This window comes from Ranitomeya imitator, chromosome 5 (assembly GCF_032444005.1).
Source record: "Ranitomeya imitator isolate aRanImi1 chromosome 5, aRanImi1.pri, whole genome shotgun sequence".
Classification (NCBI taxonomy): domain Eukaryota; kingdom Metazoa; phylum Chordata; class Amphibia; order Anura; family Dendrobatidae; genus Ranitomeya; species Ranitomeya imitator.
Genome location: NC_091286.1, coordinates 315,694,110 through 315,766,198, shown reverse-complemented (window position 1 = coordinate 315,766,198; position 72,089 = coordinate 315,694,110). Strand labels below are relative to the sequence as shown.

The window sequence follows — 72,089 nt, the reverse complement described above, 5'->3', positions numbered from 1 at the left end:
AGACCAAAAGCCGGCAGGCCTTTGGTTTCACAAGCTATGTTCTAGCTTCCCAACCTTTACATGGAAGATGTTCCACAAACATCTGTATCCAAGGTCCATAATGGTACAGGCTTGAATTGAGCTGTTCAGTGAGCAATGCCTGTGTGAGGAACTAAATAAGGACTAATATCATGATACAGGGGCATATTGGCAACTGCACAGAGAACACAAGAAAACAGAAAAATTGAGAGTCCTCAGATGATCCCTTTTAATAGCAAACTGAGAATATCATGACAATTAGCTGGAATTATACAAAACCCAAGTATTGTGATACGATTAAGGCTATATGGCAACTCTCACTGACAACCATAGCACGGCTGAAGTTTGTACGCTGCCACTTCTACCTGCAGCGCTATAGAAGCGAATGGGGTTCCATTATTGCAGATAAGGCTATTTTTAACTTAAATAAATGTACAGAGTATGCTATACTTGATGCGTTTCTGCTCAAATAATGGGCTCATCAGCAGTACATACTATGCAAGTTCATCAAGAATTATCCACTTTGCATAATAAATATACAGTTGTGCTCAAAAGTTTACATACCCTGGCAGAATATTTGCTTTCTTGGCCTTTTTTTCAGAGAATATGAATGATAACACAAACTTTTTCTCCACTCATGGTTACTGGTTTGATGAAGCCATTTATTGTCAGACTACTGTGTTTTCTCTTTTTAAATCATAATGACAACCCAAAACATCCGAATGACCCTGATCAAAAGTTCACATACCTTGGTGATTTTGACCTTATAACATGCACCGAAGTTGACACAAATGGGTTTGAGTGGCTACTAAAGGTAACATCCTAACCTGTGACCTGTTTACTAGTACCGTATATACTCGAGTATAAGCCGAGATTTTCAGCCTAAATTTTTGGGCTGAAAGTGCCCCTCTCGGCTTATACTCAAGTCACGGTAGCGGTGGGGTCGGCAGGTGAGGGCGCTGAGGTATACTTACCTAGTCCCAGCGATCCTGGCGCTCCCCCTGCCCGTCCCACGGTCTTCGGTGCTGCAGCTTCTTCCCCTCTTCAGCGGTCACGTGGGACCGCTCATTAGAGAAATGAATAAGCGGCTCCACCTCCCATAGGGGTGGAGCCGCCTATTCATTTCTCTAATCAGCGGTGCCGGTGACCGCTGATAGAGGAAGAGGCTGCGGCACAGAAGACCGTGGGACGGCAGGGGGAGCCGGACGTCGGGACCAGGTAAGTATCGCATATTCACCTGTCCGCGTTCCAGCCGCCGCTCCATCTTCCCGGCGTCTATCTGCGCTCTGACTGTTCAGGTCAGAGGGCGCGATGACGCATATAGTGTGCGCGGCGCCCTCTGCCTGATCAGTCAGAGCGGGGAGACGCCAGGACCGGACGCCGGGAGCTGCAAGCAAGAAAGGTGAGTATGGCTTTTTTTTTTTATTGCAGCAGCAGCGGCGGCACAGATTTATACCGAGCATCTATGGGGCAGTATGAACGGCGCAGAGCACTATATGGGGCAGATATGGAGCAATATGAACGGTGCAGAGCACTATATGGGGCAGATATGGGGCAATATGAACGGTGCAGAGCACTATATGGGGCAGATATGGGGCAATATGAACGGTGCAGAGCACTATATGGGGCAGATATGGGGCAATATGACTGCAGAGCACTATATGGGGCAGATATGGGGCAATATGAACGGTGCAGAGCACTATATGGGGCAGATATGGGGCAATATGAACGGTGCAGAGCACTATATGGGGCAGATATGGGGCAATATGAACAGTGCAGAGCACGATATGGGGCAATATGAACAGTGCAGAGCACTATATGGGGCAGATATGGGACAATATGAACGGTGCAGAGCACTATATGGGGCAGATATGGGGCAATATGAACAGTGCAGAGCACTATATGGGGCAGATATGGGGCAATATGAACGGTGCAGAGCACTATATGGCAGAGCTATGGGGAAATATGAACGGTGCAGAGCACTATATGGCGGAGCTATGGGGAAATATGAACGGTGCAGAGCACTATATGGCAGAGCTATGGGGAAATATGAACGGTGCAGAGCACTATATGGCACAGCTATGGGGCAATAATGATCTATTTTTATTTTTGAAATTCACTGGTAAATGCTGCATTTCCACCCTAGGCTTATACTTGAGTCAATAAGTTTTCCCAGTTTTTTGTGGCAAAATTAGGGGGGTCGGCTTATACTCGGGTCGGCTTATACTCAAGTATATACGGTAATTAGTGTGTGTGCATAAAAGCTCAGTGAGTTTCTGGGATCCAGACAGACTCTTGCATCTTTAACCCCTTTCTGACATCAGACGTACTATCCCGTCGAGGTGGGGTGGGCCCCTATGACCACCGACGGGATAGTACGTCATATGCGATCGGCAGCGCTCACGGGGGGAGCGCCGCCGATCGCGGCCGGGTGTCAGCTGCTTATCGCAGCTGACATCCGGCACTATGTGCCAGGAGCGGTCACGGACCGCCCCCGGCACATTGCGATCAAAGATGATCGCAATGTGCCGGCGGTACAGGGAAGCTTCCCGCAGGGAGGGGGCTCCCTGCGGGCTTCCCTGAGCCCCCCGCAGCAACGCGATGTGATCGCGTTGCTGCGAGGGTCTTACCTCCCTCCCTGCCTGCTCCAGCCCCGGATCCAAGATGGCTGCGGATCCGGGTTCTGCAGGGAGGGAGGTGGCTTCACAGAGCCTGCTCAGAGCAGGCACTGTGAAGCCTGCAGCGCTGCAAGTCAGATCAGTGATCTGACAGAGTGCTGTGCAAACTGTCAGATCATTGATCTGTGAGGTCCCCCCCCCCCCCGGGACAAAATAAAAAAGTAAAAAAAAAAATTTCCAAATGTGTAAAAAAAAAAATTAAAAAAAAAATTCCTAAATGAAAAAAATATATATATATATTATTCCCATAAATACATTTCTTCATCTAAATAAAAAAAACAAAACAATAAAAGTACATATATTTAGTATCGCCGCGTCCGTAACGACCTGACCTATAAAACTGGCCCACTAGTTAACCCCTTCAGTAAACACCGTAAGAAAAAAAAACAAAAACGAGGCAAAAAACAACGCTTTATTATCATACCGCCGAACTAAAAGTGGAATAACACGCGATCAAAAAGGACAGATATAAATAACCATGGTACCGCTGAAAGCGTCATCTTGTCCCGCAAAAAACGAGCCGCCATACAGCATCATCAGCAAAAAAATAAAAAAGTTATAGTCCTCAGAATAAAGCGATACAAAAATAATTATTTTTTCTGTAAAATAGTTTTTATCGTATAAAAGCGCCAAAACATAAAAAAATTATATAAATGAGGTGTCGCTGTAATCGTACTGACCCGAAGAATAAAACGGCTTTATCAATTTTACCAAACGCGGAACGGTATAAACGCCTCCTCCAAAAGAAATTCATGAATAGCTGGTTTTTGGTCATTCTTGCTCACAAAAATCGGAATAAAAAGCGATCAAAAAATGTCACGTGCCCGAAAATGTTACCAGTAAAAACGTCAACTCGTCCCGCAAAAATCAAGACCTAACATGACTCTGTGGACCAAAATATGGAAAAATTATAGCTCTCAAAATGTGGTAACGCAAAAAATATTTTTTGCAATAAAAAGAGTCTTTCAGTGTGTGACGGCTGCCAATCATAAAAATCCGCTAAAAAACTCGCTATAAAAGTAAATCAAACCCCCCTTCATCACCCCCTTAGTTAGGGAAAAATTAAAAAAATGTATTTATTTTCATTTTCCCATTAGGGCTAGGGTTAGGGTAAGGGCTAGGGTAAGGGCTAGGGTTAAGGTTAGGGTTGGGGCTACAGTTAGGGTTGGGGCTAAAGTTAGGGTTTAGATTACATTTACAGTTGGGAATAGGGATGGGATTAGGGTTAGGGGTACCATTGGAATTAGGGTTAGGGGTGTGTTTGGATTAGGGTTTCAGTTATAATTGGGGGTTTCCACTGTTTAGGCACATCAGGGGCTCTCCAAACACGACATGGCGTCCGATCTCAATTCCAGCCAATTCTGCGTTGAAAAAGTAAAACAGTGCTCCTTCCCTTCCGAGCTCTCCCGTGTGCCCAAACAGGGGTTTACCCCAACATATGGGGTATCAGCGTACTCAGGACAAATAGCACAACAACTTTTGGGGTCCAATTTTTCCTGTTACCCTTGGGAAAATACAAAACTAGGGGCTAAAAAATAATTTTTGTGGGAAAAAATTTTTGTTTTATTTTCATGGCTCTGCATTATAAACTTATGTGAAGCCCTTGGTGGGACAAAGCGCTCACCACACATCTAGATAAGTTCCTTAGGGGGTCTACTTTCCAAAATGGTGTCACTTGTGGGGGGTTTCTACTGTTTAGGTACATTAGGGGCTCTGCAAACGCAATGTGACACCTGCAGACCATTCCATCTAAGTCTGCATTCCAAATGGCGCTCCTTCCCTTCCGAGCCCTCTCATGCGCCCAAACAGTGGTTCCCCCCCACTTATGGGGTATCAGCGCACTCAGGACAAATTGGGCAACAAATTTTGGGGTCCAATTTCTCCTGTTACCCTTGGGAAAATACAAAACTGGGGGCTAAAAAAATAATTTTTGTGGGAAAAAATTTTTGTTTTATTTTTACGGCTCTGCATTATAAATTTCTGTGAAGCCCTTGGTGGGTCAAAGCGCTCAAAACACATCTAGATAAGTTCCTTAGGGGGTCTACTTTCCAAAATGGTGTCACTTGTGGGGGGTTTCAATGTTTAGGCACATCAGTGGCTCTCTAAACGCAACATGGCGTCCCATCTCAATTCCTGTCAATTTTGCATTAAAAAGTCAAACGGCGCTCCTTCCCTTCCAAGCTCTCCCATGCGCCCAAACAGTGGTTTACCCCCACATATGGGGTATCAGCGTACTTAGGACAAATTGTACAACAACTTTTGGGGTCCAATTTCTTCTCTTACCCTTGGGAAAATAAAACATTGGGGGCAAAAAGATAATTTTTGTGAAAAAATATGATTTTTTATTTTTATGGTTCTACATTATAAACTTCTGTGAAGCACTTGGTGGGTCAAAGTGCTCACCACACCTCTAGATAAGTTCCTTAGGGGGTCTACTTTCCAAAATGGTGTCACTTGTGGGGGGTTTCAATGTTTAGGCACATCAGTGGCTTTCCAAACGCAACATGGCGTCCCATCTCAATTCCTGTCAATTTTGCATTGAAAAGTCAAACGGCGCTCCTTCCCTTCCGAGCTCTCCCATGCGCCCAAACAGTGGTTTACCCCCACATATGGGGTATCGGTGTACTCAGAACAAATTGTACAACAACTTTTGGGGTCCATTTTCTCCTGTTACCCTTGGTAAAATAAAACAAATTGGAGCTGAACTAAATTTTTTGTGAAAAAAAGTTAAATGTTCATTTTTATTTAAACATTCCAAAAATTCCTGTGAAGCACCAGAAGGGTTAATAAACTTCTTGAATATGGTTTTGAGCACCATGAGGGGTGCAGTTTTTAGAATGGTGTCACACTTGGGTATTTTCTATCATATAGACCCCTCAAAATGACTTCAAGTGAGATGTGGTCCCTAAAAAAAAATGGTGTTGTAAAAATGAGAAATTGCTGGTCAACTTTTAACCCTTATAACTCCCTAACAAAAAAAATTTTTGGTTCCAAAATTGTGCTGATGTAAAGTAGACATGTGGGAAATGTTACTTATTAAGTATTTTGTGTGACATATCTCTGTGATTTAATTGCATAAAAATTCAAAGTTGGAAAATTGCGAAATTTTCATAATTTTCGCCAAATTTCCTTTTTTTTCACAAATAAACGCAGGTAATATCAAAGAAGTGTTACCACTGTCATGAAGTACAATATGTCACGAGAAAACAATGTCAGAATCACTGGGATCCGTTGAAGCGTTCCAGAGTTATAACCTCATAAAGGGACAGTGGTCAGAATTGTAAAAATTGGCCCGGTCATTAACGTGCAAACCACCCTTAGGGGTTAATGCAGCCACTGATGTTTCTGGACTGTGAGTCATGGGAAAAGCTAATCAAATTGTCAACGGATCTACGAGAAAAGGTAGTTGAACTGTTTAAAACAGGAAAGGGATACAAAAAGATATCCAAGGAATTGATAATGCCAGTCAGCAGCGGTCAAACCGTGATTAACAAATGGAAAATCAGGGGCTCTGTAAAAACAAAACCACGGTCAGGTAGACCAACAAAAATGTTGTCCACAATTTCCAGGAAAAGGGTTTGGGATGCAAAGGAAAACCCACAAATACCAGCGGAAATACAGGACTCTCTGAAAACTAGCGGTGTGGCTGTTTCAAGATGCACAATAAGGAGGCACTTGAAGAAAAATGGACTGCATTGTCGAGTCGCCAGAAGAAAGCCATTACTGCGCAAATGCCACAAAGTATCTCACCTACAATACGCAAAACAGCACAGAGACAAGCCTCAAAACTTCTGGAACAAGGTAATTGGAGTGATAAGACCAAAATTGAGCTTTTTGGCCGCAACCATAAACGTTACACATTTGGAGAGAGGTCAACAAGGCCTATGATGAAAGGAACACCATTACTACTGTAAAGCACGGAGGTGGATCACTAATGATTTGGGGATGTGTGAGCTACAAAGGCACAGGAAACTTGGTCAAAGTTGAAGGAAAGATGAAAGCAGCACGTTATCAGCAAATACTGGAGGCAGATTTGCACCGATCAGCCTGGAAGCTTCGTATGGGACGTACTGGGACGTTCCAACATGACAACGATCCAAAACACAAGGCCAAGTTGACCTGCCATTGGCTACAGCAGAACAAATTGAAGGTTCTGGAGTTGCCAATCTCAGTCTCCTGACCTCAGTATCATTGAGCCACTCTGGGGAGATCTCAAGCATGCAGTTCATGCTAGACAGCCCTGGAATTTACAGGAACTAGAGGCTTTTTGCCAAGAAGAGTGGGCAGCGTTACCTTCTGAGAAAATAAAGAACCTCATCCACAACTACCACAAAAGACTTCAAGCTATGATACGATACACTTTATTGATCCCGAGGGAAGTTATGGTATTACAGCAGCGTTCCAAAAAGCATTTCAAGCATTACATTACAAATAGCATTACAAAAAGTAATTACTAGACACAGATCTTACACATGACTAACCACATTACGTAACCAACAAATTTGGGTGCATGTAGGTACTTAAATCTCCGATCATTGCCATTAGTGCACCAGCCATAGGTCATTGTCGTCTTTCACCCTTAGGAAATTGTTTTATATCCCCATAGGAGTAGGCACAACCGATTTCCTGAATTTCTCCTTCTTGCACCCAAGTAGGATTACACAACTGCTGAATGTGCTCTTGTGCTTCAAAAACAGCTCGTATAGTGGGTGTTTATTATTGTTCATTATAGCCCTACTCTTCATTTGAATCCTATCTTCCACTACCTCCTGAAAAGAGTCAAGATGGAGGCCAACAGCCGCGCTTGCCTTCTTGATAAGTTTGTTGAGCTTATTAGCGTCAGTTACCTGCACACTACTGCCCCAGCAAATGATGGTAAAAAGATGACGCTTGCCACAATGGATTGGTAAAACATTTTGAGCATTTTACTGCACACATTGAACGACCTGAGCTTCTGTAGAAAGTACAGTCTGCTCATTCCCTTCTTGTAAACCTTCTCCGTATGATACCCCCAATCAAGTTTGCCGTTAAGGTAAACCCCCAAATATTTGTAGCTCTCAACCATCTCCACCTCCTGGCCAGCAATAGTGATCAGTAAGTAATCATCCTTTTTCCTTCTATAACTCACCAATTAATAACACAGAATTTTTGGAGGTGACAGGTCTGATTTATACTGAAGGTCAGCTGTATACAAGCTGTCATTGATGTTAAAGGTGGCAACACACGGTGTTAAGAAATGGGGTATGTGAACTTTTGATCAGGGTCATTTAGATGTTTTGGGTTGTCATTATGATTTCAAAAGAGAAAACAGTAGTTTGACAATAAATAGCTTCACCCAACCACTAACCATGAGTGGAGAAAAAGTTTTGGTGTAATCATTCATATTCTCTGAAAAAAGGCCAAGAAAGCAAAAATTCTGCTGGGGTACGTAAACTTTGAAGCACAACTGCAATATGCCGTAATACTTAGGTCATAGGTATAGTGGCCATAATGCCCTTGGTAAGGTGCCCTGTGTATAAAATGAGCAGTATGTTCACCTATCTGGTCATAATATCCAATAGCAGTTCACTGCGTGGTTCCACCATGTCGCATGTTCGAGTCTAGCATACGCTGTACATCTATTTAAGTAAAAACATCCTTATCTGCAATATACCCTGCATGTACTATTGTGTGCAGTGCTTTATATCTACTCTGGAGCCTAGCATACACTATATATTTAGGGATATATTCTCATTTGCAATATACAAGGTATATAGTGTTGAGTGCAGTGCTTTAGATCAACATTTTCTGAGGCTACTACAGTATATGTTGTGTTGATTCCATCTGATAATAGTTCTACATTAATTAGTATTGCTCTGCTTGCTGAATTGTATGGCTGGCTAACCATGTCGTAATACCGATACCTACAGTATTTAACTGGCAGACTTACCTCGTTAACCGAATAACATTCTGTATATTAATTGGTTTTCCCTGTACACCAAACTGGTATATGGACATTTAAAATTTAGCCTTCACATATGGTGCTGATGGCTACTAACCATCATAGAGCAGCTGTACTTCGTGATTAACTTTGGGCTGTGGCCTTGTCTGCAGGACATTATGACTGGGCTAATGACAAGTCTGTCTGTATCAGGATTTATCTAGCTGTTTAATCAATAGGTTATTTGAGCTGTTATCCTTATAGGGTTCAACGAGGAATACCATGGGAAGTCGATGGTGAGTGCATGCGCCATTTGCATGTTTGAAGGGTGCCAACCTCAAACTAGAATAGCAGGCAAGATAGGGTAACCTGCCTCGATTATACTTTCAAGTACTAGGTGTCTGTGTAAATATATATCTAACATATAAAGGTGTGTGTGTGTGTGTGTGTGTGTGTGTGTGTGTGTGTGTGTGTGTGTGTGTGTGTGTGTGTATGTATGTATGTCCGGGATTGGCATCTGCACCGTCGCAGCTACAGCCACAAAATTTTGCACAGTCACACGTCTGGACCCCGAGAGCGTCATAGGCTATGTTGTGAGGTGAAATTTTAACCCCGTGCTTTCCAATTCACCAAACAATTTTGCCCTTATCTACATAATGGGAAAAAATGAAAGGAAAAGTGTAGGAGGCAAATTGACAGCTGCCAGATGTGAACAAGGGGGACTTAAAGAATGAGAGCGATGGTGCCAAAGAGTATATACCGTACAGTTGCTAAGGTGGGGCCCCGACATGGGATACTCACCACACACGGGGATATGAACACACACAAAATGCGCCACACACTACCACGTGCTTGAACACATATTACCCTCAGCACACATTTCACCACAAATACACCAACCTCGCCACATAAAAGTCGAAACACAAAAGTCGCCGCTCGAAACTCGCCACGCGCAGAACTCGCCACATGCAAAAACTAGGCTCTTGCAAAACTCGCCACAAGTGCAAAACTCACCTCATGGAAAACTCGCCACACGCAAAACTTGCACACGTGGAAAAATTGCCACATGCACAAAAGTTGCAACACATGCAAAAGTTGCCTCACACAAAACTTGCACATACTCAAAAGGCACCACACAAAACTCGCCACGCGCAAAACTCGCCATGCGCAAAACTTGCTGCACACAACTTGCTACACTAACCTGTCACATGTAACTCATAACACAAAAAGTTGCTACACGCATGTTGCCACACAAAACTCATCTCACAAAAGTCGCTACATGCATGTCGCCACACGCAACTCAACACACACAACTTGACAAACGAAACTCGCCCTAAAACACACACAAGTCTGGTATTATCCTTCAAAAATAAAAATCTGATTAATAAGCAGACAAACTACAACAAATGTACCATATAGGAAATACGGCAGCTGTCAGTCACATGACCTGTCTATTATGTGTATGTGTGAGCTAATATATACTGCCAGGGGGAGGGCTTCCTGTTGGCTGGGGATTTATCAGGCTGCCAATTTAGCTTACAATTACTGGGGTAAAAATACTGAGCAAATAACGTGTGAACGAGGTCTAATACAGGAGGAGATGACACAGGTATATACTATATACAGGGGAGATGACACAGGTATATACTATATAGAGGAGGAGATGACATACAGGTATATACTATATACAGGAGCAGATGACCTACAGGTATATACTATATACAGGAGGAGATGACATACAGGTATATGCTATATATAGAAGATGACATGCAGGTATATACTATATACAGAAGGAGATGACACACAGATATATACTATATATAGAAGGAGATGACATTCAGGTATATACTATATATAGGGGAGATGACACAGCAGGTATATACTATATACAGGGGAGATGACATACAGGTATATACTATATACAGGAGATGACATACAGATGTATACTATATATAAGGGAGATGACAAACATGTATATACTGAGGTGATGAGGTGAAAATGAGAGGTGTGAGGTGAAAATGAAAAGGTGTGAGTGCAAAATGAGAGGAGTGAGGAAAAATAGTGGAGTGATCGAAAAATGACAGATGTGAGGTTGAAATGACAAGTGTTAGGGGGGAATGAGAGGAGTGAGGGAGAAAATGAGAGGTATGAGGGAGAAAATGAGAGGTATGAGGGAGAAAATGAGAGATGTGAGGGGGAAAATGAAAGATGTGATTGGGAAAATGAGAGGCGTGATGGGAAAATAAGAGAAGTGAGGTGCTATAACTAACCACAGATATTTACTATGGCCAGGCAACGCCGGGCTCTTCAGCTGATTATATTTATATATATATATATATCACTGATTGTGTGTGTTTGTTTATTTTTTTCACATTTTGTGGGTGATTTATTAGAGAATAGTTCATTATAACCAATATAAGCTATAGTAAAAATAAAGTGATGTTTTCAGAAGTATACAGTCTGTGAATGCATACCGATTACTATACGCTAAATTGAGACAGTTGTTCGGTGGTCTACCATACGATTCTGGCCATCTGAATACACATATATAAAGGATGACACTGAACGACTGCCGATCAGCTGCTTGTTTGCCGATTGGCAGTGGTTTATTAGCCTGTTTACACCAGCAGGCTGTGCTTCACATGCACACTGAATGATCAGTAATAGATGGCTCAGCGTGCATACACCGTCACTGTTCTTGGCAGCACAGCTTCTGTATACACTGGACAATGCACCACCGATAATTATGATCTTTTGTGCAAACCAAAAGATTATTTCAACCAGTGAATGAGTGTTTTGCTCATTCTTTGGGTGATCAACAAATTGTTTAATTCCACGATTATGGCACAACGAGCGTTCCCAGAAACACTCATTAAAGATAGCCGTGCCGTGTAAATGCACCTAAAAGGTATAAGCCTTCAAAATAACAGACCCTATGACACATACAAAAAAAAATGTTGAAATGTGGTTTCAGTTTGTTCAGGTGGGGAACAGAGCTGTTTTAGTCACTGCCAGATATCTGATATTTTTACTATGCAAATATGGCAATAAGACACGGATTAAAAATTTATCGCAATTCTCATCCAAAGCTGAATTCATCTCGCAGCATATAAAAAGCTGGCAGTAAAAGCCCTGTATAAGCACTCTGCTATTACGGACAGAAGTGCCGCTGTTACTGAACAGCTCTACAGTTTTTAAGCGTAATAAATAGTGATGAGCGAGTACTCGTTGCTCAGGTTTTCCGAGTGTGCTCGGGGGGGTCTCCGAGTATTTGTTAGTGCTCGGAGATTTAGTTTTTGTTGACGCAGCTCCATGATTTACGGCTGATAGACAGCTTGAATAGATGTGGGGATTCCCTAGCAACCAGGCAACCCCCACATGTACTCAGGCTGGCTAACAGCTGTAAATCATGGAGCTGCGTCAACAAAAATTAAATCTCCGAGCACTACCAAATACTCGGAGGACACCCGAGCGTGCTCGGGAAAACCTGAGCAACGAGTACACTCGCTCATCACTAGTAATAAACACTTCAAATTCTTTAGCTGTCAGCTAGAGGTAGAACTCTACAAGATATTCATATGTGTCTCACACCAAATTAAAGGGGTATTCCCACGAGCAAAAACTCATTTTAATCAACAGATCTTGGAATAATAATAATTTCCACAATTGGATGTGTATAAATAAAATGTTCCTGTGCTGAGATAATCTTATAAATGTTCCCCTGCTATGTACTGTGTAATGGCTGTGTCTGACCATACAAGGTCTGATCATACCACATCTCCAGAGTATGGGGAGAAAGTAAAATAGTTTACAGACATTACAGCAGGGGATCACAGAGGATTCTTTTTGTAAGGTAAAACATTTCCCTGCCTTTTTTTAAACAATATTTTTCTTCAAAGGATAACTTGCAATACTGTGTTGTAATGTCTGTGTTCTCTGTTCCTGCCCAGGAGCTGTGATATGTGTAGACCATGTTCCAGCACGGTCAGACACGGCCATTACACAGTACGGGCACATTTATAAGATTGTCTCAGCACAGGAACATTAAAAAAAAAGTTGTTGGAAGTTGTTATTATTGCAAGATCTGTTGATCTAAATGATCTTTTGTTTGTGGGAATATCCCTTTAAGCAAGGTCACCACATATCCAGGCTAAGAGGATAATTTTTCTCCTGGCATCAAAACAAATGTCAAAATGGCGTCAGTAGTCATCGTATTTTTTCACAACTTTCTACTGCAAAACCTATGACGCTAGAGTGACAAAAGCCACATGTAAAGTATTCTGATCCGACTCCCGGAGATCTCAACAACTGATGAGCTAGATGAATGCGAATAGCAAACTATGGAATCCTTTCTTGCTTCAGTTTATTACTTATTAAACTCCGTTATATAGCACCAATAATTCCATAGTGCTCTACAGATATCACTGGGGCTCCCTCTAATGTGGAACTGAGACATGGAAGGAGACCGCTGAATGACTCCATAGATGGGAACAAGGCTTTAATGGGGTTGGCCACTACCGAGACAACCCCTTCTCATACTCCAGTAAGATAAAAAAGCGTAGCGTTTGCACTCGCTCTCGTGCGGTTGTAGGATACGGGACTCCGGCACACAATCAGAGCTGGCATCACTGCCCGTCTCTGAAATGGAACATGAAGAGGAAGTCAGATCAGCTGCAGCCCGGACATCCTCTTCATGTTCCATTTCTCCAAAAGAGGGTGAGGAGAGGTGGAGGGGTGCCACTGAAGCCACATGTCACAACAACTGCACGGGAGCAGTGGGAACGGCGCCAGCACAGGAGGAGAGTATAGGCTTTATTATTTTATCTGGCCCAAACATTTAGATCAAGAAGTAATTCTTGCCACCTAAGTAAGGCTCTGTTCACATCTGTTTCTGGAGCTACAGATATGTTACATCAAGCACCTATCAGACATCTATGCCATACCCTTATGGATAAGCCATAAACCTTTAGAAAGTGGGAATATGCTTTATTAAAAAAGAAAAAAAGTCAGATAGTCTAGTATTGCTCTGTTATATATCTGTGTTAGTAACCTGATAAGGATTAGGCAAAAATCACATCAGACAAATAAAAGCCCATTATCTGATTATAAATTGCACATATTATATTTCATCCTTCCATCAATTAGCAGAATTACATGCTGTGCCTGCCAAGATATTCTCAAACATCCTTTCTGCCAGAATCAGGTAGCAAAAGGTTTCTGACACTTGCACATTTATTAAAAGGGAATCTGTCAGGAGGTTTTTGCTAAGTAATCTGAGAGCAGCTTGATGTATGGACTGAGAACCCGATTCCGATGATGTGTCACTTATTAGGCTCTGTACTGTTTCAAAATAATCAGTGTTTTAACAAGAAATTACCAATACAGGACAAGGTTTCTTGTTCCTCCTAGTCAACTGTTCCCACCACTGATTAGCCGTTCTCTGTCAACGTACAGTGTATACAGAACACTGCCAATCTGTTATACAGGGCTCAGCATTCTGATCACTGCTAGATCTGCAGCAGATAAAACAGTGTATCAAAATGACAACATGCAGATCAGTAAGTGACAAAACCCCTACATCATGCTGCTCTCAGATATAGCAAAATCATGGAGACAGGCTCCCTTTAACAAGAAATCAGTCAAGCATGTTTTAGCAAAAAAAAAACCATAAGGTAATATAATTAGTACTGTGTGAACATAGGTGTATCCTCACTTAATGATAAACTTGACATCAAATATTGGATTAACAGAAGTCTATGACATCTTCACATGGATGCCTCCGCTGCCTTGGGCTGGTCCTGCTCTTTTTCATATGTCACGTCTGTGGGCTGCTCTTGTGCGACCATCTTCACTGCATGAATAGCATAGTTAACGCTTGTGTCATCAAACCATCGCCAAGAACCCATCAATGGGTTGTACAGCATGCCCCTCAGCATATCCACCACAAATCCATCTGGAAAAACACACACCAATATCAGCAACATTGTTTAATTTTATAAGGCTGAAAAAAACGTTTTGCACTAAACATGCCAGTGTATCTACAGTACCTAGCTTGTCCTGCAAAAGACGCTCCAGTGTTTTTCCTGAAGCGTCTTTTTTTTCTTCTTTTTTTTAACATCTTTTTTGATTATCTTTTGCGATGGCTTGGTCACCGGCTTTTGTTTTATTACACATATTAAATTAATAGTGAGCAGCTTCCAGAATGATAGTCCCAGATAAATGGCCAGAACACTTCTTTTAACTGTTTGGCGGCTTTGGAAGCCAGACGTAGAGAAAATGTTAAAAAGACTTAGAAAGCCGTTTTTACATTACTATGCATATGTGCATTCTTAAGCTTTTTTTTTTAAAAGCACAAACACTACTAAATATGGTGGTTTAATTCATGTGATTAAGGTTACTATAAAGTATTTTCCTCGCCGCTCCAGTTACATACAGTACAGACCAAAAGTTTGGACACACCTTCTCATTTAAAGATTTTTCTGTATTTTCATGACTATGAAAATTGTACATTCACACTGAAGGCATCAAAACTATGAATTAACACATGTGAAATTTTATACTTAACAAAAAGTCTGAAACAACTGGAATTATGTTTTATATTCTAGGTTCTTCAAAGTAGCCACCTTTTGCTTTGATGACTGCTTTGCACACTCTTGGCATTCTCTTGATGTGCTTCAAGAGGTAGTCACCGGGAATGGTTTTCACTTCACAGGTGTGCCCTGTCAGGTTTAATAAGTGGGATTTCTTGCCTTATAAATGGGGTTGGGACCAACAGTTGTGTTGTGCAGAAGTCTGGTGGATACACAGCTGATAGTCCTACTGAATAGACTGTTAGAATTTGTATTATGGCAAGAAAAAAAGCAGCTAAGTAAAGAAAAACGAGTGGCCATCATTACTTTAAGAAATGAAGGTCAGTCAGTCCGAAAAATTGGGAAAACTTTGAAAGTGTCCCCAAGCGCAGTTGCAAAAACCATCAAGCGCTACAAAGAAACTGGCTCACATGAGGACTGCCTCTGGAAAGGAAGACCAAGAGTCACCTCTGCTTCTGAAGATAAGTTTATCCGAGTCATCAGCCTCAGAAATCGCAGATTAACAGCAGCTCAGATTAGAGACCAGGTCAATGCCACACAGAGTTCTAGCAGCAGACATCTCTACAACAACTGTTAAGAGGAGACTTTGTGCAGCAGGCCTTCATGGTAAAATAGCTGCTAGGAAACCACTGCTAAGGACAGGCAACAAGCAGAAGAGACTTGTTTGGGCTAAAGAACACAAGGAATGGACATTAGACCAGTGGAAATCTGTGCTTTGGTCTGACGAGTCCAAATTTGAGATCTTTGGTTCCAACCACTGTGTCTCTGTGCGACGCAGAAAAGGTGAACGGATGGACTCTACATGCCTGGTTCCCACCGTGAAGCATGGAGGAGGAGGGGTGATGGTGTGGGGGTGCTTTGCTGGTGACACTGTTGGGGATTTATTCAAAATTGAAGGCATACTGAACCAGCATGGCTGCCACAGCATCTTGCAGCGGCATGCTATTCCATCCGGTGTGCGTTTAGTTGGACCATCATTTATTTTTCAACAGGACAATGACCCCAAACACACCTCTAGGCTGTGTAAGGGCTATTTGACCAAGAAGGAGAGTGATGGGTTGCTACGCCAGATGACCTGGCCTCCACAGTCACCAGACCAGAACCCAATCGAGATGGTTTGGGGTGAGCTGGACCGCAGAGTGAAGGCAAAAGGGCCAACAAGTGCTAAGCATCTCTGGGAACTCCATCAAGATTGTTGGAAGGAGCTACCTCTTGAAGCTCATCAAGAGAATGTCAAGAGTGTGCAAAGCAGTCATCAAAGCAAAAGGTGGCTACTTTGAAGAACCTAGAATACAAGACATAATTTCCGTTGTTTCACACTTTTTTGTTAAGTATATAATTCCACATGTGTTAATTCATAGTTTTGATGCCTTCAGTGTGAATGTACAATTTTCATAGTCATGAAAATACAGAAAAATCTTTAAATGAGAAGGTGTGTCCAAACTTTTGGTTTGTACTGTAGGTTGAAAAAAAGACCAAGTTCAACCTTTCTCCACCAATTGTACATTTTGTCACTAAAATATCTATAACCCACAATATTATTTGTACTGAGAAAATCGTCCAACCCTTCTTTAAAAGCAGTTATAGTGCCTGCCATTACTACCACTTGTGGTCGGCATTCCACAGTCTGACTGCTCTAACTGTAAAGAACCCTTTCCTATATAGATGCCGGAATCGCCTTCCTTCCACCCATAAGGAGTGTCCCCAATCCTTTACACATGTAGTATCTCCTCTGAGACTTCTTTTTTCTTTCTCATTCATTTTAAAACAATTACTTACTGGATTCAAGGAGTCTCTCCAACTCTACAGGTGAGATGAACTTGTCCCAGTCGTGAGTACCTTCTGGTACAAGGGTCATCACCTTCTCAGCCAGCAATATTCCAAGAAGGTAGGAAAGCTTGGTTTTATTGATTGTGGTAATAAAAAGGGAACCACCTGGCTTCCAAGAAAGAGAAAAGAGACTTGTCTGCATCAAATATTTACTCAGTCTGTACAGGGAATATTTTTGATGTTCTTCAATGACAAGTTAAATTTACGTTGAAGTGTAACTAAACTTTGTTACAAATTTTTCTACACATATATTGTACTCATAAAAATTCCCTGCAGATAATTGGAGGTCTGGGTCCTAAGACTACCGATCAGTGAAGACAATAGCTCAGGTGGCATAAGTTCACAAAGTGGAGTACAGACTTCTGGGTTTCAATATATTTAGGTATTTCCGTCATATATCTCTCTTAAAACACCTTAAAAAGTTGCAAAGTGTTGGTGCAACATAGGATTGTGCAAAAATGTTGTGACTTGATGTTTTTACCAGCTCCACCAAAGTGAATGGAGCTAGCGTGGGACAGGGGCATGGCAATGTCCACCCCTCTAATTCTTGATCAGTTCTGGCTTACCTTACACCGGAAATCTTGCTCCAGTGACTAACTGAAGTAAGATTTATGGCAAGGCCCGCATAATTGTTAAAGGTGCACCTGATTCATTAATTAACGTGCACCTCTTACTCCGGTAAGCCCTTTCATTGAGACTGGATTGTACAATGCCATTCTTAGTAAAATCAGGGCCAGACTATTGGATCCTCACTACGTCTGCTCGTGCGCACAGCCTTGGGACACATCATGCCACTGATCTGCAGTGCATTTAAGGGTCTACAAGATACAGAAAAAATTATACCAAAGTTACAAACCATGGTAAAAAGAAGCCAATCCTTATACCTTCAAAACTTGAAAGCAGCTTTGGATAAAAGACTCCACGTCGTTCACATGTTCTACAACTTCTGATGCCACAACTGCATCAAAGCTTTCCATGTCATTCTCTAGAAGATCTTCTAGGGAGCAATGTCTGTACTGGACACGTTGGTCTAGGTCTGGGTCGAATGATTTGTGCAGATCTCCAGTGCGAATGTTATCTTCTACAGGATCTATTCCCATGACAGAAGCACCAAGTCTGCCCAGTGGCTGCAACAGAAAAACATAACATGGTCTAAAATGGAGTTTGTCATTGATTATTATTGGCTTATTTTAGTAGATTCCACCATTCTCCACAAATTCTACAGCATCTTTTCTTAGAAATCATTCTTTTGAAGTTCCCAAGATAATGCTCTTGATTATGTATAAAACAAATTGACCACTAGAAGTTACAGTTCTTTCTTGCCCCTACAAAACTCTAAGTGTTCAATAAGTGCTGAAGGTGTAGGGTCACATCCCATTAATGGGGTGAATTATAATTACTGTACTCATTCGTTTACAGGAGAAATAACGGAGGAATGCCACAATGGTCTAAGAGAAAGGGTCTACAGAAATTTTTTTTGAGGAGTACATGCATATACTACAATGGGGGCGGGCTAAAATGAATAGAGAGTTACCATTACAAGGCAGAATTGTGAACGGCGATATTAAAGGTGGGTGCATGCCATCACTGATGGAATATTACAGTCTGCAATTGCTCCCTTTTTAGGTTTTGTACTTAAATTAATTCTAAATTGTTGCTGACAATATTAGTTTTCGGTTACCTCAGACAATAGTCCGCCACCGCAGCCAACATCAAGTAGCTTGATGCCCATCAGAGGGCTCCCAACATCGTGGTTATGGTTTTTGCGCATTAGAATGTCTCTGGGGGTAAAATAGATGATTACAAAATTAATTTTTATGTTCCTATCAGTGCTTTAAATATGGATAACTGTCCTATTAACTATAACAGGAGGACCTGCTTATTAAAGGGGTTTTCTATGCTTACAATACTGAAGACCACAGGATAGGTCATCAATATCAGATCAGTGGGGGTCTGACTGCCTGGCTGTTATCAACTCCAGCCGGATGTAAACATGGAACAGAGTTCAACTGTACAGATCCATTAAATGTCCAGTGGCCGCTGTCATATATGATTAGGAGCTGATCTGCAGTGGCTGCTACACACTGAACAGAGCTGTATTGTACAATTCCTCAGGGCTGATGACAGCTGATCAGTGGGGGTGCTGGGAGTTGGACCGCCGACATATATTGAGGACCTATCCTGAGGTCATCAATATTATATCATTGGACCATCCACATGAATACAGTTTATACGTCACTGACAGGTGTCTCAGCAACATGTTTCCCTTTTGAAATTACGGTAACAATCCAAACAGGATAATGGGGAGGTCATGGCAGGAGAAGAAACTAAATGCTTTTCAGGATTTTTTTTTTTGTGAAAAGCAAAACTAAAGTACAGTAAAATTGTCATACCTTTTACTATAAAAGCTTCCTACTTTTATATGAAGCATACCTTATAAATGGCACTCGTATATCGTTCATTGCATGGAGCGCACAATATACACCTTCTTCATCCCACCATTTCGCTGACCATGCCTGGAATTTCTTAACCTCCATGGGATCCACACTAGGTGCGGTGCTATATGGCCGACTTAAACAGCAACTGTACAAATATCACAACTTACAATTAATGAAAAATCCAAAAGTGTAGTTAGACCAGTGATTAAAATGCTATAAAATAAACATGTAATGGCAGTTAGTGTAAAACAAGCAGCTGTGCTGCTACTAAAATGTGCAATAACCATGTACACAAGGACTGGTGTTAATAAACAGACGCTGTATCAGTTTCATTTTTTCCATATGCAAATATTGATGCATGTAAATACACATAGGAATGTATCTTGCATGTAGTCCTTTTCCTCTCTGCATGCGCTCTGTAAACATTCAGAAACCTCCTCTGATCCCCAAAACATCAAAAAATAACTAGGTCAATGGAGAGGAGGGGGATGAAACTGCAGGTCTCGCCCCTTTCATGTTCAGGGACATTATATGATTTGATAGGGGAAATGAAAGTGGGAAACATCTGATTGCCTAAAAACGATAACATCTCCTTTAAAACCACAAGTGTAGAGAGAAAATATATAGTATAAAAAAAAACAAAAAGGCGTACAAATATAATCTCCTTGCTGCAATGCATTTCATGTACATCTTAGTATTTTAGTGAAGGAAACAGAAAATATGAGGGGAACTATTTAGTGAAATCGGTACAGGTTACACTGAGTATTTATATGGAACCCCTAGTGTACAGTATTTCATGTATTTCATATGGAAGTATGGAGAGTTTCTTTTTTCTCATTCATGCAGATGCCAAGAAACAAAAATGCATGCTATATTAGGCCTCACTCACACGTCCATGGTTATAGTGGGTTATCCAGGACTATATCATTTTTTTACTACAGTCCTAAGAACTAACAGGCAGGTAGCTGCTAACTATCTGCCTACTGTGCCAAGCTCCGACGTCTGCCAGCACTGAGCAGTTACAGACTGCTCCTGGAGGCGATTCACTGACGTCATGACGACAGAGCAGCAGCTTCTCACCCGCTCCGCAATGTTCATGTGTCTGCCGACTGCTAGCTCCTCCGCTGCAGACAAGAAGCCGGCTGTCAATCAGCATGAGGTCAACAGCAATGACCAGTCAACAGAGCAGCCCGGAAGAGGAAAAGCAGCTCTGCTGACACGGAGCAGATGAGTCATCGGCAGGAGCGGTTGGTGACTGCTTTGAGCAGGGCTGTGGAGTCGGTAAGCCAAACTTCCGACTCCTCAATTTCCCTGACTCCGACTCCACAGCCCGGCCTCACTACTGAGCATGTACATAAAGTGCAGCACAGATTCATCTCCACAGCACTGGTCACTACTGAGCATGGACATAAAGTGCAGCACAGATTCATCTCCACAGCACTGGTCACTACTGAGCATGGACATAAAGTGCAGCACAGATTCATCTCCACTAAAAGCCCAGATCCTTACATGAGGAACAGAACAGACATTTATAGGACATTTCAGAACTTTCCTAAATTCTTATGAAAACATTTACAGCACATCCTGCACTGAACTACTGCACCCAATTATTATATATTTTAGGAGTTGAAGTCTATTCATTTCATGCCGACTCCACCAAAGTGGGCACTGACTTGGAGCCTGGCTGTAAAATAGGCAGGTAGTTGCCTTTGTTATCAACTACCAGCCTGTTGGTTTTTATAGTAAAAAAAAATCTATAGTCATGGGCGAGCCCTTCAAACACACGTTAAAAAATGGTACCGGTGTAATCCATGTTTTGGATCAGCATGTCAGTGTGTGGTCCGTTTTTACCATCAGTGTATTTCACAGATAAATTATAATTCTTCTCTTATTCTTTGCTGTTAAATAAGTACATCACGCCATCTGTGTGCTGTATGTGTTTTTCACAGACCCATAAACTTGTGTTAGCACTTTTCAAATGTGATAGAAAAAAAAAAACGAAAAAACAACATGTCTCCATAAGTTTTGGACAGACAGATTATCCATGAAAGAACAGGGACATCTCAATAGCACCCTAAATTATAACGGGTATGTGCTGTATTTGTGAAAAAAAAACAAAAAAAAAAACGGATGATACAGCATGCATCTGAATGAGGTCTTACAAATATTTTTTTCCGGTTCACGATATTTCACTATTCCTCTGCAATACAGTGTTATACTAATGCGCCATAAGGCAGCACACAGTTTACCTTCGCTACATAGCATGGAACTGGACGTCATGTGCCACTTACAGGCTCCAGATATACAACTTCAGGCAGATGTGTCATAGCATTTCTCAATAAAAAACTGCATACATGATTAAAGGGAACCTGTCACCTCCAAAATCACGGGTGAGGTAAGCCCACCGGCATCAGGGGCTTATCTACAGCATTCTGGAATGCTGTAGATAAGCCCCCGATGTATCGTAAAAGATGAGAAAAAGATGTTAGATTATACTCACCCAGGGGCGGTCCCTCTGTTGGTCCGGGTCCAGAAACTCCACCAAATTTTACTGTGGGTAGCAAGTGTTTTTCTTGGAATGCTGTGTTTTTTTGGCAGCCATGTATAACGCCTTTTTGTATGACCAAACAACTCAATCTTGGTTTCATCAGTCCACAGGGCCTTCTTCCAAAAAAAATTGGCTTCTCCAAATGTGCTTTTGCATACCTCAGCCGACTGTTTGTGGCGTGCTTGCAGAAACGGCTTCTTTCGCATCACTCTCCCATGCAGCTTCTCCTTGTGCAAAGTGCGTTGTATAGTTGACCGATGCACAGTGACACCATCTGCAGCAAGTTGATGCTGCAGCTCTCTGGAGGTGGTCTGAGGATTGTCCTTGACTGATCTCACCATTCTTCTCTGCCTTTCTGATGGTTTTCTTGGCCTGCCACTTCCGGCCTTAACAAGAACTGTACCTGTGTTCTTCCATTTCCTTACTATGTTCCTCACAGTGGAAATTGACAGGTTAAATCTCTGAGACTGCTTTTTGTATCCTTCCCCTGAACAACTATGTTGAATAATCTTAGTTTTCAGATCATTAGACAGTTGTTTTGAGGAGCCCATGATGCCACTCTTCAGAGGAGATTCAAACAGGAGAACAACTTGCAAGTGGCCACATTAAGTAGCTTTTCTCATGATTGCATACACCTGGCTATGAAGTTCAAAGCTCAATGAGGTTAGAAAACCAAAAAAAGTGCTTTAGTAAGTCAGTAAAAAGTAGGTAGGAGTATCTAAAACAAGAAAATGATAAGGGTGCCCATACTTATGCACCTGTCAAATTTTGTTTCAATGCAGATTACACATTTTCTGTAAGTACAATAAACCTCATTTCAAGGCAGAAACATTACTGTGTCCAACAGTTATTAGATATATGAAACTGGAATAGCTGTTGCAAAAAAACAATTTTTATAAAGCATTAAGCTTAAGATTAATAGGGGAGCCCAAACTTTTTCATACAACTGTATCAGGAAGTCGTCTAAGTAGGGTATTATCAGAGTGTCTTTTTCTCTGAGATGTGCTGTGACCACTGCAATTAATTTTTTGTAAATACCCGTGGGGCTGTTGCTATCCCAAAGGGCAGAGCCCTGTACTGAAAGTGACGCAACTGGGACCCCATCTGAACTGCCACTCTGAGAAACTGACGATCTTGTTGTCTGATTGGGACGTGGTAATAAGCATCCTTTAGGTCTAGGACTGCCATGTAACACTGAGGATATAGGAGCTTCACTGCGGATTTTATTGTTCCCATTTTGAAAGATGGAATCATCAGGTATTTGTTGAGGCCTTTTAAATTTATTATTGTCCTCCAAGAATTGTCTGTTTTTTTTATGAGAAAAAAGGGGGGGAATAAAATCCTTCCATCCTTTCCTCTTTTGGAACTTCTTCCAAGACGTGCTTGTCTAGGAGTGATGTTACTTCCCCTTCCAGACTGTCTTGTTTCTCTTGGGAGGACTGTACCAGGGTCTGCATGTATTTTCTTGGAGGCCAGTGGTCGAATTTTAATTTTAGGCCTGATCCTATAATCTGTCGGATCCATACGCTGGAGGAGATCCTCTCCCAGGCTAGAAGGAAGTGAGAGAGCCTCCTTCCCACCTGAGAAGGACCGTCACTGGGAGGGTTTCTTGGTGTACCTGGGGGATTTGCCAAAATAGAAACCTTTTCCTCCCCTGGATCGCTTGTCCAAGTTGCTCCTGTCTCGGTCTCTAAACTGCTGCCTTTGGAATTTTCGACCTCTCAAAGGAGCGCCGAAAGGGCTGAAATGGCTGCTTTGGAAAAATTTTCATTTTAGCACCGGCTTTTTCCAACACCTCGTCTAATGCCCGACCAAACAGGAAGTTCCCCTCACATGGCAAAGAGCAAAGTTTCATCTTTGCCTGTGTATCTCCTGGCCAGCATTTAAGCCATACCGCACGGCATCATGTGTTGGCTAAAGCTGCTGACTTTGCTGCCAGTCTAGCTGAGTCTGCTGACGCCTCAGCTAGAAATACTGCCGCTGCTCTCATGGCCGGTATTGCCTCTAGGATAGTCTCTCTGGGAACTTTTTGTTCTACCTGATCCTCCAGGTTGTCTATCCATAGTTTAAGGGATCTGGCTACACAAGTGGCCGCGATAGCTGGCCTTAGTGCCCCTGCTGAGACTTCCCATGCTGTTTTCAGGGAACCGTCCACTTTTCTATCCAGAGGTTCTTCTAGAGAACCTAAATCCTCGAATGGCAGGGAGGATTTTCTGGCAACTTTTGAAATTGCCACATCAATTTTTGGGGCTCTATCCCAAGATGAGGATGCCTCCTCTTCAAAAGCATATCTTCTCTTTAGGGAGGTGGTTATTTGGGACCTTTTTTCCGGTTTTTGCCATTCCCTTTTAATTAGTTTTTGTAGCTGTTCATTAATAGGGAATGACCTCCGTTTTTTCTTCTGTAGACCACTGAACATAAGTTCTTGGGCTGTCTTTTTTGCCTTCTCGTCTACCAGGCCCATGGTAGAGCGAACAGCTTTTATAGGCTTATCCGTAGCCTCCGCTGGAAATGCATCTTCCTCCTCTGAGCTACTATCTGAGCAGCGAGCTGTATCTGAGTTCTCCTCTGACTCCGAGGAATCCCTCTGAGATGCTACTGAGGGGCTGGATCTGTCCCTAGATCTGGCATCTGTATCGGCTGTCTGTAACACTTTTACAGACCTAGAGAACTCTGACTGGATCAGAGATCTTAGGCTCTCCGTAAAGGAGGGTGTTTCCTCTGCCACTGTCTTGTTGATACACTCCTGACACAGTCTTTTACCCCAAGATGTCTTTAAAGGCTTTTTACACAAGGGGACATTCCTTATTTTTAGCTTTTGCCTTATATAGTTTTTGGGGATCTCCATACTCCACCCCCAAAATGTATGTAAGAAAAGAGGGGAGAGATGGAGATAAGAGATAAAAGAAAAGAACAGACATTAGCCTGCTGGACTTTCTCGCAGTTCACTCACCACTCGGACGCTTTCAAAGTACGGGTACCGGATCCGGAGGTTGACTGGTTTTCTCAGTGTCTCCCAATGAGACCAGTGACCCCTCCTTGGTATGGCGATCCGTCCGTATGCTGTCCGAGCGGCTTCTGCTGCTGCCATGGCGTATCTGGCTCTTCTCACTTGAGCGAGACCGCCTCTCCTGCACCTCTTGCTGTGGCATTAAATGTTCTGGTGAAAAGCTCTCCATCTTACACACTACCACGTAACAAGAGTAGTCACCTTCAACCTGGTCTGGTTTAGTGACACAGGGCAGCACTTCTGGTTCGTTTAAATAGATTCACTTCCTTTTTTTTTTTTTTTTTTTTAATGGATCACCTGGTTGATCCTGCCATTTCTGGTCGCTTCAGTAGTCAGGTGCATGTGCGCACTTGTCATGATTGATTACCTGGCTGATCGTGCCTGCACCACTTCCGGTGTTCATAGATGCAATCAATCACCTGGTTGATCCTGCATCTGCCGGCCGCTCGCGCAACCCCATTCGCTGTATAACTATGCCAGAGCGCGCACCCGGCAACCACTTCCGGTGCGCGCTATTTGATTCACCATTCACCTGGTTGATCCGGTCTCTGCCCGAGTGCTGCCGCTGGGTCCTGCGCATGCACACGGCCATTATTTCCGGTGCACGCTCCTTTAGCGCCATGCGCGCTTTACTTCCAGGCGCGCACCCGGCCTTTACTTCCGGTGCGCGCCGAAGTTTCTGGCCCCCTTGCCCGCATCAAACGTTCCGCCGGGTATTATGCGCACGCGTGTACCTCCATTTCCGGGTACCCGGCGCCGGCTGGAGGGAGGCTTGCAGCACCGTCAGGAAGGCAGCGCAGCACTTACCCTCAGCGTCCCTCAACGCTGCCAGACACTGCTCCATACTTCTCAGGTACCGACCAGGAAGGAAGGAGGGGGAGACCTGCTCTTAATTCTCGACAGGGAGGCCCCCAACCTCCGAGGAGACTTACTCAGCCCGGGCACCAATGTGCCTTACGGTTTGCATGGCCACCTTTGGTCAACGGGGGGGCACCATGTAGTGACCCCCGAGCACGGCAGGATTTTTAATCAACAGGGGGGGGACGCCATCTGCGGCCCCCGAGGATAATCTTTACCCGGGTTGAGGCCATGCTTCGCTCAGGGGGGGCATGGAATACATGACCCCCGAGGCGACTACCGGTACCAGGTGACGGGTGCAGCAGACCAGCGCCTGCCCAAATCCACCCGACCCAGGTATCCTCTTCTGTCTTCATCAGAAGTCTTCATCTTGAGGATTCCCCGTCAGGAAACCAACTGATGTGGAGAGAGGAGCCGCCCCTTTTACCTTGAAGGTTTCCTGTCCTTGATGGGCAGATCCCCTCTCTCGTGGTGCCGTCATGTATGATGGGAAAAATTTACTTGAGCTCCAATTTGTTTTATTTTACCAAGGGTAACAGGAGAAATTGGACCACAAAAGTTGTTGTACAATTTGTTCCGAGTATGCCGATACCCCATATGTGGGGGTAAACTACTGTTTGGGCGCATGGCAGAGCTCGGAAGGGAAGGAGCACCATTTGACTTTTCAATGCAAAATTTACTGGAATTGAGATGGGACGCCATGTCGCGTTTGGAGAGCCCCTGATGTGCCTAAACATTGAAAACCCCAAGTGACACCATTTTGGAAAGTAGACCCCCTAAGGAACTTATCTAGATGTGTTGTGAGAACTTTGAACCCCCAAGTGTTTCACTACAGTTTATCATGCAGAGCCGTGAAAATAAAAACACTTTTTTTCCCACAAAAATACATTTCTAGTCCACCACCTGACAGCACCATTGGAGGACATCCTTCTTATCCTCAGTGGGACAGGAACCACAAGCAGTTAAAAGGACCCTCCCCACTCCACCCACCAGTGTTTTTCCTGTCCCACTGCGGATAGGAACGGCAAGCATGTCCTCTGACGGTGCTGTGCAGATGGTGGGGATCGGGGGGCCCAGCCTTTCCCTTCCCCGCCGCAAGATATCTGCGGCTGATACCTGCTATGGGGGGTCCCTCAGCCTCCCCAGTGTAGCGCTGCTCCTGGGGGTCGGGTCCGCTTCCTCCTTGTGGGGGCTTTCGGTCCGGGTGCCTGTCTGCCGAGGGGTGAGTGCGGCGGGCGCTTCCAGCAGCAGCCGGCTTGAGCATGCTGCCGCGTCGCTTCCGGGTCCAGCGACCGCGTCACTTCCGGTCGCGGCCAGCATGGAAGATGGCGCCGGCAGCAGCGCCGGCCTAGGTGAGAGGCACAGCGCGGTCACCGTAGCGGCGGTAAAGAGGGCAGGATCAACCAGGTAAAACCTATATAATCTCACCAGGGGGGTCTGTATGCCGCCGGCCATCCTGACAAAGGAGCACTCAGCTATACGTTCATATTGTTATCGGCACTATGGAGGAATCTGCCAGACCTGAGGGGACTGACCAGCTTCAGGGGCACGTGAGTGGGCTATGTTAGAGCCGTACCACAAAGCTCACCCCTCCCCCTGCTTCCCTACTTACGTACCCCACACATATCTCTATTTATCCTAGGCTGACCCTCCCATCCCTACAGCCGAAAGGAAAAAAAATCGGGGAAAAATAAATGCCCGATATGTGCCACTAAGTTTCCGGAAAATTGGCGGAAACCATTATGCAAATCGTGCACATCCAAGATCGTGAGTGATGAGCAGACGACGCTACTATCCAGTATGAGGACCATGATTCGACAGGAGGTTCAGGCTTCTATCTCAAGCCTGAATCTTTCCCAGGCAACTCAGTCAGTACCGCAGACTTCACGGAAGAGGCCAAGGGAGTCCAGCCCCTCTTCCGAGGGTGAGATTTCGGAGGATTCTGACCAGGAAGAAAAAGACGGATCTCTAGGCAGAGGGAAGAGATATCTCTTCTCTGCAACAGACACAGATGAGCTTCTTTATGCTGTGCGTAACACCATGCAGCTACAGGATACGCCAGAGGAGACCTCGATCCAGGATGAGATGTTTGGCGGATTACATGCCCAGGTGACAAAAATCTTCCCCGTCAACAACCACATCCGTTCCATGATTCTGGAAGAGTGGCAGGAAGCGGAGAAGAAACTGGTGGTACCCAGGGATTTTAGACTTCGACTGCCCTACAATCCAGAGGGCATTAAGGTGTGGGATGAAGTTCCCAAGATCGATGTGCCACTAGCAAAAGTGGCGAAGAAGACCTCAATCCCTTTTGAGGACTCCTCCGCATTAAAAGATCCTATGGATCGTAAAGCGGACGGTTTGCTAAGGAGAACTTGGGAGTCCTCCGCGGCGATAATACGGGCCAATATAGCGGCAACCTCCGTAGCCCGGTCAATGCATTTATGGATTGACGATTTAGAGGATCATCTCAAAGCCAAGACTTCCAGAGATGTTATCCTTAAATCCCTGCCGTTGCTCAAACTCGCAACAGGCTTTATGGCAGATGCTTCGGCCGAATCTGTACGTTTCGCGGCTAGAAGCGAATCTTTGTCTAACGCGGCCAGAAGAGCCATATGGCTAAAAATCTGGTCGGGGGATCTCCAGTCAAAAAATAAATTGTGTGGAATCCCATTCTCAGGGGATAAAGTATTTGGGCCTATTCTAGACGATATCCTAGAAAAGGCCTCAGATAAAAAGAAGGGATTCCCTGAGGAGAATACCAAAAAGTATCAGCCCTTTCGTAGGTCCCGACCTAGTCAGAGGACAGACTACGGGGGCAAAGGGAAGACTGGGAGGTGGTCTTATCCCAAGGGTGGAAAAAGTAGAGACTCCATCTTCCCAAGTGCAGGTACACCAAAGTCAAATAAATGACATCAAGGTGGGAGGTCGATTACAAAAATTTCTAGGGGGTTGGCAGAAGGTGTCCCAGAATCCTTGGATTCTACAGGTGATTGCGCAGGGATACAAATTAGAGTTCTCCAGCAGTCCCCCAGAAAGATTTGTAGTAACCCGACCCTGCCCGCTCTCCGACTCCTCCATGTGGACAAACATCCAGGAGCTAGTGGATTTAGAGGCAATTGTGCCAGTTCCCATCTTAGAAAGAGGCAAGGGCCATTATTCCCATTTGTTTTCAATAAAGAAACCATTGGGGGACTCCCGGACGATTATAAATTTAAAACCACTAAACAAATGGGTCCGGTACAAAAGATTCCGGATGGAATCTATAAAGTCCACAACGCCTCTAATAGACAAGGACATGGTAATGTGTACCCTAGACCTAAGCAACGCATACTATCATGTCCCGATACACATCTCCTACCAAAGATTCCTGAGATTTGCCATAATGAACAAGGGGATAGTACATCACTTCCAGTTCAGATGTCTCCCCTTCGGGCTTGCTTCAGCGCCCAGGATTTTTTTACCAAACTGATGTCGGAAGTCGTGGCCTATCTAAGGAACCAGAATGTTACCATAGTCCCATACCTGGACGACTTCCTGATAATGGCGAAATCACAGAAACTCCTCAAGATAGACTGCACTTTCACTCTTTCCATCCTACAGGAGCTGGGGTGGATTGTGAACTGGAAGAAGTCCTGCCTGGTCCCAAATTCCAGAATAAAATTTTTGGGGGTGATGTTGGATTCCAATCTAAGAACATCTTTTTTACCAGAAGACAGGCAAGAGGCCTTGATCAGGCACATTCATCAGTTCAGAAGTACCCCCTCCATAAGAGAGGCAATGAGGATACTCGGCTTCATGACAGCATGCATACCCTGTGTGAAATGGAGCCAATTCCACTAGCGGGAGTTGTAAAAAGAAGTTCTAGGATCCTGGAACAGGAAACAGAGTTCCCTAGACAGGAGGATGATTGTGTCTCCGTCGGTAAAGAGATCCTTAACCTGGTGGACCACACCGGGAAACCTAAAAGAGGAAGTTCCATGGATACTCGATCCCTGTGTTACAGTGACCACAGACGCCAGTCAATACGGATGGGGCGGTCATATAGGAAGAACATACTACCAGGGAGAATGGACTCCTCAGATTGCCGCAAAATCGTCAAATTTCAGGGAGCTGTATGCGATCTGGAAAGTGTTGTGCCAGGCCCAGTCATTGGTCCGAGGCAAACACGTGAGAATACTGTCCGACAATGTCACAGCAGTGGCATTTCTGAGACACCAGGGAGGTCCGAGACATCCACCACTGCAACACTTAGCAGACCAGATTTTCAGGTGGGCAGAAAGTTCGGTCAAATCCATCTCGGCGGTTCACCTGGAAGGTGCCAAGAATCAGGTAGCAGATTTTTTGAGCCGAAAGTTGGTACATCCCGGAGAATGGGAACTGAACCCGGAAGTATTCAGCAGTCTATGCCAGAAATGGGGAACACCTCAGGAGGACCTCTTTGCCACCAGGTCAAACACAAAGATCAGAGCATTTGTCTCTCTGAATCCTCTAGATGGAGCCACAGGAGTAATAATAATATAATAATTTTATTTATATAGCGCCAACATATTCCGCAGCGCTTTACAAATTATAGAGGGGACTTGTACAGACAATAGACATTACAGCATAACAGAAATACAGTTCAAAACAGATACCAGGAGGAGTGAGGGCCCTGCTCGCAAGCTTACAAACTATGGGGTAGACGCCTTGTCTCAGTATTGGGGAGGTCTCCTGTACGCATTTCCGCCTCTTCCTCTGATACCGAAAACACTCAGGAAGATACGAGACGAGAAAGCAACCGTAATCCTGGTGGTTCCTTTTTGGCCGAAAAGAAGCTGGTTTTCTCTACTATCCAAGATGTCAGAGGAACCAGTCTTACTACCGAACAGGCAGGACCTTCTACTTCAAGGTCCGGTGTTTCACAAGAATCCAGATTCTCTTCACCTATCTGCTTGGATCCTGAACGGCAAACCTTAAGATCCAGAGGCCTGTCAGAAAATGTCATTACCACACTCCAGGCAAGCGGAAAGCCGGTAACTTCGGCGATTTACAACAAGATCTGGAAGCGGTATTGTTCCTTTCTGGGAGAAGGTCCTGTGGATACTTCAAAACCAGATATTCCCAGAATTCTCGATTTCCTGCAACTCGGATTTGACAAGGGCCTTCGGCCTAGTACTCTAAAAGTACAGATTGCAGCACTTAGTGTATTTTTTGATACATCACTAGCCTCCCATCCCTGGATAGCGAGATTTTCCAGGGCCACGCAGAGAATGAGGCCACTTGTGAGGAAATCAACTCCTCCTTGGGACCTAAACCTGGTCCTTAACACTTTGTGTAAAACCCCTTACTTACTATCGGAAGATATGGACATAGCCAATATCTCCTTTAAGACTGCTTTCCTAATCGCCGTAACATCGGCCAAAAGACTGGGGGAGATGCAGGCCCTTTCTATCCAGAATCCATATCTTCAAATCTTTGACGACAGAATAGTCTTCAAACCTAACCCAGCTTTCCTCCCCAAAGTAGTATCCTCTACCAATATAAATCAGGAGATAATCCTTCCTTCTTTCTGCCAACACCCTAAAAACGCAAAAGAAGGGGTCTACCATAACCTTGACGTTGGGGAGACTGTTCTAAAATACCTGGGGGCGACAGAAAGCTGGAGACAGGACACTAACTTATTTATACAATACGGTGGTCCAAATAGGGGGTGTAAAGCAGCGAAATCAACCATTGCTATGTGGATTAAAAACATGATTAGCCTAGCATATACAGACCAAGGGAAAGATCCCCCGGATACTCTTAGGGCCCACTCAACACGAGCTATTTCTACATCATGGGCAGAGAAAGGGGGAGCCTCAGCTGAGCAAATCTGTAGGGCGGTGACTTGGACTAGTCTTTCTACCTTTGCTAGACACTATAAACTAGATGTCGTATCAGACCAGATAGCTTTTGGTAGAAAAGTTTTACATGCAGTAGTCCCACCCTAGTTAAAATCCTTTGGTATTCTCCAATGGTGCTGTCAGGTGGTGGACTGGAAAACGGTAATTAGTTCTTACCGGTAATTTTATTTCCAGGAATCCACCTGACAGCACTACTAGTTCCCTCCCACTGCAAGCTTATACTACTGACTAATGTGATGTAACATTGGTGTATAATTGTAAATAAACTCTCTTTTTTGCATCCATCCAGATGTGGTACTTAGAAAATCACTGGTGGGTGGAGTGGGGAGGGTCCTTTTAACTGCTTGTGGTTCCTGTCCCACTGAGGATAAGAAGGACGTCCTCCAATGGCGCTGTCAGGTGGATTCCTGGAAATAAAATTACCAGTAAGAACTAATTACCGTTTTTTTATCCCCCAGTTTTGTATTTTCCTCAAGGGTTGTTGTCCAACTTGTCGCGAGTACGCTGGTACCCCAAATGTGGGGGGGGGGGGGGGGGGGAGAACCACTGTTTGGGCGCATGGCAGAGCTCGGAAGGGAAGGAGCGCCCTTTGGAATGCAGACTTAGATGGAATGGTCTGCAGGCGTCACATTGCGTTTGCAGAGCCCCTGATGTACCTAAACAGAATAAACCTCCCACAAGTGACCCCATATTGGAAACTAGACCCCCCCAAGGAACTTTGAACCCCCAAGTGCTTTTCCCACAAAAACGATTTTTTAGCCCCCCAAATTATTATTTTCCCAAGGGTAACCAGAGAAATTGGACCGCAAAAGTTGTTGTCCAATTTGTCCCGAGTATGCAGATACCCCATATGCTGGGGTAAACCCCTGTTTTGGAGCACGGTAGAGCTCAGAAGGGAAGGTGCAGCGATTTACTTTTTCAATGCAGAATTGGCTGGAATTGAGATCGGACGCCATGTCGAGTATGGAGAGCCCCTGATGTGCCTAAACAGTGGAAACCCCCCAATTCTAACTGAAACCCTAACCCAAAAACACCCCTAACCCTAATCCCAACACTAACCGCACCCCTAACCCAAACATGCCCCTAACCCTAATCCCAACCATAAATGTAATCCAAACCCTAACTTTAGCCCCAACCCTAACTGTATCCCCAACCCTAACAGAAATAAATTTTATTATTTTTCCCTAACTAAGGGGGTGATGAAGGGGGGGGGGGGGGGGTTTGATTTACTTTTATATGATTGGCAGCTGTCACACACTAAAAGACGCTTTTTATTGCAAAAATAGTTTTTGCGTCTCCACATTTTGAGAGCTATAATTTTTCCATATTTTGGTCCACAGAGTCATGTGAGGTCTTGTTTTTTGAGGGACGAGTTGACGTTTTTATTGGTACCATTTTCGAGCACATGACATTTTCGGATCGCTTTTTATTCTGATTTTTGTGAGGCAGAATGACCAAAAACCAGCTATTCTTGAATTTAATTTGGGGTGGGGGGGCGTTTATACCGTTCCACGTTTCATAAAATTGATAAAGCAGTTTTATTCTTCGGGTCAGTACAATTACAGTGATACCTCATTTATATTTTTATAAAGCCGACCCCCCTAATTTTGCCACAAAAAAATGGGAAAACTTAATGACTCGAGTATAAGCCTAGGGTGGAAAATGCAGCAGCTACCGGTAAATGTCAAAAGTAAAAATAGATACCAATAAAAGTAAAATTAATTGAGACATCAGTAAGTTAAGTGTTTTTGAATATCCATATTGAATCAGGAGCCCCATATAATGTTCCATAAAGTTTGATGGGCCCCATTAAATACTCCATATTAAAATATGCCCCATATAATCCTGCATAAAGGGTAATAAGGGCCCCATAAGATGCTCCATACAGACACTTGCCCCTTATAGTGCTGCACAATCGTTAAGGCCCCATACAGATGCTCCATACAGTCACTGCCCCTTATAGTGCTCCACAATTGTTAAGGCCCCATACAGATGCTCCATATGCTGTGGCTGCGATAAAAAAAATAAATAAATAAAAAAAATCACATACTCACCTCTCCGTCACTCAGGACCCCGGCACTTTTACCTGCTCCTCATTCGGGTGCGGCTCCGTCCTCAGCACGGATGTTCAGCAGAGGGCACGCAGTGACAACGTGACCGCGCCCTCTGACCTGAGCATCACAGCCAGAGGATGCTGATGACGGAGCCGCACCGGAACGAGGAGCAGGTAAATATCACGCAGCGCTGCGCTCCCCCTCCCCGTATACTTACCTGCTCCTGGAGCGGTGCAGTCCCTGCTTCTCCCGGCGCTGCATATTCTTCCTGTACTGAGCGGTCACCGTTACCGCTCATTACAGTAATGAATATGCGGCTCCACCTTTATGGGACGTGGAGCCGCATATTCATTACTGTAATGAGCGGTACCATGTGACCGCTCAGTACAGGAAGAATATGCAGCGCTGGAAGAAGCAGAGACGCGCAGGGACCGCACCAGCAGTAGGGGACTATAATTAGATAGCCCCCGCTCCCCCTCCCCTGCCGACCCCTGCGTATTACTCGAGTATAAGCCGAGAGGGGGACTTTCAGCCCCAAAAAATGGGCTGAAAATCTCGGCTTATACTCGAGTATATACGGTATGTGTTTTCAAGAATATTTCATTTAAAAACGATGTGTAAATGACAGAATTGATGAATGTAAATGCTCATGTTAAAAATCGCATTGCAAACAGATAGCAATCGCACTGCATTCTGATGTAAATTGGATGCTAGGCGTGAAAAATCGGATTATACTCGCAGAAATAATGCATGACACTTGCATTACACTTGTCCGACTCTCCTGCATCAAAATCGGACCTATTTTTAATTTGCTAGTGTGTCTCCAGCCTAAAAGACACTTTTTTTTGTTGCAAAAACTAGGGTTTTGCATCACCATATTTTGAGGGCTATAATGTTTCTATATTTCTGCCAACAGTCCTGTGACTGCTTGTTTTTTGCGGGACAAGAAAATGTTTTCAGCTATACCATTTTTATTTACATTTGTCTGTTTGATAAGAGGTTTATTCCAGCGTTATGATGAAAAAGGCGTTCACTGAAGGGGGTTAACTAGTATGATACTAATAGATCGGGTCGTTAAAGACACGGAGATACCAAATAAGTGTATTTTTGTTGTGTATTTTTATATAAAATGTGTATTTGTGTAATATTTTATTTCATCATCCTGCATTTTTTTTATTACGGTATATATTTTTGCAAAAATATGTTTTACTTTTTCTTTTATTATTAGCCCCTCTATGCTTTGATTACTAGTATAATGCATTGCAATACACCAGCATTTTAATGTATTATACCTGTACGGAAAGGTTCTTAGACCATCCTTTGAGTAAGTTCTAAGAAGCTTTCCGTAGCTTGTTGACTCGGTGGAAGGGGGTATGTCAAGATGTTGTGGGGTCCCTAATTAAAAGGCAGAGGGAGCTATTGATTGCAGCATTTAGGTGGTTAAACAGGTAGGGAATTTGATGGCACCGTCCCTGGCTGTTAAGGCCCCGTCACACATAGCGAGATCGCTAGCGAGATCGCTGCTGAGTCACAAGTTTTGTGACACAACAGCGATCTCAGTAGCGATCTCGCTATGTGTGACACGTAGCAGCGATCAGGCCCCTGCTGTGAGATCGCTGGTCGTATCGGAATGGCCTGGGCCATTTTTTGATCGTTGAGGTCCCGCTGACATCGCTGAATCGGCGTGTGTGACGCCGATTCAGCGATGTCTTCGCTGGTAACCAGGGTAAACATCGGGTTACTAAGCGCAGGGCCGCGCTTAGTAACCCGATGTTTACCCTGGTTACCATCGTTAAAGTAAAAAAAAAACAAACGCTACATACTTACCTACCGCTGTCTGTCCCCGGCGCTCTGCTTCTCTGCTCTGGCTGTGAGCGCCGGGCAGCCGGAAAGCAGAGCGGTGACGTCACCGCTCTGCTTTCCGGCCGCTGTGCTCACAGTCAGTACAGGAAAGCACAGCGCCGGGGACAGACAGCGGAAGGTAAGTATGTAGCGTTTGTTTTTTTTACTTTAACGATGGTAACCAGGGTAAACATCGGGTTACTAAGCGCGTCCCTGCGCTTAGTAACCCGATGTTTACCCTGGTTACCCGGGGACTTCGGCATCGTTGAAGACAGTTTCAACGATGCCGAAGTCTTTCACCTGATCGTTGGTCGCTGGAGAGAGCTGTCTGTGTGACAGCTCTCCAGCGACCAAACAGCGACGCTGCAGCGATCCGGATCGTTGTCGGTATCGCTGCAGCGTCCCTAAGTGTGACGGGGGCTTTAGTGCAGGAGCTCGGCCACTAGCAGTGCAGAGTTCCTGCTATGATGGGGCAGGTGGTGTTGATATTTCAGCACTTTCTGACCCATCATGCTGTGACTGATCAGTTAGTAAGATTGGCTGACTGAGCACAGCACCCTTAGAGCAGGGACAGGCGGCATGGGTCCCCAGTACCTTTTCCCATGCCACTCAGCAGTCACTGACAGTAGTCGGCACTTAACTGTCACTCAACGCTATGGTGCAGAAACTGACACCCATCATCCCATGCTATGTGGTTAAGTACATGTAACACAAAAATCTAAATTAAACAATAGTAATTTTTTTCTGTCAGTTTCCCCTTTAAGCATTTTATGAATCCAGCTATAACATGAAATAGCTCAAGAGTCCGTGTATTCAGTTTCCTCAAGCCCAGCATAACTGACAGCTGCAGCTTGTACTGAGCAATGTGAGATTTCAGCAGCAGACGTTGAGGAGCTGTTAATCAAGTTAGGATGCACATAGATTGAGTGTAAACTTTCAAAAAGGACTATACAGCAAATTCTGACATGGATTTTCACAGTAAACACATGATACTCATCAGTTCTAGTATATCTATTTAGTAACGCTTATCCACTCTGAGTTCGTCTGATGTTTAAAAGTAAAATCCCAATCAAAATGCTTACTTTCTACTTGATCCAGATGCAGCGTTGATACTGCCATTTAATTCAGACACCTTCCGAACATCAAGTGGAAGACATGTGGCTAGCAACAACAAAAAAAGGAAAATAGAAAGCTTCTTGTTAAAAAAAAAAAAAAAACACACAACAAAAACAGTACGAAAAGCTAGATCTGTAACATGCAGTACCTCCATTTTCTGCATAAGACCATGTTAACATGTTCAGTATTTTACATAAGTACAGTTGTGCTTAAAAGTTTACATACCCCGGCAGAATTTTTGCTTTCTTGGCCTTTTTTCAGAGAATATGAATGATAACACCAAAACTTTTTCTCCACTCATGTTTAGTGGTTGGGTGAAGCCATTTATTGTCAAACTACTGTGTTTTCTCTTTTTAAGTCATAATGACAACCCAAAACATCCAAATGACCCTGATCAAAAGGTCCCATACCCCATTTCTTAATACCTTATATTGCCCACTCTAACATCAATGACAGCTTGAAGTCTTTTGTGGTAGTTGTGGATGAGGTTATTATTTTCTGTTCAACTCCTGGTTTTGGCTTACGAATGCTGATGTAAAATACTGACCAGATACTGAGCGTGTGCACGAGGCCATACAAAGATAAAACTCCCCTGATACTACACAACCATCTCCTGTGCGATGTCAGAGACAGAAGAGCGATCTCTGTACTCTACGCAAGATTGAAAAGGAAACATCAAGAAGGAAAAGTCGCGAGTATGGATAAAGGAATCTAAAAATAGAATATTAATATAGGCAAATGATGAAAAAAAAATGGAATAAAATCTTGATCATTCAATCTTGATTTATTCACAATAGAGTATGAGAACCACACACAGAAATACATCCTTTGGCATGCTATCAATGAGATCATTAATGGCACGCAAATCATTAAGATCCACTTTTGGCAGCTCCCTTCACAATTCCAACCAATGACTTCCCAGATGAGTTGGATGGGAGATGAGTCTAGAGATGCTGCAGGCAATGGTAGCATGTGTAGGCCGCAGCATAGTTAGGATGCTCACAGAAGAACAAACATGCGATCTGACGTTGTGGTGTTGAAAAGCATTGACAGGGACACTGAAGAAATGGCCGAACGAACCACTGACTCCACTACTAAATCAATGTAACACCAAGCTGTGTACCCAGAATGACTAGGCCCAGTGGGACATTCCCCAGTGAAGGCCTATTCATGGTGGTGTTCATGTAGTCTCCAGTCCAATCTCTGGCTATCACGCCATCGAGACAAAAGTGAGACTAGAGTACATCTCTTGTGAAATTGGGATCAAGTTTGGGAACTTTGGCAAACCTGGCTGAGACTGGCGTAAAAATTACAGTATGGCATCCATTTGTATACAAGTACAAAAATGTACAATAACAAATACGGTAGCTTCCTATGTTAATAATCTAGGTTTCTGCGCACTCAGACTTGAATAAGCCTACTGTGTGCTATTTTTTTATTCACATGGTCTGCATGAAATGACTCATCTGACCCGTCAGCCCAACTGAATTACATTGGTCAGGGTGTCGTCTGTGTGCTATCCGATTTTAACACGGACAGCACATGCATGTATACGACGTTAGCATGAGCCTTTAATGACTCAATTTTCATTGTTGTGCTTATATTTTTTTTCCCCCTTCTTCCAAAAGAGCCATAACGTTTTTATGTTTCCGTCAACGTAGGCGTATGGAGGTTTGTTCTTTGTCTTCACGCTGTGGCGCAGGCGTACTTTATCTGTCCTGTTGAGGGCAAAGCAAAGTACTGCAGTGCGCAGGCGCCAGGAAAGGTCAGAGGCCCGGCGCCTGCGCACTGCAGTACTTTGCTCTACCCTCAACAGGACAGATAAAGTATGCCTGAGCCACAGCGTGAAGACAAGAGGAAGTTATCTGGTGACTATAACGGAGTTTGAGATTTTTAAATTAAAAAAAAAGGAAAAGTGTTTTTTTTGTTTCAAATAAAAGGACTTTATTCTTGTTATGTGTTTATTTACAATATAACTATAGGATTAGTAATGGATGGGTGTCTTACAGACACCTCTCCATTAGTAATCCATGGGTTTGATGTCACCTGACAATACAAAGGTGAAATCAACCCCACAAATATAAACCCCACTCGCCACCGCTATAGGGCAAGTGGGAAGAGCCAGGCAAAGCACCAGAATTGGCACATCTAATAGATGCGCCTTTGTTGGCTGACTGCGGGCTGCTATTTTTTAGGCTGGGGGGCCTATATCCATGGCGCCTTACCAGCCTGAGAATACCAGCCCCCAGCTGTGAGCTTTAGCAAGGCTGGTTGTCAAAAATAGGTGGGGACCCCACAATGTTTTATTTTTTAAATAATGAAAAAAATATGAAGTGGGACTCCACTATTCTTGATAACCAACCTTACTAAAACCAACAGCTGAGGGTTGCATCTCACAGCTGTCAGTTTTGCCTGGCTGGTTATCAAAAGTTCAGAGGAACCCTACTTCATTTTTATTTAGTATTTATAGTGCAGGCGGCGGCTGAGGAATAGTCCCATTAGCTGCCACCTGATCTCACTGTTGTCCGTTGAATACAACTCAACTTTGTCCCATGCTAGCGCTGATTTCTGCACAAGCAGGGGACAATTATGCGAGCCGTTTTCAGCACCCAGTGAAGGGGAACAGCGCGAGCAGTACCACAAATTCCCAGGCGCTGGTACATGTGGCACACGGTTGCCACAAGTATTAAACACACGTACACTGATATTTCCAGTACTGGAAATATCAGGATGTGTGAAGGAGCCCTTAGTTGCATGTCTCACACTGATAACGCCCCCTTTTCATAAGCTCTGGAAGCAGATTCTCATGCAGATCATGACCGGAAGCCATTTTCTGAACTTCCGGTCATGTGCAGTGTGCCTCTAAAGCCAGGAAGTGTATATCTGGCTTCAAAGACGCAGTGATGATGCTGAAATGAACAGTGCACATGCGCGAGATTTGCATCAGCTAGCGATAACGCCAACGTGTACAAATGATGTTAGCACGCCCACAGGGGAGTGACATGGAAAGAGGACTGATGAGTTTGGGGAAATTAACGCCCCATCGACTAGTTAAAGCCTTAGTTAGCATAGGAAAAGGGGACATGGCTCAGTGTTTAGCACTGCTGCTTTGCAGTGCCGGACTCCTGGGTTCAAATCCCACCAAGGACATCTGCAAGGAGTTTGTATGTTCTCCCCGTGTTTGTGTGGGTTTCCTCTGGAGTCTCTGGTTTCCTCCCACACATCAAAGACATACTGATAGGGAATTTAGATTGTGAGCCCCAATGGGGACAGCGATGATGTCTAAAGTTTTACGGAATTACTGGCGCTGTATAACTGAGTGAAATAAAACAATATAAATGCTTTTTTATGCCTTTTCACCTAATAACGTTATACAGGGCTGGTTAGGCAGGGAGCTTGCTCATACATGGGTGAATGCTGCTGGGTTGGAGGGCACAGGGGAGCCGACAGGTTCACTTTAAGTTGTTAAAACTATAGCGATGGAACAAATTATTCTGTAAAGAGCTGAAAGCTAAGTGCAGCAGAGCAGACTACGCTAATGTGATCATTTGCATGAGTTAAAATAGAACTATACACATGTCACACTGATGCCCATTTATCGGACAATGTTATTGAGAATATAACGGGTGAAATGTAACAGACTGAACACGGTTCTTGATTCAAAAGAAACCGTCCAGGACCCCACAACAATGTGGTGCGACCCTGCCCCAGACTGCCTACACTTCCTGCCCCAGCACTGCTCACAGTGCCAGTCAGGCACGTCTACACTTCCTGCCCCAGCAGAGCTCACGGTGCCAGTCCAGCATGCCTACACTTCCTGCCCAGCAGAGCTCACGGTGCCAGTCCGGCATGCCTACACTTCCTGCCCCAGCACTGCTCACGGTGCCAGTCCGGCATGCCTACACTTCCTGCCCCAGTACTGCTCACGGTGCCAGTCCGGCATGCCTACACTTCCTGCCCAGCAGAGCTCACGGTGCCAGTCCGGCATGCCTACACTTCCTGCCCCAGCACTGCTCACGGTGCCAGTCCGGCATGCCTACACTTCCTGCCCCAGCACTGCTCACGGTGCCAGTCCAGCATGCCTACACTTCCTGCCCCAGCACTGCTCACGGTGCCAGTCCGGCATGCCTACACTTCCTGCCCCAGCACTGCTCACGGTGCCAGTCCGGCATGCCTACACTTCCTGCCCCAGCACTGCTCACGGTGCCAGTCCGGCATGCCTACACTTCCTGCCCCAGCACTGCTCATGGTGCCAGTCCGGCATGCCTACACTTCCTGCCCCAGCACTGCTCACGGTGCCAGTCCGGCATGCCTACACTTCCTGCCCCAGCACTGCTCATGGTGCCAGTCCAGCATGCCTACTCTTCCTGCCCCCATTCCTGGCACAGTGTCAGTGTATGGCAACTATAGGGAGGCTCCACATCTGCCAGTGAAGCAGTATGGGCGGGAGGCTCGAGCTATGACCCCAGGGACCTGTCCGTCCACCCACCACTGTGCGTCAATGTCATCCAGGGACACTAGGGGGCAGAGGCGCCCCTCACATGCGGCCAATGGCCATTACCTGAGCAGCATGCTGTGTGCACGGCTCTGTGGAGCACGGCTGCCCGGGAGGGAAGGGCACACACACGGCTCCACACAGAGGCCATGCTGCTACTCATCCAGCGACAACTTCCGGAACGGCTGCCCGCCGGTGACATCACGTGACGTGCTACCCGGAAATAACACAGCCGGTCCTTATACGGGGCGGGCGCTGCTGTACGTGTAGTCACTGAGCCTGTGGTCCACAATGGCGCCGGACCTGTCTGCTCCTCCCTGCAGCCACTCCATTGTAGACTGTTCCGTGGTGGCTGAGCTGACAGGAATGGAGGGGATCACAGGAGCTCCATATGTATGTGCTGCAGAGCGGCTGCAGGATCCTGGGCAGGAATAGGAGGAAATCGCACTGCCGTTATACTTACTAGAGAGGTACAGATACAGCCATCTATATGTATTATACAGCGCTTTACAGGAGTCACCACTGTCCCCATTGCGGCTCACATAGATCCCATGATATCTGACATGCAATTGAAAAATAAATCTTGAGGCAAAAAAAAAAGAATTACGGTAAATCATGTAGTTGCATAAATACCATTAAACTAATTTGTTGGCATAGCCTTAGAGCTTCTGGCAGCATTCAAGGGAACCTGTCACCCTCAAAATGGAAGATGAGCTAAAGGCCCCGTCACACATAGCGACGCTTGAGCGATTCCGACAACGATACGACCTGTCAGGGATCGTTGCTGCGTCGCTATGTGGTCGCTGGTGAGATGTCAAACAGTGCGATCTCCCCAACGACGCAGCAGCGATGCGGCGACCTGTAGTGACCTGTAGAACGATGCTATTTCATGATGATTCAATGGGACGTCCTGTCAGCGAGGTCGTTGGTAAGGTGTCAAACACAGCGATGTGTGCTACCCAGCGGGACCTCAACGATCAAAAAAAGGTCCAGGCCATTCCGACACGACCAGCGATCTCACAGCAGGGGCCTGGTCGCTGCTACGTGTCACACATAGCGAGATCGCTACTGAGATCGCTGTTGCGTCACAAAACTTGTGACTCAGCAGCGATCTCGCTAGCGATCTCGCTGTGTGTGACGGGGGCTTAAGCCCACCAGCATCAGGGGCTTATCTACAGCATTCTGGAATGCTGTGCCCCCGATGTATCCTGAAAGATGAGAAAAAGACGTTAGATTATACTCACCCAGGGGCGGTCCCGCTGCGGTTCTGTAAAGAAAAATAAAATAACCAACAGTTTACTCCCTGTTCCAATGTAATCTCTATATATAATCGTCTAAGGGTCACTTCCGTCTTTCTGTCTGTCCTTCTTTCTGTCACAGAAATTCATTGGTTGCGGCTTCTGTCTGTCAAGGAAATCCAAGTCGCTGCTTGGTCGCGGCAAATCAGCCACGACCAATCAGCGACGGGCACAGTCCGGAAGAAAATGGCCGCTCCTTACTCCCCGCAGTCAGCGCCCGCATACTCCCGTCCAGCCACCGCTAACACAGGGTTAATGCCGGGGTTAACGGACCGCGTTATGCCGCGGGTAACGCACTCCTATGCCTATGCGGCATCAATAGTAAAAAAATGTAATGTTAACAATAATTAAAAAACCTGCTATATTCACCCTCCGTAGTCCACCGAGCCGCTCGCGCCTGCCGCCATCTTCCGTTCCCAGCGATGCATTGCAAAATTACCCAGAAGACTTAGCGTTCTCGCGAGACCGCTAAGTCTTCTGGGTAATTTCGCAATGTATACTGCGAACGGAAGATGGCGGCAGCAGCACGCCCATTGCTACAGCGCCATTGGTTCCCAGGGGTGAGTATGTAACTATTTTTTATTTTAATTCTTTTTTTTTTTAACAGGGATATGTGCCCACACTGCTAAATACTGCGTGGGCTGTGTTGGCTACATGGCTGCTATATACTACGTGGGCAGTACTATATACTACATGGCTGCTATATACTATGTGGGCAGTACTATATACTGCATGGCTGCTATATACTACGTGGGCAGTACTATATACTACATGGCTGCTATATACTTCGTGGGCAGTACTATATACTACATGGCTGCTATATACTATGTGGGCAGTACTATATACTGCATGGCTGCTATATACTACGTGGGCAGTACTATATACTACATGGCTGCTATATACTACGTGGGCAGTACTATATACTACATGGCTGCTATATACTACGTGGGCAGTGCTATATACTACATGGCTGCTATATACTATGTGGGCAGTACTATATACTGCATGGCTGCTATATACTACGTGGGCAGTACTATATACTACATGGCTGCTATATACTTCGTGGGCAGTACTATATACTACATGGCTGCTATATACTATGTGGGCAGTACTATATACTGCATGGCTGCTATATACTACGTGGGCAGTACTATATACTACATGGCTGCAATATACTACGTGGGCAGTACTATATACTACATAGCGGCTATATACTATGTGGGCAGTACTATATACTACATAGCTGCTATATACTATGTGGGCAGTACTTTATACTACATGGCTGCTATATACTACGTGGGCAGTACTATATACTACATGGCTGCTATATACTATGGGCAGTACTATATACTACATGGCTGCTATATACTACGTGGGCAGTACTATATACTACATGGCTGCTATATACTATGTGGGCATTACTATATACTACATGGCTGCTATATACTACGTGGGACTGGCCAATATACTACGTGTCTGCTGTATACTACGTGGCTCTGTGCTGTATACTATGTCGCTGTACAATATACTACGTCGCTGGGCAATATACTACGGGGCTGGGCAAAATGCTACGTGGACATGCATATTCTAGAATACCTGATGCGTTAGAATCGGGCCACCATCTAGTCTACTATATAATTGTCTAAGGGTCACTTCCGTCTTTCTGTCTGTCTTTCGGTCTGTCACGGAAATCCCAAGTCGCTGATTGGTTGTGGCAAAACAGCCACAACCAATCAGCGACGGGCACAGTCCGGCGGCAAAATGGCCGCTCCTTACTCTACGCAGTCAGTGCCCGGCGCCCGCTCCATACTTCCCTCCAGTCAGCGCTCACACAGGGTTAATGGCAGTGTTAACGGACCGCGTTATGCCACGGTGTAACGCACTCCTTTAACGCTGCTATTAACCCTGTGTGACCAACTTTTTACTATTGATGCTGCCTATGCAGCATCAATAGTTAAAAGATCTAATGTTAAAAATAATAAAAAAAATAAAAAATCATTATATACTCACCCTCCGTCGGCCCCCCGAATCCAGCCGAGGCCTTTCCCGCTCCACACGACGCTCCGTTGACCGGTCGATGCATTGTGGTCTCGCGAGATGATGACGTAGCGGTCTCGCTAGACCGCTACGTCATCTCGCGAGACCGCAATGCACTCTTGGGAGCGACGGGCATTCCGGCCGCGAAATGGCCGCTCCCTACTCCCCTGCAGTCAGTGCCCCCTCTATGCTCCCCCTCAGTCAGCGCCCGCCACCCACATAGCGTCGTAGCAGTCCGTTAAAGCGACTGTGTTACACCACGATGTAACGCAGTGTTTTAATGCTGCTATTAACCCTATGTGACAAACTTTTTACTATTGATGCTGCCTATTGATGCTCCGGTCCCACCACTTCTCTGATTGGTTGCGCCTAGCCTCCCCTCCAGTCAGCGCTCACACAGGGTTAATGGCAGCGTTAACAGACCACGTTATGCCGCGGTGTAACTCACTCCGTTAACACTGCTATTAACCCTGTGTGACCAACTTTTTACTATTGATGTTGCCTATGCAGCATCAATAGTAAAAAGATCTAATGTTAAAAATAATAAAAAAAATAAAAAATCATTATATACTCACCCTCCGTTGGCCCCCCGGATCCAGCGAGACCGCTACGTCATCATCTCGCGAGACCGCAATGCACTCTTGGGACTGGAGCGTCGCGAGGAGCATCGGTAAACGCCTCGGCTGGATCCAGGGGACCAACGGAGGGTGAGTATATAACTATTTTTTATTTTAATTCTTTTTTTAACAGGGATATGGTGCCCAGATTGCTATATACTACGTGGGCTGTGTTATATACTACATCTCTGCTATATACTATGTGGGCTGTGCTATATACTATGTGGGCTGTGCTATATACTACGTGGCTGTGGTATATATTACGTGGCTGGGCAATATACTACATCGCTGTGCTCTATACTATGTGGCTTGTGCTCTATACTACGTGGCCTGTGTTATATACTACGTCTCTGTGCTATATACTACGTGGCTGTGCTATATATTAAGTGGCTGGGCAATATACTACGTGGCTGAGCAATATACTACGTGGCTGGGCAATATACTATGTGATGTGGCTGAGCAATATACTACGTGGCTGGGCAATATACTACGTGGCTGGGCAATACACGTGGCTGAGCAATATACTACGTGGCTGGGCAATATACTACGTGGCTGGGCAATATACTACGTCGCTGGGCAATATACTACGTGTCTGCTATTTACTACGTGGGCTGTGTTATATACTGCATCTCTGTGTTATATACTACGTCTCTGCTATATACTACGTGGCTGGGCAATATACTACTTTTCTGTGCTATATACTACGTGTCTGTGCTATATACTACGTGGCTGTGCTATATACTACATGGGCTGTGTTATATACTGCGTGGGCCGTGCTATATACTACGTGGGCTGTGCTATATACTACGTGGGCTGTGTTATACGCTACTTGGCTGTGCTATATTTCTCTGCTGTATCTGTGCATCATGAATCGTGGTATGTGTTAGGCTAGGTTCACATTGCGTTAGGGCAATCCGTTTAGCGCATAGGCTAACGGACTGTGCTAACGCAATGTCCCAAAAGGGATCGCGTTTGCCGATCCCGCTAGCGCAGATGCCTGATCTGCGCTAGCGAGGAACGGACCTCGAACGCTGCAAGCAGCGTTCGAGGTCCGTCACTCAAATGACGGCACATCGCTAACGCACGCCCATTGTGGGTGTGCGCTAGCGATGCATTCGCCATTGCAAGCAATGGCGGCGTTAACGGACTACGTTACACCGCGTTATGCCGCGGTGTAACGTAGTCTGTTTAACGGGTTCACACAACACAGTATGAACCTAGCCTTAAAGAGGGGGGCCCACTCAGACTCTTTCGCCCGGGGCCCTCAAAAACCCAGGCTTCACTGATTGGTCACGCCCGGCCGTGAACAATCAGCGACAGGCGCAGTCCACCCGCGAATTGGCACGGAATTTGAACCACGCTTTCTTAATTGGTCGCGGCCGGCCGAATCCTGTGTATAAATTGCATTATTCTGAAAACTTCATAAATAAACTACATACAATCATGGCCAAAAGTATTGACACCCCAGCAATTCTGTCAGATAATACTCAGTTTCTTCCTGAAAATGATTGCAAACACAAATTCTTTGGTATTATTATCTTCATTTAATTTGTCTTAAATGAAAAAACACAAAAGAGAATGAAGCAAAAAGCAAAACATTGATCATTTCACGCAAAACTCCAAAAATGGGCCAGACAAAAGTATTGGCACCCTCGGCCTAATACTTGGTTGCACAACCTTTAGGCAAAATAACTGCGACCAACCACTTCCGGTAACCATCAATGAGTTTCTTACAATGCTCTGCTGGAATTTTAGACCATTCTTCTTTGGCAAACTGCTCCAGGTCCCTGATATTTGAAGGGTGCCTTCTCCAAACTGCCATTTTTAGATCTCTCCACAGGTGTTCTATGGGATTCAGGTCTGGACTCATTGCTGGCCACCTTAGAAGTCTCCAGTGCTTTCTCTCAAACCATTTTCTAGTGCTTTTTGAAGTGTGTTTTGGGTCATTGTCCTGCTGGAAGACCCATGACCTCTGAGGGAGACCCAGCTTTCTCACACTAGGCCCTACATTATGCTGCAAAATTTGTTGGTAGTCTTCAGACTTCATAATGTTATGAACATGGTCAAGCAGTCCAGTGCCAGAGCCAGCAAAGCAACCCCAAAACATCAGGGAACCTCCGCCATGTTTGACTGTAGGGACCATGTTCTTTTCTTTGAATGCCTCTTTTTTTCTCCTGTAAACTCTATGTTGATGCCTTTGCCCAAAAAGCTCTACTTTTGTCTCATCTGACCAGAGAACATTCTTACAAAACATTTTAGGCTTTTTCAGGTAAGTTTTGGCAAACTGCAGCCTGGCTTTTTTATGTCTCGGGGTAAGAAGTGGGGTCTTCCTGGGTCCCTTTTCATTCAGACGCCGACGGATAGTACGGGTTGACACTGTTGTACCCTCGGACTGCAGGGCAGCTTGAACTTGTTTGGATGTTAGTCTAGGTTCTTTATCCAACATCCGCACAATCTTGCGTTGCAATCTCTTGTCAATTTTTCTTTTCCATCCACATCTAGGGAGGTTAGCCACAGTGCCATGGGCTTTAATCTTCTTGATGACACTGCGCACGGTAGACACAGGAACATTCAGGTCTTTGGAGATGGACTTGTAGCCTTGAGATTGCTCATGCTTCCTCACAATTTGGTTTCTCAAGTCCTCAGACAGTTTTTTGGTCTTCTTTCTTTTCTCCATGCTCAATCTGGTACACACAAGGACACAGGACAGAGGTTGAGTCAACTTTAATCCATGTCAACTGGCTGCAATTGTGATTTAGTTATTGCCAACACCTGTTAGGTTCCACAGGTAAGTTACAGGTGCTGTTAATTACACAAATTAGAGAAGCATCACATGATTTTTCGAACGATGCCAATACTTTTGTCCACCCCCTTTTTTATATTTGGTGTGGAATTATATCCAATTTGGCTTTAGGACAATTCTTTTTGTGTTTTTTCATTTAAGACAAATTAAATGAAGATAATTCCAAAGAATTTGTGATTGCAATCATTTTCAGGAAGAAACTGAGTATTATCTGACAGAATTGCAGGGGTGTTAATACTTTTGGCCATTACTGTACATATTCTAGAATACCTGATGCGTTAGAATCGGGCCACCATCTAGTCCATTTACTAACGAGTGTCCTGCGACAAGCTCCCATAGAGAGCTGTCACATCGGCAGATGTGACCGCTCTCCAGGGGCTCCAGTGATACAATGACAGGAGATAATCCTCTACACAGTATCTCTGCGCCGCTGTGAGTTCATACTGTCACTTAAAGCTCTGCTGCGTGGGAAAATTCTAAGGCAGCAGTGCCGTACAGTGAGAACATGAACTCCAGTGAACCCTCAGTGATAGCACTGCAGGAGCTATTGTCTCCTGTCTGTGTCACTGGAGGCCCTGTAGAGCAGTCACATCTCCTGATGTGCCTGCTGTATAGGGGAAATAGTCGTGGGACACTCGTTATTAAATGGGCTACGGCGGAACAGGGAGTATTTGTGTTGGTTTATTTTATTTTTTTACAGGCGATGGAGGGCGTCGCAGGAATTAGGCGTAACAATAAAGATGCAAAAAATGTGTTTAGTGTTTTATTTAATTAAAAGACTTTATTCTGGCTGTGTCTTTTTTAACCCATTAATAACTATAGGATTAGTAATGGATAGGTGTCTTATTGACACCTCTCCATTACTAAGCCGGCTTGATGTCACCTTACAATACAAAGGTGATATCAACCCTACAAATATCCCATATGCCACCGCACACAGGGCAGTGGGAAGAGATAGACATAGATCTATGTGCAGGAATTGGCACATCTTAGAGATTTGGCGCCATTTCTGGGGCAGCTAAGAGCTGGTGTTTGTAGCCGGGGGGCAATATCCATGCCCCCTTCCTAGGCTATGAATATCAGCCCGCAGCTGTCTGAATAGCCTTTTCTGGCTATTATAGGGGGACCCCACTTAATATTTTTTGGGGTCCCACTATTTTAATAGCCAGGAAAGGCTTAATATACAGCTGCGGGCTGATATTCATAGCCTGGGAAGATCCAAGGGTATTAACCCCTTCCCAGGCTATAAACATCGTCCCCCAGTCTCTGGCTTTCCCTCTCTGGAGCAGAAAATTACGTGGGAGGCCACACCATTTTTTAAAAAAATTAAACATTGCGTTTAAACCCGGGGTCACACTTGTGAGAAACTCTTGCACCTCAATACCCGGCACTGCCGCCAGCACTCGGACCGGAGCTTTCAGCTACATAGAAATACATGCAGCGTACACTCTGGTCCTGAGTGCCAGCGGCAGTGCTGGGTATTAAGGTGAGAGACTCGTGCAAGTTTCTCTCAAGAATGACCCCGGCTTAACGCAGATTTTGTGTGTGTTTAACTCTTTATGTACCATTTTATTATGTTTATTACTAAACATCAAGCTTGGTATTGTTTATCTATAGATAAATCTATCCATCTATAGATATATCTATCGATAGATCAATATAGATCTATAGATAGATCTATAGATAGATGGATAGATATATCTATAGATATATCTATAGATCTATGTATCCATCTATAGAACTGTCTGTGTGTAAACATAATTCTTCAATGGAGTATGTAAATGAAGGGGTAGGACAAGAAATTACATTACAAAACGCATACAAATCCGCATGATAATCTGCATTAAAAACGCATCAAATTCGCGTGGATTTTCACCTACGTTTTCTGCCAAGAGATGCAGAATCTGAGCAGAAAATTCCACAGGCAAATCCGCAACGTGTGCACATACCCTTAATTGTGCTGGAAGGTGAAATTCCTCTTCATCTTAGAAGAGACGTGAAGGTTTTGTTGCAAAAGTGACATGTTTGGAAGATTTCATGTTTGCCTGCACCTTGACTACAGCCTGGGCCAGTTTTAGACAAATTGGGGCCCTGGGCAAAAATTCAAACTGGGGCCCCCAATCCAGAAATATTCCACCAACACTGTTAGGCCCCCTTCACATATCCATATAAAACACATAAATGTTACACCGATATCGGTGTCACCAGTGTTTTCGATCAGTGTGTCATCCATGCGCCATCTGTGTTTTTCTGGTATGGATACTGGAAATTAAATTACAAAGCCTCTCACATACTTTCCATGTTAAACACGGACAGCACACGTACGGCACACGGACGGCACATGTACACGGACTCATAGACTTGTATTGGCCCTTGTTATCTGTGCTGCTGGGTAAACACGGACATGAGGGCAGCACCATAGGTTAAATAGGGCACACGTGGCATCTGTGAAAAGCATGATACACGGTTGTATGAAGCGGGCTGTACAGTCACATAATGGAAACCATTAGCAGAATTGCCGTATTTTTCTACTTCTTACCTCACAAACGGTAGAATAAAAAGCTATTAAAAAAAAGTCCTACATGTACCCCAAACTACTCTGCTAAATTCCCTCTGGCTCTGTGACCGATGGTTCGGGGTCCCTGATGGTTATTATTCACTTTGCAGCTATAATGTAAGGTGCAACCACAAAATGACCACAGCCCAGTACTAAGAAAGGCAGAGACCCCCGAAGCATGCTAATTATTTTTACATTCTCAGAAAACCCCTGTAGACACTGTTCACACCCGCCACTTTTGCCGCGGATTGATCTACTGTAGTGTTGGCAGGAAATATTCTGGATGGCACGGCACTGGTTAAGGAACGTGCCACTGACTGTGGTGCCCCCTTTCCTCCTTCCCCCACTCCCGCCCCGGCCTTCTTTTGTTGTCCCCTCTCCTCCCCCTCCTTTTTGTCATTAGGATGTTATTGGTACGTCCCTTTTGGTTTGGCCAATGGTAGCCTGGTGGGCTGGTACCCCGCCTCCCAACCTCTCCTTCACCTGATATAGCCGGATCCTCCTCCTCCCCTGTTGGGTCCCGGAGGTGCTCGTCCCTCCCTCCCTCTGTTATGGTTAATATTATTTCTTGTCTTTACAGGATGAAAGTCACAGCGGTGGTTTGCAATAAAGGAAGCACTGGAATGCTGCGGCTATGTAGGCTGACTTGCCTGCAGAATTACAGGGCATTTGGCTACTGGTCTTTTTTGTAAAGTTTAACCCCTTAGTAACAGAGCCAATTTGGTACTTAATGACCGAGCCAATTTTTACAATTCTGACCACTGTCACTTTATGAGGTTATAACTCTTGAACGCTTCAACGGATCCCGCTGATTCTGAGATTGTTTTTTCGTGACATATTGTACTTCATGTTAGTGCTAACATTTCTTTGATATTACTTGCGATTATTTATGAAAAAAACGGAAATATGGCGAAAATTTTTAAAATTTTGCAATTTTCAAACTTTGTATTTTTATGCCCTTAAATCAGAGAGATATGTCACGAAAAATAGTTAATAAATAACATTTCCCACATGTCTACTTTACATCAGCACAATTTTGGAAACAAAATTTTTTTTTTTGTTAGGGAGTTATAAGGGTTAAAAGTTGATCAGCAATTTCTCATTTTTACAACACCATTATTTTTAGGGACCACATCACATTTGAAGTCATTTTGAGGGGTCTATATGATAGAAAATAACGAAGTGTGACACCATTCTAAAAACTGCACCCCTCAAGGTTCTCAAAACCACATTCAAGAAGTTTATTAACCCCTTAATGACCGCCAATACGTCTTTTAACTGACCTGAGATATAAGAGAATAGTATCACCATACAGGAGACAATCCAGCATCTGTCGGTTGTACACTATAGCTGACAACTTGCTGTACAAGCCACGATCAGTATTTGCACCTTCTAAATCTGTTTAACCCCTTAGATGCTGCTGTCAATAGTGATTACATCATAATAAATGGTTAACAGAGTGTGGGGGCTTCTTCTTTATCCCAATTGGTGCCCTGAGATCATGATTTTGTTGTCCTGATGTTTGCGATGGCAATTCATGACCAAATAGCGGCCTTAGAGTCTGACGGCTGTTGTAACCTGTTCAGAGGTTAGAGGCATTTAGGTGGTAAAAATACACATTTTCATTTCTGTCATGCCACTTTGCATTAATTCCTGTAAAGCACCTGAAGGGTTAATAAACTACCTGACAGCAGTTTTCAATATGTTTAGGGGTGTTGTTTTTAAAATGGTATCACGTTTTGGGGTTTCCCAATATATGAGACACCTAAAGTCACTTCAAACATGGATAAGTCCCTAAAAAAATAAACTTTGAAAATTTCTTTGAAAAAATGAAAAATTGCTGCTACATTTTTAAGCCTCCTAAAATGCTAACAAAATAAAATAACATTTTACAAATGGTCCTGATGTAAAGCAGACATGTGGGAAATGTTATTTATTAATGGTTTGCTGTGGTATGACCATCTGGATTAAAGGGATAATCATTCAAATTTAGAAAATTGCTAATTTTTTAACATTTTTCTCAAATTTTTGATATTTTTTATAAATAAACACAAAAAATGTTGAACTAAATTTACCATTATCATAAAGTATAATGTGTCACGAAAAAACATTCTCAAAATCACTGGGATTTGTTGAAGCGTTGCAGAGTTATTACCACATAAAGTGACACTGGTCAGATTTCAAAAATTTGGCTCGGTCACTAAGGGGTTAATCCTTTACTTGCTTCACAGGAACTGAAACAATGTGGAAGGAAAAAATGAACATTTAACTTTTTTTTGCAAACATTTTAATTCAGAACCATTTTTTTTTATTTTCACAAGTGTAAAAACAGAAATGTAACCATAAATTTTGTTATGCAATTTCTCCTCAATACGCCAATACCCCATATGTGGGGGTAAACCACTTTTTGGGCGCACCGCAGAACTTGGAAGTGAAGGAGCGCCGTTTGACTTTTTCAATGCAGAATTGGCTGGAATTGAGATCGGACGCCATGTCACGTTTAGAGAGCCCCTGATGTGCCTAAACAGTGGAAACCCCCCACAAGTGACACCATTTTGGAAACTAGACCCCTTAAGGAACTTATCTAGATGAGTGGTGAGCACTCTGAACCCCCATATGCTTCACAGAAGTTTATAACGTTGAGCCGTGAAAATAAAAAATCGCATTTTTTCTACAAAAATGATCTTTTTGCCCCCAAATTTTTATTTTCACAAGGGTAACAGGAGAAATTAGACCACAAAAGTTGTAGTGCAATTTCTCCTGAATACGTCGATACCCAATATGTGGGGGTAAACCACTGTTTGGGCGCACCGCAGAGGTTGGAAGAGAAGGAGTGCCGTTTTACTTTTTCAATGTAGAATTGTCTGGAATTGAGATCGGACGCCATGTCACGTTTGGAGAGCCCCTGATGTGCCTAAACAGTGGAAACCCCCCACAAGTGACCCCATTTTGGAAACTAGACCCCTTAAGGAACTTATTTAGATGTGTGTTGAGCACTTTAAACAAACCCCCAGGTGCTTCACAGAAGTTTATAACGTAGAGCCGTGAAAATAAAAAATCGCGTTTTTTTTACAAAAATCTTTTTGCCCCAAAATTTTTATTTTCACAAGGGTAACAGGAGAAATTAGACCACAAAAGTTGTTGTGCAATTTCTGCTGAGTATGTCAATACCCCATATGTGGGGGTAAACCACTGTTTGGGCGCACCGCAGAGCTTGGAAGAGGAGTGCCGTTTTACTTTTTCAATGTAGAATTGGCTGGAATTGAGATCGGACACCATGTCGCGTTTGGAGAGCCCCTGATGTGCCTAAACAGTAGAAACCCCCCACAAGTGACCCCATTTTGGAAACTAGACCCCCATGGAACTTATCTAGATGTGTGGTGAGAACTTTGAATGCCCAAGTGCTTCACAGAAGTTTAGAATGCAGAGTCGTGAAAATAAAAATAAAAAATTTCCCACAAAAAAGATTTTTTTAGCCCCCAAGTTTTTATTTTCACAAGGGTAACAAGAGAAATCGGACCCCAAAAGTTGTTGTCCAATTTATCCCGAGTACGCTGATGCCCCATATGTGGGGTAAACCACTGTTTGGGCGCACGGCAGAGCTCGGAAGGAAGGGAGCACCATTTGACTTTTTGAGCGCAAAATTGGTTGTCGTGTTTGGAGACCCCCTGATGTACCTAAACAGTGGAAACCCCCCAATTCTAGCTCCAACCCTAACCCCAACACACCCCTAACCCTAATCCCAACCCGATCCATAATCCTAATCACTAACCCTAACGATAATCACAACCCTTACCCCAAAACAACCCTAATGTCAACCCTAACCATAACCCTAATCAAAACCCTAAATCCAACACACCCCTAATCCTAATCTCAACCCTAACCTCAAACCTAACCCTAATCCCAATACACCCCTAATCCCAAACCTAACCCTAATCCCAAGCGTAACCCTAATGCCAACCCTAATCCAAACCCTAACCCTAATCCCAACTCTAACACTAACTTTAGCCCCAACCCTAGCCCTAACTTTAGCCCTAACTTTAGCCCTAACCCTAGCTCTAAGGCTACTTTTGGACAAAAAACGGATCCTGCAAATGTGCCCGCAGGATGCGTTTTTTGCCCATAGACTTGTATTGCCGACGGATCGTGAAGGATGGCCACACGTCGCGTCCATCGTGCACTGGATCAGTTGTGTTTTGGCGGACCGTCGGCACAAAAAAAGTTCAATGTAACGTTTTTTTGTACGTCGTGTCCGCCATTTCTGACCGCGCATGCGTGGCCGTAACTCCGCCCCTTCCTCCCCAGGACATAGATTGGGCAGCGGATGCGTTGAAAAACTACATCCGCTGCCCACGTTGTGCACAATTTTCACAACGTGCGTCGGTATGTCGGGCCGACGCATTGCGACGGCCCCGTACCGACGCAAGTGTGAAAGAAGCCTAACCCTAAATTTAGCCCCAACCCTAACCCTAAATTTAACCCTAACCCTAAATTTAGCCCCAACCCTAACTCTAAATTTAGCCCCAACCCTAACCCTAAATTTAGCCCCAACCCTAACCTTAAATTTAGCCCCAACCCTAACCCTAATTTTAGCCCCAACTGCTCTTCTCCTGCCGGCCGGCAGATGGCGATAGATGGCCGGCGCACTGCACATGCGCCCGCCATTTTCTTTTCCCCGGCGGCCAGGAGGAGCAGCAGGAGGACCCAGGGACACCGGTGAGTATGATAGGGTCCCCGAATCCCCCTATTTCTCTGTCCTCTGATGTGCGATCACATCAGAGGACAGAGAATTACACATTACTTTTTTTTTTTTTTTTTGCGGTCGCCGGTAAACAGTTAATTACCGGTGATCGCAAAACGGGTCGGTAAAACCGACCCCGATCATGTTCTTTGGGGTCTCGGCTACCCCCGGCAGCCGAGACCCCAAAGACTCTCCCGGCGCCGGCGGGCGCACTGCGCATGCGCCTGCCATTTTTTTGCCGGAAAAAGATGGTGGCGCCCATCGGGAGCCACGAGGAGCACCGGGGGAGACAGGTAAGTATTGGGGGCTACCTGGGACCCCATTTCTCTGTCCTCTGATGTGCGATCACATCGTAGGACAGAGAAATTAAAAAGAAATCGCGTTTTTTTTTTTTGCGATCGCCGGTAAACGGTTAATTACCGGCGATCGCAAAAGCGGGGTCGGTAAAAACCGACCCGAATCATGTTCTCTGGGGTCTCTGCTACCCCCGGCAGCCGAGACCCCGGAGAAAATCCGACTCTGGGGGGCGCTATTTACTTTTTCCACAGCGCCGTTAATTAACGGCGCTGTGGTTTAAGTACCCTTAGTGGCCGCCGTTAAAAGGCGTATCGGCGGTCGCTAAGGGGTTAAAGTGCTTCTGTTTATTATTATTGTTAAATATGTTTATACAAATCAACCATCAACTATCTGCGCTTGTCAGGTTATTTGGTGGGGTGTTTTTGGGAGGTGGCGGAGAGGGGATTTCCTAGGTTGGTAGGGCGTGTTTGTTTGGGGGGTTGCCGCAGTCTGCTTTTTGCAGCTTTTTCAATTGCATTTTTTGTTTCCCTTTCATTTGAATAGGGAAAAAAATGCAGAAATGCTGAATGTAGAAGTGCAACAGATTTATAAAAAAAAAGTGTCTCTTGGCCGGTGTCCGTGTCTGACTGGTGTACTGGGACAGCGCGGAACAGTATAGTAGACTGCACTATTCCATACAAAAGAATCATATAGAGGAAGTGGTGTAAAATGACCAAAGTGACGAAAGAATCAGTAAAAAAATTACTTTGATAAAGTTTAAAAACAGTAAAAAAATATATCAAACTTAGCCATAAGATGATGCCGTGCAATATAACAGAGGAATACAAAGATATCTTACAGGTAGCATGAAAAGGTATAAGGTAAAACTATAACCAGTGAATCACAATGTGGCAAGGAAAGTGACATGAAATCCAAACATGGGTATGAGGTAAACAAGTGGAATGTCACAAAGGTAAGTATAGGAGAGCACATGTTATAGTATGTAAAGTATAGGATGTTTACCTAGGATGCAGGAGACCCTACGTACGTTTCGGTGTGAGAGCCTTCCTCTATATGATTCTGATCTATATGATGTAGAGCCATGTTTTAGTCCTTTACACATACTGTATTTTGTTACATTTGCTACCTTCACATATGATGCCATATTTTGCTATTCCACACTATATATATAATTGTCTAAGGGGTACTTCCGTCTTTCTGTCTGCAACTTCCGTCACGGAAATCCCACGTCACTGATTGGTCTCGGCAGCTGCCTGTCTTGGCTGCCGCGACCAATCAGCGACGGGCACAGTACTGCCGAGAATTAGTCCCTCCCTACTCCCGTCCAGTCCGTGCCCGGCGCCCGCTCCATACTCCCGTCCAGTCAGTGCTCACACAGGGTTAATGACAGCTTTAACGGATCGCGTTATGCCGCGGGTAACGCACTCCGTTAATGCCCCTATTAACCCTGTGTGACCAACTTTTTACTATGCAGCATCAATAGTAAAAAGATCTAATGTTATAAAAAAAAAAAAAACCTGCTATTCTCATCTTCCGCCGTGCCGCGCGCACCTGCCGCCAGCTTCCGTTCCCAGAGATGCATTGCGAAATTACCTAGAAGACTTGGCGGTCTCGCGAGACCGCTGCGTCATCTGGGTAATTTCGCAATGCATCCTGGGAACGGAAACTGGCGGCAGCTGCGTGTGCATGGACACAGCTTCGCTGGATGCCGGAGGTTGAGTATATAACTATTTTTTATTTTAATTATTTTTGTTAACAGGGATATGGTGCCCACACTGCTGTATACTACGAAGGCTGTGTTATATACTGTTGGGCTGCGTTATATACTACGTGGGCAGTGTTATATACTATGTGGGCAATGTTATATACTGTGTGGGCTGTGTTATATACTACGTGGGCAGTGTTGTATACTACGTGGGCAGTGTTATATACTGTGTGGGCTTCGTTATATACTGCATGGCTGCTATATACTACGTGGGCAGTGTTATATAATATGTGGGCAATGTTATATACTGTGTGGGCTGTGTTATATACTGCATGGCTGCTATATACTACATGGGCAGTGTTATATACTAAGTGGGCAGTATTATATACTACGTGGGCAGTGTTATATACTATGTGGGCAATGTTATATACTGCGTGGGCTGTGTTATATACTACATGGGCTGTGTTATATACTGCGTGGCCTGTGTTATATATTGCGTGGGAAATGTTATATACTACGTGGCCTGTGTTATATACTGTTTGGGCTGTGTTATATACTGCGTGTCCTGTATTAACGCATCGGGTATTCAATAATATGTCGTGGCCTGTGCTATATATTATGTGGCTGCTATATACATACATACATACATATTCTAGAATACCCGATGCGTTAGAATCGGGCCACCATCTAGTAGTATAATAAGCCCTGTCCACACTGCGCTTCTGCCTGAATCCCCCTAAACTAGGATTTACATAATCCCCCTATGGGGCCACAGACTGCACTGGTACAAGCAGAGTTCAAATGAGTTCCATTTGTTTTTTTCTGAAACTGTCTGATTTATTTTGTTAGAGTCTTAGTTTGTGTTTTTTTCATGTAAAAGTATCCATTTTTCTGTGGCTATTGGAACAGATGGACATGTTCAGAAAAAAAGCACATATATAAAGCATATACACACAGAAACAGTTTATATACAGTACATGCAGTATGCTCATATGCATATACATTTTATATATTTACACAATATACTGCAAACATGCAGTATACATATATAATAAATACACACAGACACACTATATACACGCACCACAGATATACACAATCATACTATATACTGCACATGTATACACACAGATACAGCTAGGTATATATATATTTGGACAGAGTTTTTTCTGTTTTCGCAGCTTAAGGATGGCTTGTTTCACCTGCATGGAGAGCTCCTTTGAACGCATGTTTACTTCACAGCAAAACCTTCCAAATGCAGCACCACACCTCAAATCAACTCCAGGCCTTTTATCTGCTTAATTGAGAATAACATAACGAAGGGATTACCCACACCTGTCCATGAAATAGCCTTGGAGTCAATTGTCCAATTATTTTTGGTCTCTTTAAAAACAGGGTGGCACATGTTAAAGGGAACCTGTCACCCCGAAAATCGCTGGTGAGGTAAGCCCACCGGCATCAGGGGCTTATCTGCAGCATTCTGTAATGCTGTAGATAAGCCCCCGATGTTACCTGAAAGAGGAGAAAAAGACGTTATATTATACTCACCCAGGGGCGGTCCCGCTGCTGGTCAGGTCAGATGGGTGTCTCCGGTCCGCTGCGGCGCCTCACATCTTCATTACAAGACGTCCTCTTCTGATCTTCAACCACGGCTCTGGCGCAGGCGTACTTTGCTCTGCCCTGTTGAGGGCAGACAAAGTACTGCAGTGCGCAGGCGCCGGAAAGGTCAGAGGCCCGGCGCCTGCGCACTGCAGTACTATCCTCTGCCCTCAACAGGGCAGAGCAAAGTACGCCTGCGCCGGAGCCGTGGCTGAAGATCAGAAGAGGACGTCTTGTAATGAAGATGGGAGGCGCCGCAGCGGACCGGAGACACCCATCTGACCTGACCAGCAGCGGGACCGCCCCTGGGTGAGTATAATCTAACGTCTTTTTCTCCTCTTTCAGGTAACATCGGGGGCTTATCTACAGCATTACAGAATGCTGTAGATAAGCCCCTGATGCCGGTGGGCTTACCTCACCCGCGATTTTCGGGGTGACAGGTTCCCTTTAAGGAGCTGAAACTCCTAAACCCTTCATCCAATTTTAATGTGGATACCCTCAAATGAAAGTCTGAACTTCAACTGCATCTGAATTGTTTTGTTTAAAATTCATTGTAGTAATGTCTATAACCAAAATTAGAAAAATGTCTCTGTCCAAATATATATGGACCTAACAGTACATATATTCTGTATATGTATACTTACCAGATCCTGCTGATTTACTTGTGCAGATCCCAGGGCGGTAGTTTAGGAGCAGCCATGATGAGTAGCAGGGAACACAGACAGACGGGGCTGCAGGTAGCTTCCTGCCCCCCCCCCCCTTGTTGTACATCCTCTGTAGTCCCGGAGAGATGCGCTCCGGGACTACAGAGGATGTACAACATTATTCACTGTAAGTAATGCTGTACACCTTCTATGCACTTCCCAAGGGGGCTACAGATGCAGGGCTCCCCTTTGTGAGTGAGGGCACTTGGCATCTGCCTTGTTTGCCAGCCCCAAACGCCGACCGTGACTACAGCCCAAGCTCCGGCTTCCAAAAAACAGTCCCAAGCATAATGCTGCCTCCACCATGCTTCACTGTGGGTATGGTTTTCCTTTGGTGATGCACAGTGTTGGCCTTCCAGCAAACATATCTTTGCAATTATGACCAAAAGGTTCATCATTGGTCTCATCAGACCATAACACGTTTTCCCGCACGTTTTTTGCTGACATATTAGTTAGGTTCTTCCATATTGCTATGAAACAGGCCTATAGCTATCAGCCTCTGGGACCAATTTCCTTCTTGACTTTACATCAAGTTTTGAGGGTCATCCAGTTTCTAGGTAATGTCAGTGTTGTGCCAAATTTAAGCCACTTCTTGATGGCCGTCTTCAGAGAGTGCTGTGACTCCTCAAGGCGACTGTTTCATAAAGATCATCATGGATCGAATCATCACCTCTCGCAATCCAGGAGCACCTACTTATATTTACACATGCTTGTAGCACTTTAATAAAAGAATTTCACCTTCTCAAGAAATTAGTGTTCAGGGAATACATCTTGCATCCATCTGAATCCACTCCCATTTTGCTGTCGCCTCAAGGAAAATGGATTCTGCACTCCGAATTTGATTGAGTTCTGAGATGGCACTGCAAGACAGCTTCCAAGAGAAGCATAATGGGGCCAATTTATTAGGACTGGCATTGTACACGCATGTCTTAATGATGGGGCATGGCAGCATAAGAGGCGCCAAAATCATTATGGCTACGTTCACATTAGCGTCAAACGACGCTGCGTCGTCAACGCACGACAACGCATGCATCATGCGCCCCTATCTTTATCATTGGGGACGCATGCGTTGCGTTGTCGTGCGTTTTCGGAGACGCTACCATGTTGCATTTTTTTAGCGTCCAAAAAACGCACGCGTCGCACTTGCGTCGCTCGTGCGTCGTCAATGCGTTCAATTTCCCATTGAAACCTATTGACAACGCACTTGCGTCGCGGGTGTGCGTCGTGCGTGCGTTGTGCGATGCATGCGTCGTTAGATAAAATGAAACAAAAAAAGTGTCTAGACAGTGTCTAGACAGTGCAAACAGTGAGAAAAACATCCCCCATATATAAAGAAAATGTTGGATTGTTTGTCACTTCTGCTGCAGGCTACACAACAGACTAGACACACTACAATACTGTCTTTTCATCCGCTGTCCAGAGATATAAGTATAGAATGATTCTGTGCATTTTCTACATGTTTTTTAAAATTATTTTTGCAAGTTGTGTATTATATTCTGCACTGTGGTTAAAGATATTGTGGTATTTTTAGTCTGGTTGTGATGTATGGTGTTGTATAGGATGGCGTTTCATTGTCTGCGGCCTTGATTATTGTTCTTTCCAGGATAGATTTTTCTTTTCCATTTTTTGGTTTGGTGGTGTTTTTTGTATTCAGTTGTGATGTTTTATTCTTGCGTTATATGATGGCGTTTAATAGTCTCCGGCCCTGTCGGTTTTATTGTAAAGTATGGTAGTATAGAATGATTCTGCGCCCTTTTATTACATTTATTAATTTTTTATTGCAAGTTGTGTATTATGTTCAGCACTGTGGTTGTGTAAAGACATTGTTGTATGTTTCTGGTTGTGATGTATGGCGTTGTATGGCCTTTTATTGTCTCCGGCCCTGTCGGTATTATTGTAAAAAATAGTGAGGAAAGAATGGTTGTAGATGACGAGGAAAAAGCTAACATATTAAACACCTTCTTCTCCACGGTATTCACGGTGGAAAATGAAATGCTAGGTGAAATCCCAAGAAACAATGAAAACCCTATATTAAGGGTCACCAATCTAACCCAAGAAGAGGTGCGAAACCGGCTAAATAAGATTAAAATAGATAAATCTCCGGGTCCGGATGGCATACACCCACGAGTACTAAGAGAACTAAGTAATGTAATAGATAAACCATTATTTCTTATTTTTAGGGACTCTATAGCGACAGGGTCTGTTCCGCAGGACTGGCGCATAGCAAATGTGGTGCCAATATTCAAAAAGGGCTCTAAAAGTGAACCTGGAAATTATAGGCCAGTAAGTCTAACCTCTATTGTTGGTAAAATATTTGAAGGGTTTCTGAGGGATGTTATTCTGGATTATCTCAATGAGAATAACTGTTTAACTCCATATCAGCATGGGTTTATGAGAAATCGCTCCTGTCAAACCAATCTAATCAGTTTTTATGAAGAGGTAAGCTATAGGCTGGACCACGGTGAGTCATTGGACGTGGTATATCTCGATTTTTCCAAAGCGTTTGATACCGTGCCGCACAAGAGGTTGGTACACAAAATGAGAATGCTTGGTCTGGGGGAAAATGTGTGTAAATGGGTTAGTAACTGGCTTAGTGATAGAAAGCAGAGGGTGGTTATAAATGGTATAGTCTCTAACTGGGTCGCTGTGACCAGTGGGGTACCGCAGGGGTCAGTATTGGGACCTGTTCTCTTCAACATATTCATTAATGATCTGGTAGAAGGTTTACACAGTAAAATATCGATATTTGCAGATGATACAAAACTATGTAAAGCAGTTAATACAAGAGAAGATAGTATTCTGCTACAGATGGATCTGGATAAGTTGGAAACTTGGGCTGAAAGGTGGCAGATGAGGTTTAACAATGATAAATGTAAGGTTATACACATGGGAAGAGGGAATCAATATCACCATTACACACTGAACGGGAAAGCACTGGGTAAATCTGACAGGGAGAAGGACTTGGGGATCCTAGTTAATGATAAACTTACCTGGAGCAGCCAGTGCCAGGCAGCAGCTGCCAAGGCAAACAGGATCATGGGGTGCATTAAAAGAGGTCTGGATACACATGATGAGAGCATTATACTGCCTCTGTACAAATCCCTAGTTAGACCGCACATGGAGTACTGTGTCCAGTTTTGGGCACCGGTGCTCAGGAAGGATATAATGGAACTAGAGAGAGTACAAAGGAGGGCAACAAAATTAATAAAGGGGATGGGAGAACTACAATACCCAGATAGATTAGCGAAATTAGGATTATTTAGTCTAGAAAAAAGACGACTGAGGGGCGATCTAATAACCATGTATAAGTATATAAGGGGACAATACAAATATCTCGCTGAGGATCTGTTTATACCAAGGAAGGTGACGGGCACAAGGGGGCATTCTTTGCGTCTGGAGGAGAGAAGGTTTTTCCACCAACATAGAAGAGGATTCTTTACTGTTAGGGCAGTGAGAATCTGGAATTGCTTGCCTGAGGAGGTGGTGATGGTGAACTCAGTCGAGGGGTTCAAGAGAGGCCTGGATGTCTTCCTGGAGCAGAACAATATTGTATCATACAATTATTAGGTTCTGTAGAAGGACGTAGATCTGGGTATTTATTATAATGGAATATAGGCTGAACTGGATGGACAAATGTCTTTTTTCGGCCTTACTAACTATGTTACTATGTTACTATGTTACTATGGTGTGTTATTAATGTTTCTGCCCTTAATTTTTGGGGGTTGTTATTTTTTTCCTTTCAAAAATCTATTGTGTTTTTTGTGTTGCTCCATGCATACTGTACTTTTAAAAAAAAAAAAAAAAAACTCTTTTGGGATTACTACATTGGGTCTGTTGTAGATTAGTTTTCTTATCTTTAGGCTTTTGTACTCTGGCATTGGGTTGTCTCTGCCATTGTTTCTTTAATTTAATCAATGTGGCAGTGTTGTTTGCTCAGCGTTAGTTCAGTTGGAGTGCAATGTTCTTTGTGGTTTAAATGAATATTTTTTTTTTTTTTTTTTTTTATATATTGCTGGATTGTGCATAGGAGCATAGGATCAATGTTATTTTGTTCTTTATTTCAGAATTGCATTAAGGTACCGTCACACAGTGCAATTTAGATCGCTACGACGGCACGATTTGTGACGTTGCATCGTCGCTTAATTATCGTTTCAAACATCGTAGACTGCGGTCACACTACACGATGCACGACGCTGAAGCGATAAATTCATGACGTATTTGCGATGTAGAAGTCGTATGGGACAGTCGTACGGTCGTGTCACACACGACGATTCAGAGCAAATTTTGCATAATCTGTGCGTGACGTTGTTCACAAGGGGCGTGTTGTGCCACTAGTTAGTGTGGTGATAGGCCAAAGGTTCTGTGCACACAATTGGTTGGAAAATTTGTCACCTGAGCGCTATTGTTCCCAATGCCACTTCACTGCTTTCAAAATTTCCTTTCTTCACTTCGTACTTGGACACTTGGTGGACCTGGACATCGGAATTTTGTACCTCGCTGAATATACCACGCTTTGCACCGCTGCTTCGAGGTATGTAAACCGCTTGGGCGTGGTGGATGGAACGCTGTATGGACGGCATGAGTGCTTCGTTCCACCACTGAAGCGAAGTGGATGGTACACTGTTGTGACTGGAGGGCTACAATGTGGCAGATGGTACGCTGTTGTGCTTGGTTGTGACTGGTGGGCTACAGCGTGGTAGATGGAACTCAGTTTGTTCGGCATGACCGCTTCGTTCCACCGCTGAAGCGATGCGGATGGTACGCTGGTGTGACTGCTTATGACCGGTTGTGTGTGATGAGCTAGAGCGTGGCAGATGGCACAATGTATGGTCACCATGAGCGCTTTGTGTGGCTGCTGTAAGGAAGCGGGCGGTACACTGTTTTGGGTTATGGTGGACTATAGGCGCGGCAGATGGAAGAAGCGATGCGGATGGTACGCTGTTGTGACTGGTCGTGACTGGTGGGCTACAGCGTGGTAGATGGAACTCAGTTTGTTCGGCATGACCGCTTCGTTCCACCGCTGAAGCGATGCGGATGGTACGCTGTTGTGACTGCTTATGACCGGTTGTGTCTGTTGCGCTACAGCGTGGCAGAGGGTACAATGTATGGTCACCATGAGCGCTTTGTGTGGCTGCTGTAGGGAAGCGGGCGGTACACTGTTTTGGGTTATGGTGGACTATAGGCGCGGCAGATTGAAGAAGCGATGCGGATGGTACGCTGTTGTGACTGGTCGTGACTGGTGGGCTACAGCGTGGTAGATGGAACTCAGTTTGTTCGGCATGACCGCTTCGTTCCACCGCTGAAGCGATGCGGATGGTACGCTGTTGTGACTGCTTATGACCGGTTGTGTCTGTTGAGTTAGAGCGTGGCAGATGGTACAATGTATGGTCACCATGAGCGCTTTGTGTGGCTGCTGTAGGGAAGCGGGCGGTACACTGTTTTGGGTTATGGTGGACTATAGGCGCGGCAGATGGAAGAAGCGATGGTAGGCATGAGCGCTTTGTGTGGCTGCTGTTGTTAAGCGTTTGGCACACTGGCAAAAGTATTGTTAATAGGACGCTTTGTCAACCATGTAATTTTTTTTTTTAATTACTTTTTAGATGTCAAATCGTGTGGAGTTCATCCGGGATTTCATCGAGATTTATCAGTCTTTTCCCTGCCTCTGGAAAATAAAATCTCCTGAGTATTGTAACAGGGAAAAGAGGAGGGAGGGTTACTTACAGCTCATTGAGCTTTACAATCGTCAGGCACCAGATGAGGCAGCTAACGAAGCAGTTATTAAAAAGAAAATCCAGGCGCTCCGCACGGTCTGGAGGAAGGAGCTGAACAAGGTTCTTCAGACTACAAGGTCCGGAGCTTCCACTGAAGAAGTTTATGTGCCAAAACTGTGGTATTTTGAGCATCTTAATTTTCTGAGGGACCAAGAGGTGCCACGGACTTCAACGTGTCTTCGATTGTTGGCACCTGTGGAACCAATAGTTTCGGAGAACCACGCCGAGCAGGAGTCACAAGGGCAACAAGTAAGTAGCTCTTTGGACGAAAGTTCACCAATGTGTCCTATAATTACATAATTTTTCTCTGCATTTTAGGTTTTATACTTCTGATTATCACATCAGTTTAAAGTTGTTACAAAAACATGTACACATAAGTAACCCTGTTGCAGTCAAGAATTATAAGGGGAACGTAATATGTATGAAATGGAGATATATGTAAACCATACCATCGAAGCAATATAGAAAATAGTATCGCGTCAAGCTGCCGATGTACTCTTGTTGAGACTATTTAGACTATTAAATATTGGTCAGGTTCCCATAGCAGTCAGAACAGTGTAGTTCAAAGTATTCAATAAAAGGGAGGGTTAAAGAATATTACTAAGCATCAAATATATTATAATCTTTTTGTTACCTACTACGAATATATAGTTTGGATGCGGTTATGGTGGTACTACTTTTTGTTGCCGGGTTCATAACTTTTTTTTTTTTTCCCCCCCCCAGGATGACAGTGCGCAGGAGAGTACACTTGACTGTTCACAGGACTGCACAACAACAGATCTAGTGGAGGCTGCACCTGCCAGGAGTCAATCGAGGCAAGTTCAAAGAAAACGGAAAGCCACCTCAGACGCCTCAAATGAACTATTGAGCCTGGCAAAGAAGGTGTTGACAAGAAATGTTAGCCCTGCGTTAGAGGGGTTTGGACACTATGTGGTTGACAAACTGGCAAAAATGGACGACAACCAAAGAATACTAGCAGAGCGTCTGATTCTGGAAGCAGTAAACAAGGGTACTGATGGCGATTTGGACAAGAACACTTGTTTGGTCTCTTCCCGGCCAATACAGCGGACAGAGCCATCAAATTTCAATGGTTGGTCACAGGGTCAGACATCGATGCGACACAATCCTCACGTTTCCCACTTCGGCCAGCCACCCCCTAATAACTCCTACACACCAATACCTTTACATATGGCTTCGCCCATCAGGCACCAAAATTTTCAGCCGGAACAATCGTCGTATCATAATTTGTGATTTCCTAACTACTTTTACATCCCTTTTTTTTTTTTGTCTTGTTAAAATAATGTTTGAAATAAAAGCTTTTATTATACATTCTATCACTACTTTTTGATTGGTGTGTCTCAATCACAGCACTGTATGAGGGAACAAATTAACGTAACAAATTCATGTACAGTTAACTAAAAAAAAAAAATCGAATGAAAGTTTAACTAAATCTTTTAATTGGAACAACAAAAAATGGATTATTGGCCCGCCTACAACTGCTGGCACATGTCCCGCAGCTTCTGCAGCTCCTCCATTGCCACATTGTGCTGCTCCTGAATATGTGCCATAGTGTGGAGTAACTTGTCTATGCCGGCTTCAATATCCTCTTTGTTGACAGTGACGAGAGCTGTGGGTCAAAAAACATAACATTAATAACACTGTAGTCTCCCGATGTGTCTTTGCTTCTGTGAATGAAAAAAAATAAAAAAAATAAGCAAAGGGGGGGGGGGGGGGGGGGGGAGGGTTGTTGTTTGGGTTGGGGGTGAAAGAGTGGGCCTGCAACAAAATCCAAATAACTTAATTGTGGGAACCTACTAGAATGTTGAGGCACGGAGGGCACTTCTGGATCTGAGTCGCTGTTGAATGCCTCGTGCTGTCGGCGGCGGCGCTGTCTCTTTGCCTCTGTGAAGGAAAAAAAAAAAACAAGGTCTGTCAGCATATATGGCAACAGTGGCTGCCGGGGGAGGGGGGGGGGTGTTAAGAGGGGACCTGCAACTTAATCCAAATCACATCATTGTGGGAACCTACTAGGATCTGGAGGAGTTGACCCGGAGGGCACAGATCCAGGAGAGGCTGGGCGGGATGCCTCGTGGCGGCGGTAGTGCTGTGTCTTTGACTCTGTGAAGAAAAAAAAAAAAAAAAAATTTTTTTAAAAGTTCTGTTAGCATATATGGCAACACTGGCTGCCGGGGGGGGGAAGGGGACCAGAAACAAAATCCAAATAACATTTTTGTGGGAACCTACTAGGATCTGGAGGAGTTGACCCGGAGGGCTCCGGGACATTGGACCCTGAGGGCACAGAGCCAGAAGAGGCTGGGCGGGATGCCTCGTGGCGGCGGCGGTGCTGTGTCTTTGCCTCTGTGAAGAAAAAAAAAAAAAAAAAAAATTTTTGAAAAAGGTCTGTTAGCATATATGGCCACACTGGCTGCCGGGGGGGGGAAGGGGACCAGAAACAAAATCCAAATAACATTTTTGTGGGAACCTACTAGGATCTGGAGGAGTTGACCCGGAGGGCTCCGGGACATTGGACCCTGAGGGCACAGAGCCAGAAGAGGCTGGGCGGGATGCCTCGTGGCGGCGGCGGTGCTGTGTCTTTGCCTCTGTGAAGAAAAAAAAAAAAAATTTTTGAAAAAGGTCTGTTAGCATATATGGCCACACTGGCTGCCGGGGGGGGGAAGGGGACCAGAAACAAAATCCAAATAACATTTTTGTGGGAACCTACTAGGATCTGGAGGAGTTGACCCGGAGGGCTCCGGGACATTGGACCCTGAGGGCACAGAGCCAGAAGAGGCTGGGCGGGATGCCTCGTGGCGGCGGCGGTGCTGTGTCTTTGCCTCTGTGAAGAAAAAAAAAAAAAAAAAAAATTTTTGAAAAAGGTCTGTTAGCATATATGGCCACACTGGCTGCCGGGGGGGGGAAGGGGACCAGAAACAAAATCCAAATAACATTTTTGTGGGAACCTACTAGGATCTGGAGGAGTTGACCCGGAGGGCTCCGGGACATTGGACCCTGAGGGCACAGAGCCAGAAGAGGCTGGGCGGGATGCCTCGTGGCGGCGGCGGTGCTGTGTCTTTGCCTCTGTGAAGAAAAAAAAAAAAAAAAAAAATTTTTGAAAAAGGTCTGTTAGCATATATGGCCACACTGGCTGCCGGGGGGGGGAAGGGGACCAGAAACAAAATCCAAATAACATTTTTGTGGGAACCTACTAGGATCTGGAGGAGTTGACCCTGAGGGCACAGAGCCAGAAGAGGCTGGGCGGGAAGCCTCGTGGCGGCGGTGGTGCTGTGTCTTTGCCTCTGTGAAGGGAAAAAAAAAAAAAAAAGGTCTGTCAGCATATATGGCAACACTGGCTGCCGGGGGGGGGGGGAGGAGGGGACCTGCAACCAAACCCAAATCACATTATTGTGGGAACCTACTAGGATCAGTTGTCTTTGACCCGGAGGGCTCTGGGACTTCAGAGGCGGTGTGTGATGCCTCGTGTCTACGGCGGCGCTGTCTCTTTGCCTCTGTGAAGGAAAAAAAAAGTTCGGTCAGCAGTTAGCTGTGCCACATAGTACTTTTCACCGTTCATACTGTCCCATAGCTGTGGCACATAGTGGCTCTGCAACGTTCAAACTGTCCCATAGCTGTGGCACATAGTGGCTCTGCAACATTCAAACTGTCCCATAGCTGTGGCACATAGTGGCTCTGCAACATTCAAACTGTCCCATAGCAGTGGCACATAGTGGCTCTGCAACGTAGAAACTGTCCCATAGCTGTGGCACATAGTGGCTCTGCAACGTTCAAACTGTCCCATAGCAGTGGCACATAGTGGCTCTGCAACGTTCAAACTGTCCCATAGCAGTGGCACATAGTGGCTCTGCAACGTAGAAACTGTCCCATAGCTGTGGCACATAGTGGCTCTGCAACGTTCAAACTGTCCCATAGCAGTGGCACATAGTGGCTCTGCAACGTAGAAACTGTCCCATAGCTGTGGCACATAGTGGCTCTGCAACGTTCAAACTGTCCCATAGCTGTGGCACATAGTGGCTCTGCAACGTTCATACTGTCCCATAGCTGTGGCACATAGTGGCTCTGCAACATTCAAACTGTCCCATAGCTGTCCAACATACTTTTGGGTACCTGAGTACTAACCTCTGCTAATCTCCTGGCGAAGCTCCTGCAGGCGCTCTGGGCTTTTCGACTTGAGATCGCCCCATTTTTTAACAATCTGGGCCTTGGTCCGAGTTATCCCAAACCGCTTCCTGAGGCCCTCAGACACCACACGGACAACTTCCTCCTTGTGCTGGTTGCGGTGCAGCACCATCCCTGTGGTTTCATACTGCATCCTATCCATTGTTCCAATAAGGAACTTGAGCTCTGGGATGCCCATAGGTGGACCACGGCGACTGGCAGCCATTATCACGATGTCAGGGGACAAAAACAAGCTAGGGCAGGCACGCAGGAACGCTGTAACGTCATCACGCCGTCATAGACCACGAGCGTACTTAACGTGCCGCTCCGGCGTTATATAACGATACTTCGAACGGCATTTACTATGTGCGTTCCTTTCTTAACGCTCAGTCGTCACAAATGTGACGCTGTTCATAAACGGCAACGCTATTGCGATGCCAATGGCGCGGCAGGACGGCGGAGCGCAGCTCCTCCTCTGGGCGTTGCTCTTCAGGGTCATTCCATCTAAAATGGCGGCGAGAATGCGTTCTGCTCCTCTGGGGCAGCCAGAACTCCTTTTTTTTATTTCCCAGATGGATGCCATGGATTACGAGGGTCTGGAGAGCCGCCCTGCCCACCCACACATCCACAAGCGAGAAGTGCTTGGACAAATAACAAGAATGATGGAAAGGAGGTTTGGTGTCTGCCGCAGTCAGCTTCAGCTGCGTAAAAAATGGGCTGACCTCCGCTATAAAACGCCACAAATGTTTGCGGAGTTGCGTGCGGAGGCAAGGCGAGGCAAGTACTAGTACTAGCTTTGCTCTGCAGCACTCAACATTTGTGTGTAAACATTGTGATTCTTTACTTTAGGTGTAGAGAGACAGCGGCGGCAAGTCAGACACACCATTGCCACCAGTACCCCATCTTCAGGCACCAGTGGGAGCCCACAGTCCGGGACATCACGTAAGTTCACAATCATTTATTGCATTTTTTTTAACATCACACGGGACATAACAGGGTACCTGAAATATTTGAAGACATTACAGACGCAGTAATGACCCAGCGGCCTACCACACCTCCACCATCTGTTGCGACCATGCACCCTCGCACCCCTGTGAAGTGTGATATAAATTTTATGTTTCAGTATATTGTTAGCTTTGATCTGCAGCACTCTACATGTGTTTTTAAAGATTGCGTTTGTAAACTTTCTGTGTAGAGAGACAGCGGCAGCAACAGGTACCTGCCATTGCCAGCAGCACCACAGCATCCAGCACCAGCGGGAGCCCACAGTCCGTGACGTCACGTAAGTTAACAATCATAGATTACAATTTTTCAACTGCATACGGGACATAAGAGGGTAGCGGAAATATTTGAATACATTACAGACGCAGTAATGACCCAGCGGCCTACCACGCCACCACCAGAGAGCAGACGGCCTCGCACCCCTACACCACCCTCAACACCTCCCTTTCGACACTCCTCTTCCTCCCCCGGGTCGGCGGCATTCTCCCCAGAAGCTAACATACGTAAGTGACCAAAACTGCGAGCGCTTCCCAACGGCGTGTTCCATAGTTAACCAGATCTGTTATTATTTGCTTTTAGGTGCTGCAGCAGTGGCCAGATCGCTGGGATGGGACATTAGCAGCTCTGGTTCTGGCAATGAGGAACCGGCGTCCCTTCTCCGTAAGTATCAAGATAATGCGAGTGGTTTTCTGCTGGATGTCACCATAGACAACCAAAACTGTAAAATATATTAAAATTTACATCGCCCTGTGGTGCCAGACCAAATAGAAATTTACAACACAGAAAATTCGGTCCTGCCCCAGAGGTCGAGATGTATTTTCAGAGGAATCAACGTTGGTTCTCCAACCTCTTCTATCCACAGAAACGGCCACCGTAAGAGAGCTCCTGGCGAGACAATTGCGACTGGAGCGGACAGCAGCGCTCCTGCAGCAGACAGCAGCGCTCCTCCAGAGTCAAGTGGAGCAGCAGGGCGTGACGCTGCGACACCTCTTGGGCAGGAGATAATATTTTTTTTGGTGGGGGGGTTATGTTATATTTTGTTGTAAAATAATTTAAAACCAAGAAGTGTTACAAAAAAAAACAAAAATCTTCGCATTCTTTCTTTAATGTTTACCAAGCTATAAGGGTTAACAGCAACATTGTATAGGCATCACATTTAAAGTTATTTAGCGAGGTTTATATGACAGCAAAGCAAAAAAACAAATTTTTATGTTATACGGCGCGATCCTGCCACGGTACAGCTCCAGAACCATTAAAGTACTGACAGTATTTTTCGCGACAGTCCCTTGCATCGTCTGCCTGTCTGCCAGATCCAAGAGCTTGAAGAGCTGTAAAATTTTCAGGTTGTGTACGCCATTCCCCGGGCACAATATCTCCGGTTCGTGCGTCCACTGCATCAATAAACGAAGGAGGAGAATAGGAGTTCGTATCATGACGTCTCAGGAAATTATGGAGCACACAGCATGCCAAAACCACAATGTCTATAGACGGCAGCTTCAAGTTGAT

General features: G+C 44.7%; 3 protein-coding genes across 3 annotated transcripts in view; 1 reads left to right on the top strand and 2 right to left on the bottom strand.

Moving 5' to 3' along the window:
• Positions 1-13,581: 13,581 nt before the first annotated feature.
• COQ3 (coenzyme Q3, methyltransferase) lies at positions 13,582-41,582 on the bottom strand. The gene is made up of 7 exons (XM_069726327.1): positions 41,346-41,582; positions 36,751-36,829; positions 19,470-19,619; positions 18,718-18,817; positions 17,921-18,163; positions 16,986-17,145; positions 13,582-14,569 (listed from the first exon to the last, which is right to left on the bottom strand). The coding sequence occupies exons 1-7, from the start codon at positions 41,479-41,481 to the stop codon at positions 14,382-14,384; spliced, it is 1,056 nt and encodes a 351-aa protein (XP_069582428.1). The 5' UTR covers positions 41,482-41,582; the 3' UTR covers positions 13,582-14,381.
• Positions 41,583-64,963: 23,381 nt separating this feature from the next.
• LOC138637543 (uncharacterized) lies at positions 64,964-66,742 on the top strand. Its single transcript, XM_069726324.1, has 2 exons — positions 64,964-65,657; positions 66,132-66,742. The coding sequence occupies exons 1-2, from the start codon at positions 65,238-65,240 to the stop codon at positions 66,657-66,659; spliced, it is 948 nt and encodes a 315-aa protein (XP_069582425.1). The 5' UTR covers positions 64,964-65,237; the 3' UTR covers positions 66,660-66,742.
• A 4,795-nt stretch (positions 66,743-71,537) lies between these two features.
• Positions 71,538-72,089, bottom strand: part of LOC138637540 (uncharacterized) — a 2,390-nt gene continuing 1,838 nt past the window's right edge. The window contains exon 2 of the mRNA XM_069726320.1: positions 71,538-72,089. This exon is cut by the window's right edge and continues 507 nt beyond it. Within this exon, the coding sequence (XP_069582421.1) occupies positions 71,796-72,089 (294 nt within the window). The 3' untranslated portion in view covers positions 71,538-71,795.

Coding starts and splice junctions, on each gene's coding strand:
- COQ3 (XM_069726327.1), bottom strand. CDS start 41,481: ATGTCACCGGCGGGCAGCCGTTCCGGAAGTTGTCGCTGGATGAGTAGC. Junction 36,830..41,345: donor GCACACAGCATGCTGCTCAG/GTAATGGCCATT, acceptor TGTTGTTGCTAG/CCACATGTCTTCCACTTGAT. Junction 14,570..16,985: donor GGAGAGACTCCTTGAATCCA/GTAAGTAATTGT, acceptor GTGTTTTTCCAG/ATGGATTTGTGGTGGATATG.
- LOC138637543 (XM_069726324.1), top strand. CDS start 65,238: ATGTCAAATCGTGTGGAGTTCATCCGGGATTTCATCGAGATTTATCAG. Junction 65,658..66,131: donor AGGAGTCACAAGGGCAACAA/GTAAGTAGCTCT, acceptor TCCCCCCCCCAG/GATGACAGTGCGCAGGAGAG.